The sequence below is a fragment of the Phoca vitulina genome, unplaced genomic scaffold (assembly GCF_004348235.1).
Source record: "Phoca vitulina isolate PV1807 unplaced genomic scaffold, GSC_HSeal_1.0 scaffold50, whole genome shotgun sequence".
NCBI lineage: Eukaryota > Metazoa > Chordata > Mammalia > Carnivora > Phocidae > Phoca > Phoca vitulina.
This window is the reverse complement of record NW_022589753.1, coordinates 130,908-197,568: the sequence shown is the minus strand read 5'-3', so window position 1 is coordinate 197,568 and position 66,661 is coordinate 130,908. Positions and strand designations below refer to the sequence as shown.

The window sequence follows — 66,661 nt, the reverse complement described above, 5'->3', positions numbered from 1 at the left end:
GAGCTGCCCCCTGTGGCCCTCCTGGTTTGAGGAAAGGCAAGCAACCCCACAGGGGTCCCTCAACCTGAGGGCTGTTGGGTGTCCATCCCCTCTCTCCATGGGGTTCTGTCATGTAGGGTCTTGTCCATCGGCAGGGGGAGTAAAGCCCTGGGTGTCCCAGAGTGGTTTCCAGACTCCCCAGGCCCCACAGCTTCATTCACGACTGGAGCCTGTGCTGGTGTCCTGGGGGCACTCAGGCACCAGGAAGTGGATTCTCTGGGTCCAGGGGGAAGATTTGCTTTTCCTGGGAGGCAGCAAGAATGGGGGGCCCTGGGGTGGGCAGGTGCACTGTCCTCTCCCAGTGGTGCCAGCTTTTGTTTGACCAGTGTTAGTGGGTAGACTGGGCACCCTGCAGGGGGTGGGGGGAGAGATGTGTGAGGAAGACTCTAGGTTGAAGAATGGGTCCAAGGAGCCAGCCCCTGGTAGAGACCACCTTTACCCTTCTAGGTGTGGACCGGGGTTACCAGGGCCTGGTTTAGCCTGGGCAGTAGCTGGTCTGGGATGATGGTCACTTGGGAAGGAGACCTAGAAGGTCGTCCATTGCAGCCTCTCCCCTCATTAGGATGGATTTTCGGTTCCTTTAGAGGCCCTGCCTGGCCCTCTGCAGCTCCTGACAGCCCAGAGCTGACCAAGCGGCTCCAAATGCGGTTGTGGGCATCATCCGGCATTACCTCACCACTACAGTGCCCCCTCCCCCAGGAGCGCTGCCTCGCCTGGCACCAGCCAACAACCCTCCGTCTCGACAGAGCTGGGCTACTCAGGTGTCCAGCTGTCATGTCCTGTGGGCTGAGGCTGGGCAGGGCAGGAGGAGAGCCTCCTGGGGTGCCCCCTGCCTCTTTGGAGTCAGGCTGTCCTCCCGTGTGTGCGCTGCCTGGTAGGGGTCAGGATGGTGGCTCTGGCCCACTGTCCAGATGGGAAGACAGTGGGGGTGGGGACTGCAGTCGGGGTGGCCCTGACCTCAGAGGCACAGGGCTGGGGGACTCCCCAGGGCTCTGCAAGGGCTGGTGTGGGTGTGGTCAGCTGTGCTGGGGGGAGGGGCATCAGATGTGTGTGTCTGTGTGTTTGTGTGTGGTCTGTGGGGTCTGTGTGACGGGGAAGGTCTGTGTCTGCCTGAGTGAGGGGTGAGGTAGGCTCTGGCGTTGGAGTCTGCCCATGGCCTTTGGAGCCAGGCAGAGGCTGGACTCTGCCATGAGATGGGGTCCCACAGGGTGTAGAATGGGGGTCCTGCCCAGCGAAGTCCTCACCCTCAACACCCACCAAGGGAGGGGTCCGCAAGAGCACAGCTCCAGCCAAAGTGGGGGTGATTTGTGAGTCTGGGGCATTCCTATGTCTCTAGAACCCACCTCTGGCTGGCCTGGCCCAGATTGGCTACTGCCCACCCTTATGGGGGGCCCTGTGTGCAGCCCCCAACTCCCCAGACAGAAAGGTGGAGTAGAGGAGCAAGCTTTCTGTGCAAGTGTGGGGCTGGCCTGAGTGTTGAGTGGACACTGCCCTCCCTGGCCTCCACCCACTCCCTCGCTCAGCTAGGACCAGACCCCCAGGCTCTGGGTGAAGCCTGCAAAGGATGCTGGGCAGTCCCCCTCGGTGGCTCTGGGTGGGGGGTTGGCTGGGCTCTGGGAGTGGCAGACCTCCCAGGCGCTGCCCGGGGCACAGACCTCACAGGCTCCCACCCACCCGGCCCTGGCTGCTGCAGGAGCAGGAGGCTGGGACCAATTACTGAGTCCCTTGGGGCCGGACCCTCCTTCTCCTGGAGGGTGGGGGTGGGGTCCCCGTCAGCCACAGGTCCAGGTGGAGGGGAGTCTTCTGTCTCCTGAGACCTTGGCTTTGGAGTCAGGCTGCTCAGTTCAGATCCCACCTCGGGGTCCTTGAGACCAGGGCTCCGGGCCTGGCCCTTGTCCCAGGGCTCCTCCGTCAGACCCCGCTGCACGGCTAGGGCAGGGGGTGGGGAAGGCAAGGTACAGGGTCAGCCTCGACCTCTGTCCAGGGGTCAGGGCTTCTGAGGAAGATGCCCAATAGCCTAGAAGTATACGCGTGCGTGTCCCTCCCCAGGTGATGGGCCTGGCCCAGGTGGACGCTGGGACTTAGGCCCCTGCCTGTGCCTTCTTGCCCTCAGCCCCAGGATGCCAGGCCTGGTGTGCACAGAGCAGCGGACTTCCGAAAGGGAAGAGTGGGTGGGGTGGGCACGAGGGGGCCGGCATGGGCGCTTGAGCTCACCGCTGCAGCCGTCACAAGGGGCGGGTTTGGCGTCAGCGGACCTGAGTCGCAGGCCGAGCCAGGGGTTTTGGGGACTAGGCTGTCAGTAGGCTTGTGGTGGGTGTCAGACTGGCTGAGGGTCTTGAGCAGAGGGGGTGGGTGTGGTGCTGTCACTGTGGGCATTTTGGGTGTGTGACGAGGACGGGGCCAGCAGGACTGAACAGGTGGGGGGGCACAGGGCCTTGTGGCTGGGGGGAGGGTGATAGAGGAGCCTTCTGATCACTCTGTGATGTTCCAGGTGTCGAGGGCTGTTGCAGAGGCTGGGATGTTGCTCTGGCTGAGTTGGGGTGCTGGGCTCTGTGAGCCCTGGGGCGGACTGGTGTGGCCGTGTGTGTCTTGGGGGTTTCTGCGAGCTGTGTGGGCCCCACTCAGGCTCAGCAGGGGCTCCATGGGAACCAGGCTCTAGGTTTCCGTGGCAACAGCAGGGAGGAGCCAGGAAACGCCGGCTCAGGAAGGAAGGCCACAGCTGTGAGGAGGGAGCCGAGGGCCAGCCTGGCTGAGCCGGCGCCAGACACTCTGTCTGTCCAGTCGTCCGGCGGGCCGGCCCGGAGCTCCTGCCCCCAGCTTTGCCACCCCCCCCCCCGCATGCCACCCAGTCTGGGCTCGGGGCAGCTGCTGCCATGGCTGTCTTTATTCAAACCAGGGTGCCCTGGGCCTGGGTCTGCAGGTGTCCCAGTCCTACGGGAGTTGTGCCCTGCTCCCCTCAGGGGCTCTTGGAGGAGCAGAGGTGGGGCTGTCTGGGTGTCCTGGGCAGTGCCCACCCTGACCTCCCTGCCTGGGCTGGCCTGGCCTCTCTCTCTCCTGCCAGTCCTCAGCTGCCCTGGGAATGGAGCAGAGAAGGAGCAGAGCCCCAGTGGGCCCTGCAGCTGTATGTTTCTTTTCTGCTGCTGCCCTAGCTTTGTGACAAGTGGCTTTGATGGCCCAACCAGCTGGGACTGCCAAATGGGCTGGGGGGCAGGCCTGTGTTCCTGGGGACCACGCATCCCTTCTCACTCAGGGGCAGGAATCATTCATTCACGCCTTCATTCGTTTGTTATTGAGTGCCTGCTGTGAACTCAGCTCTGTTCTAGGAGACAGTGAACAAAACAGACCCAAGTCCTTGCCTGGGGAGGGGGCTCCTGTTCTGGGGGAGAGGGACAGACAATCAACAGATCCACAAACAAGGCAGAATGTGGGGCGCCAGGCTGTGGTGCGTGCTCTGGAGAACGGTGCTGCTGGCTGTGGAGTCCAGGGTGCTCAGAGCCTGTCACTTCATGAGGTGACTTTTGAGCCAACCCCAGCAGGGAACATGGGAAAGAGATGAGGGGATATCTGGAGAAGAGTGTTGTTCACAGTGGGAGCAGCACAGGCAAAGGCCCTGGGGCAGGGATTTGAGCTGATATGTGGGAAGAGCAGGGAGTGGACAGGGAGCTGTGTGAGGCCTGGGAGGGTCTCGTTTTTTTCTCTGAAGGAGGGTTGGTGACTTAGGAGGGTTTTGAGCAGAGGAGGGTGTGATGTGACTTAGCTTTCCACAGCCTCAGCTTAGCTGCTGTGTGGAGATGGGCCTGGGCAGCTCAGGAAGGATGGACTCACCACCAGGAAAGAAGGGGAGGGGGTCCGCTCCTGGAGTGGGCCTGGCTTCTCAGCTGAAAGCTGCCTCCCTGAGGAGTTTCCAGGAGGGCAGCGGGGTTGGTGTGCCTGGACCCCTGGGAGATGCTACCTCAGGGACCCCTGGGTTTGGTGCCCTGGGAGTCAGACCTCCTCCTTTCACCCATAGCCCTTGACCCACCCACCCCCACCCACCCCCGCCCAGGGCCCCTGGGGATGGGGAGGGTGGAGTGGCCGCCAGGCTGGCTGGCAGGGCAGGGAGGGCTGCCTTTCTGGGAATTGTGTGAGGGAAGCACATTGTTCGAGCCTGGAGCAGGCCGCCAGGGCTGCTGCTGGCCTCTGGGGGATGCCTCCTGCCTCCCCCAAGTGCTGCCTCTGGGGGAGGGAGCTGGGCTGGGGCCAAGGCTATGGGCTGGGCTGGGGACTTTCCTAAAGATGTTACCCTGGGTGGGCAGCTCTTCCCATTCTGCAGACTGAGAGGCTGAGGCCCAGAGAAAGGGCTGCCGCAGGGCAGAGCCAGGGTATCTGCGAGCACATGGGACAGGGGACTCTTGCTGGATCTCAGTCCTGGGTCGCTGCCCTGCCTGACTTCAGATGCCAGGATCTGAGGGACTCCTCGATGGGGTTGGCTGGGGTCACAGCTCTACACAACCCCTGTGCTGGCCACCATGGTGGGCTGGAGGGTCTGGCAGAAGAGGTGCAGAAACAGCTGGGTGCCCAGGCCAGGGGAGAGCTGCCTGAAGGTAGCAGGGGATGGGTGGGGGCTTCTGGGGCCATGGGAAGTGCGGTGGGGCTCCATGTGAGTGCAGCAGCACAGGCCTTCCCACCGAGGCCCCTGCCTCAGCCAGAAAGGAAGCACGGATGCGACCTGCTTGGGTCATGGCCGGCTTTGGGCGGGCAGGGGGCGGGGGACACAAATAGAAAAATAAATGGCCTGAGCTTCCGATGTTTCCGGACTGAGGATGGGGGAGGGGCAGGCTTCTGGGCCAAAGGTGTGGTCCAGCCTCTGTGTCCTGGACCTTGGGGGTGTCGCTGGGGTGTCCCCAGGTCCCTCTCAGGGCTGTGTTCCCCCTCAGAACTCCCAGGACAGGGCCGGGCTTCCCACAGAGGAGGCTCCTGAGGGCAGGCCTGCGTATTTCTCTTCTGTGGGGGCTGCCCCATGGGACCATCATGGGCACTGAGGGAGGGCCCCTGGCAGTGGGCCTGTGGAGTGTCCAGGAGGGCATTCTGGAGAAGCACAGGTGGGGTGGGTCTGGGAAGGTAAGCACTCTGTCTCCCATCCCTCGGGGGCTCCTTCTTTGCTCCTTGCTGATCCCTCTTCACCTCTGACCTCCAATCAGGAGCCCCTGGACCTCCACCCACACATCTACATTTTCATGGCTCAGTCTCCCAACCCAGCAAGGCCCTGCCTTGACTCCCACCACCTTGTCAGGTCCACCTGGCTCTCAGCTCTCTGTCCCCCACCCCCCCTCCTCTTCCTGGGTCCATCTCAGCAGGAGAGGCTGGGGGTCCTCAGGGGAGGGCCCCATCTGGTTCTAGGAGGGTCTGTGTGTCAGTCCTTCAGCCCAAAGCAGCAGGGGAGGTCAGTCCTGAGCTGGCCCTCCCTGGGCTTGGGGGGGGGGGCTGTCTTTGGGGCTCCCTTGCTGGGCGGTGGCTGGTAAGTGTGGGTCCCTTCCTGCCCACCCCCTGCGTGCTATTGTTTTTTCCTTCCTTCGTGAGACACATATTTACTGAGCAACTCTTAGGTGTCCTGGGCTAGGGATGTGGCAGAGGGTGGATGGAAGGCCTTGTTTTGCCAGCTGAGCAGTCCTTGGGAGACAGACACCTCATGGACAGTCCCAGGTGGTTCTGAGTGTCTGTGCATGAGGACCCTCAGGTATGGCATTGTGCGCACATGTGAGCAACTTTTTGTCCCCTGTGACTCAGGTTGCGTGTGGGTATCAAAGAGAAATGAAATTCCTCATTTGCAGAGGGGTCAGGGTAAGGTCTGGAGGGCCCCAGCCCTGGGGAGTGCCCTAGTGGGGTACAGCCAGGTTTACATAAATCCCCTCCAGGAGAACCCCATGGTCCTGATGCTACCCTCTGGGGGAAGTTTTCTGAGGGTACCAGACGGTCTGGGGGCCCAGGCAGCTTCTTGGAGGAGGACATTCCCAAGGTTGGGTAGGGTCCATGAGGGGTCTGGGGTGGGCTGTGAACATTCTGAGCAAGGTTCCAAGGGTCATGAACTCACGAGGGCCCCCAGACCAGGGACTTTGAAGGTGGAATACTGACTTTCGGGATTGGTGGGTGCTGCCCCAGCTTGAGCCCTGGTGAGGGTGGGAGCCCCCGCAGCCCCCACAGATGAGGGCCTCTCTGTCCTACTCTGGCCGCTTCACAGCTGTGGCCAGAATGGACGGCACCTCTCCAGGGGGAGGGCGGGGGACACCTGGCTGGCCAGCTGGTCTGTGGCTCCCTCCTGCCACCTAGAGGCCACTGCTCATCATGGACCACACGGGCCACGCAGCAGGATCACCCTATCTGGATCCTGGGCTTCCCATTCATGCTGCATGGGGCCATACCCCTTCCATGCAGGACTGGACCTGCCAGGGTTCAGGGCTCCTGTCACAGGGGAACAGCTGTGGCCTCCAGGTCTCCAGCTCGGAAGTACCCTGCCTCCTCTGCCACCTACCCCGACCTGTTCCGTCTACTCCCTCTTCCCCATCACCTGCCCTGCCCTGGGCTGGGCTCCTGGGATGGCCTCTGCAGCCCCAAGCCCAGCCCTCTGCTGGGCATTCCTCTTTCAGGGGCCCCCCACCTCCTGGCTGTCATCTTTCAGGGGCCCCAGTGTCTTGGTTTCCATTCATCTGCAACCTCAGTGGGTTCAATCAAGATCCACCGAGACATGCCAGGCTCCTTACAAGCTGTCCCTGTGGCTTATCACTGGAGCCTCTGGAGGTGGAGACCATCTAGTTTCTCATGGAGGAGAAAGGGTCCAAGGCAGGCAGGCCAGGATTTCCATTATGGCGGTGTAGGGGAAGGGCCCTAGTTCTTAGCCAACAGCTCCTCCTCTCCTCCGTGTCCTTACCTTGGTGCCACATAATGGGGCAGTGCAGAAAGTAAAGCTCATAGGGTTACAAAGGAAACCAGTTACAGTGAAACACAGTTATCAAAATATTTCCTAAAATGTGTGATATAGAAAAACAAAAAAGTGTGATATAGAAACCTAAGCACTTTTTTAAAATAAAGATTTTATTTATTTGAGAGAGAGAGAGGGAGAGAGATAGAGAGAGAGCACATGCAGGAGGTGGGGAGAGGGAGAAGCAGGCTGAGCAGGGAGCCCGACACGGAACTCGATCCCAGGACCCCGGGATCCTGACCTGAGTGGAAGGCAGACGCTTCACCGACTGAGCCCCCCAGGCGCCCCAGTCTAAGCACTTCTTTCTTGCTGCAGACTCCAGCAGCAGTGAGCGCCTGGGGCATCGGCAGGACAGCCGTGGCGGGAAGTGGCTCTAGTCTGTGCTATGGTCGGTCCTGGCACTGCTGTGAGATGCCGGTCATTGCTTCAAAACCAAAGGAACAACTGTATGCTTCCACCAGAGGGTAACGGGAAGGGCACGAACATTCCTCCCCACTTGGTTTCTTTTCTGACAGGCTGCGGGTCCCTGACCCCCAGCTTGAGACCCTGTCCTGTTCTCCCTCCCACCCCACCCAGTGCCCCTCCTCGGCAGCCAGGCTTGTCCTGTCTCCCCCATCCCCCAGTCTCTATCCTGTCACTGCCTCTGTCCCTCTCAGCAGCTTGGATAAGATCATAGGGGCTGGGTACAAACTCCAGACCACCATCCACCTCCCAGTCCTGGGACACCCTCTGCACACTTGGAGCACAGCCCCCCAGCGTCCTCAACCCCTGCCCTCCTCTGGGTGCCCATTGCTCGGTATCCATCCTGGCTGGCCAGGGTTCTGTGCCTCTGTACCCTATGGACCGAGGACAAAGACCTCAAAGCCCACCCACGGAGTATAAGAGGCAAGGGTCTTTTTTTTTTTTTTTTTTTTTTAAAGATTTTATTTGACAGAGAGAGAGAGAGAGAGAGCACAAGCAGGGGGTGGTTACAGAGGGAGAGGGAGAAGCAGGCTTCCTGCGGATCAGGGAGCCCGATGCAGGGCTTGATCCCAAGACCCTGGGATCATGACCCGAGCCGAAGGCAGACACTTCACCGACTGAGCCACCCAGGCGCCCCTAAGAGTCTTCATTCTTAACCAGCTCCCTTAGTTATACTTTAGTCACATCTTTGTGGCTTAAACCATTCAACCAGCCCCACACTGAGAGGCATTCCTTACACTAAGTCCCTTGCACAGATGGTGGGACAGTCCCTCATTAGCAAGTCTTCCCAAGTAGGGTCAAGGGTGAATCCCCACTGGTTTTCCAGGGTGTCTGCCTGCCTGCTCTCCTCCCCAGCACCTGGTGCCCATCTGTCCCGTGGAGAAATCAGATGGAGACTGACCTTGAGGCTGGGCCTTGACAGTGACCTGCCCCAGGGGGCTGTGCTGATGGCCCAGACCCTACCCCAACTGATGCCTTGGCCAAGGTCAGGTGTCTGGCACAAACCTTGACAACCAGGTGATGCTTCTGAGAGGCCTGTCCTGATCTCCTCTCTGATTTTTTTTTTTTTTTAAGATTTTATTTATTTATTTGACAGAGAGAGACAGGGAGAGAGGGAACACAAGCAGGGGGAGTGGGAGAGGGAGAAGCAGGCTTCCCGCTGAGCAGGGAGCCCAATGTGGGGCTCGCTCCCAGGACCCTGGGATCACGACCTGAGCTGAAGGCAGACGCTTAATGACTGAGCCACCCAGGCGCCCCTCTCCTCTCTGATTCTACTCTTAGGGACCTACAGCTGTTTTGAGTTCTCTTGGACATACATCTGCCTGCCCCAGAGGGTAGAGGCTGAGGGCTATGCTCCACACTGGCCATGTCTGCCCTCCCTCCCCTGTGGCCCAGGCTTTGTCAGAAGCCATGGCTGAGCTCAGCTTCCCTGGATGCCCAGCACAACAGTGAGTTCGCTTCAAGAAATCCTCGAAGCAGCTTCCCCCATCTGTCTGAGAGGCCTGGCTGGGCAGCCTCCATGGACAAGTCCCTGTGGGTGATGGGGGCCAGCGTGAATCTTTGAGGATGTGTTCTCTGGGGTTCTCGCTGGTGCCTGTCATACAGGAGCCCAGGCAGCTCCTGGTTCTCACCAGTCACTGCTTGCCCAGAGCAGGGCTGAAGGGTGTGTCTCCAGCTTCCCAGTGTCCCTGGTGTGGCCGGACCCTCAGAGGCTGTACACATGTTCAGACCAGGGGGTTCTGGCCATCTAAGGACTTGCTTGGTTGGGATGGGTCAGAGCTATGGCCCCAGCTCACAGTGAGGGGCAGAACCAGAGCCGGTCTGGAAATGAGGTGATGTGTTCACCACCACAGGGCCTCTGTCCTGGAAAACCTTTGCTCCCTCTAAGGAACTCCATGCTTTTTCCTTATGATTACTAAGGAATCTCATAAATAACCATGTTTTCCTTTTCACTTTGGCTGCTGGGAAGCTCAGTCATATCTAATTAATTCCACTGAGAGTCCAAGGCCTGGTCAGCCGAGGTCATCTGGTCATCCCATCTGCCACCCGGTCTCACAGTTACTTGGCCTGAATTTCAGTGACTGTGGGGTGGGGCCCACAGCACTACAGACATCAATTCCCTGGCTTGTACCCTCCCCCTGAATTGTGCCCTGTCCAGCAAACCACCCAGCATCGCATCGCTGAGGACGTGGCAGACATCTGGAGGGGATGCTCGCTCTGCCCCTCCGCTCCTCCCCAGCCCTCTACCGGCCAGGGCCATCCCTCCAACTGAGTGCAGTCTGGCCATTCCCAGGGACCTCCAGCAGCAAAGGTGACAACTGAATTGCTCATGCTTGTGCCCTGACCTGTTCTCAGTGCATGAGGTTTATCAACTGACGACACCCCGAAAGGAGCCCTGTGAGGCAGACAATATTAACATCTCCATTTCATAGATGGGGACACTGAGGCGCAGAGTGGTCAGTGATTTATCTGAAGCGCAGAGCTGGGGATTCACAGCCGGCAGCTGACTCCGGAGGCAGGGGCCTTGCCCACGCAGCGTCTCCAAGTCCCCGGGCATCTTCCGACCCTCGCATCCGACTACAGCTCCCTCCCACCTCCAGGCGCCACGCACCAGGGCTCAGAGGCCACGATTCAGGCCAGAGTGCGCAGGGGGTCCGCGCAGGCTTGGGGGGGGTGGGGTCGGGAGTCCTCCCGCGGGTCCGGCTGTCCCGGGACAGCGGAGGGTGGAAGAAGAAGGCTCCAAGCGGGTGGAGACAGGGGACGGACTCGAACGTGCCTCTATGGGTCCTACATAGTCGGACCACCTGCCGCTCCGGGGCGGAGGGTCGGGTAGGGACAAACCTGGGGTCGCGTCTGGCCCGGCACGTTCGTTCTGGTGCCGAGCTACCGCAGCGCCCTCCGCCGGCTAACCGGCTCGCGCGGGGGCTTGTGGGACTGCGAGTCTTTCGGCCCAGTCGGCCTCCGGCGACGGCCGGCGTCACGACTACACTCCCCAGGAAGCCATGCAATTCTGCGTGTCTTCTGGGAGTTGTGGTCCAGGGCGGGGGCGGTGCGCGCGAGGTGGGCGGCCGTGGGAACTACATGTCCCACGATGCAGCGCAGCGACCGCGGGGGCCGGGGGTTTGAACGGAGGGTCTCCCGCCCGCGGTAGGGCTGCGTCGGCTGTGACGGGTGCGGGCGACGGCGACGACCGGGGCAGGGGTCCAGGCCCGGAGGCTGAGGCTGGCGCGGCGGGCGCTGGGGGCCCTGCCCCCGAGGCGATGATGGGCAAGGAAGAGGAGATTGCGCGGATCGCCCGGAGGCTGGACAAGATGGTGACCAAGAAGAGTGCGGTGAGGGGCGCGGGCCGCCAGGACCCCGGGACCCCCGCCCCGCCGACCCCCGCCGAGCCTGCCGAACCCCCTTCAGGGTCGGGGAGACCACCCGAAGGGCAGGACGAGACCCCGCCCCAGCAGAGACTCCCGGGACGTGGGGAGACCCCCGTCGGTGGCCGAGACCCCTGCCCTGGGCCAGCCCTGCCCTTCACTCCCGCACCCGCGGCAGAGGCCGCAATCGGGCTTGGACCCGGTCCGGGGAGCCGCCCTCTCTGGACTCAGACCCCAGCTACCAGGCCGAGACCCCGCAGACCTGAGATCCGTCTCCTTCCTTGCCCCCTAACTCCAGACTGCCCCCCGCCCCCAGCCCTACCGGAGCCCGGCCAGCGGAAGCTTTCCTCGGTCCCGCCCTCCAGGCCTTGCCGGAGCCCCGGCCTGTTCAGACATTTCGTGCTGGCTGCCCCGCCCCCGGTGTCTTCCTCCTTCTCAGCCTGGGCATCCTCACAGTTCACCCCCACCCCCAGGACTCTCCGCAGAGCCCCAACCCCGACTCAGAGCCCTCTGTCCCCCCCTAGGCCTCCCTCATCCTTTCTCAGCCTGCAGGAGTTTGGAGTGTGAGACTGGACTCCCTTTCCCTCCCGGAGCTACAGCGCTTCCCTTACCTCTGGTCCGCCTGGGGCTGTGGCCCTCATCATCCCCCCTTCACAAGCAGGCCAGAGGCCTTTCCTGGTTTAGAGGCCCCCCCTTTTCCCCTGTATCTGCCCCTGCCCTACAAGAACCAGGTTTCCCTAATAAATTCTTTCCCTTCCATAGCCAGGACTCAGCCAGCAGCAACTGGGAAGTGGGTAGATACGTAGAGACGCTAGGGATAGAGCCCTGGGAGGTCGGGTGCGCCGGGCCTGGGAGCGCTGGTGCTAGAGCCCCTGGCCTGTGTTGTCCTGCGGCCAGTGAGTCTTTGGAGGAGGCTGTGCTGCAGTCTGAGAGGAACCAGGTAGATGGGGCTCCAGCGTCAGCCCCTTTTCAGCTTTGAGATTCGGACAACCTGCATAGCCTCACATGGAAGCATCCTCGGTGGGTGGTACCTGCCTTTAGGATGTTGGGAGGGGTCCTGGCTGGCCCCCTGAGAGGCTCAATAAACACAACCTGCTCTCCCCCACAGACTGTGAGCAACTAGTTAGGGTGGTGGAGGAGGCTCAGTCATGGGCTTGAGATGCCTGGGCAGCCACTCCAGGACTGTCGGCTTGCTCAGGTGCTTTGGGTGGTTTTTTGGGTTAAGCAGGCTTGTCCTGGGTCCCTGTTGACCAGGTTCTGGACAGAGTTCTACGCTGGGGCCTAAAAGGGGGCTGTCTCCCACTCATTCATTCATCCAGCAAGCAGCAGCCCCCTACACACACACACACACACACACACACACACACACACACACACACACTGTGTTCACACACACACACACACCGTGTTCATACCCCCGGGGGGCTGTGGGCAGCACAGAGCAAGGGTGTGGGAACAACCTAGAGCTGTTTCCAGAGATGACCAGAGAAAGAAGCTGCTTCCTCTCTTGAAGGAGACAAAGAACACCACCCAGGTGGGGTCAGAGATGGGTCCTAGAACCCATGGAGGGCTGGGTGGGGCCAGGGAGAGCTGGGGGAGGGTGTGTCCAGGTGGAAGCGCAGCGGAGCATGAGGAGGGGGCGTTGACCACCCTCTGGACCGGAACGCGCCGAGGGGTTTGAGGGTACTGTGGCATGGGCAGTGAGGGCTGGCAGTGGTTCCAGTGCCTGGGACGCCTCTTTGGGGATTTGGGACCCATGGTTGGGAAGTCAGGAATTGGGTTTCTGCCTCTGGTCTGGAGCCACAGAAAACTGATCAGTGAGCAGCACTGTGTCTTTGGCTCTGACAACCATCTTTTTTCCCTGCGGAGGTCATTTCAGGGCAGGACTGTGCACAGCCTGAGGGGCAGAGCCTGCTGGGGGTGATGTGGAGGGGGCTGCAGAGCATAGATGTCACTCAGATTGGGGGGTGGGCTGGGGCAGGGCCAGGCCTTCCCACGGCCTGGGCTTCAAGACAGGAAGGTCTCACAACCTTGAGTGTCTGGGTCAGGTTACTTCTGCCCCCTTCATGTCAAAGGGAAGACCCACACGTTAAAACACCAGTGTGTTAAAAAGGGAAGCCTCTGTGGAAGAAAGCAAAGCAGGGGAGGAGGATGGAGGTGTTGCATGGGCTGTGGTCACAGTTTTAAGTAGGAGGGGCCTTGCCAAGAAGGTGTCCTTTGAATAAACTTTGGAAAGAGGGAGGGTACAAATCTGTAGGTATTTGGGAGGCATTTCTGGCAGTGGGGGCAGCAGGTGCAAAAGTCGTGGGGCAAGCAACTTGGCACACTTGAGGAATCTTAAGCTGAACCTGGAGTGGAGAGAGCAGCCCATTTGTGCATGGCCTTGGTGTGGGGGAGGGCTTTGAAGAAACAGATGTGCAGTGGGAGGGGGCAAGGTGGGGAAGGTGGCTGGCCTGAGGAATAAGGCAAGGCCTAGAGGGATTGATGAAGGGTGGGGCCATGGGACTTGAATCTGGGTGTGGGTATGGGTGTGATGGAAGTAGAGTGTTTGGCCTCTGCAGGGGACGCTGACCTTGCCCGGGTTGACCCCTCTCAGCTGGTGGGTGAGCCACTTCAGGGAGAAGCTGCCCAACCCACCGCAAGGGACAGGAGACTGGACAGGGGAGTGAGCACCCCTGGGGCCACACCTTCACCTGGGTGCGGCCCTCCTGCTGGGGAGGGGCTGCGGTCCTTGGAGCTGTTTCCTGCAACCATGGTTTGGTCAGTGACCCAAAACACTGCGGTTGAATTTGCCAAGCCCACTTTCCTTCTCTTTCTGGCCCTCCCTGGGCATGTGGCCCCAGGTGGATCTCCAAATTGTTACTCCTTGTGCCCCCTTCTTGCATTGTCCACCGAGACCTCGAAGTCATTTATGAAGGTCCCCCTTCTCCTTCCAGGAGGGAGCCATGGACCTGCTGCGGGAGCTGAAGGCCATGCCTGTCACGCTGCACCTGCTGCAGGTAGGGCCCTGTGTGCCTCCTGCCTGGGACAGCTCCTGGGCACCTGGCAGGGCTTCCTGGCCCCTTCCCCGGGGCCTTGGTTAGCACAGATGTCTGTCCCGGAGGAGTCCGTCCCTGCTTCTGTCTGTTGCTCAGGAATACAAAGGGGCATCTACAGAAAACCCACCCTGTTTCTCGCTGAGGATGCTGGGTTCCACATGGGACAGTAGCCCTCGGAAGGGGTATCCACCTCACAAGCTGGTCCCCAGCCCCTGCCCCATGGGAGCCTCGGAGGGCCTGTGAGGAGGGTCTGATTGCCGTCCCCCCAGCCCAGGCTGCTTGCCTTACAGTCTACACGGGTCGGCATGTCTGTCAACGCCCTGCGGAAGCAGAGCTCCGATGAGGAGGTCATCGCGCTGGCCAAGTCTCTCATCAAGTCCTGGAAGAAGCTCCTGGGTGCGGGTCAGGTGGCGCGGGCTGGGAGCTGGGGCCCCTTGCTGGTCAGCTCTGTGTAGGGTGCCGGCAGTGATGTCCCTGAGCCTGGGCCAGCTGGGAGTGGGGTCGTTCCAGAACTGGTCCAGGAAGGCTTGGGTCTGGGATGACAGGGGATCCATCGAGAGCAAGGAGAAAAGACTGCGGAAGGTAGAAGCAGGACTGCACTGAGGGTGGCCAGGGACCTGGAGGGACCTGGCACAGAGAGAGGGGTCAGCGCAGCTAGAGGGCAGGGAGCCAGAGGAGATGTGGGCAAAGAGGAGGAGGGGAGAAAGCTGAGAAAGGGAGAGAAGAGGAGAAGGGGGCACAGGCACTCAGACGGGACAGGGGGGCAGCTGGGGTTGCAGGGATGCCCACCTTGGGACCCTGAGGCCCCCCTCCCTTCCCAGCCTTTCCTGGGCTCTGTCCAAACCCTTGCAAAATAGAGCTTTTGTCCTGGGTCCCTCTAGTCCTGCGTGGCCATCAGCCTACGTGTTGGACAAGTATGTTTATTCTGGTGGCGTGGGGGATGCTTCTCATCCTGTGGGATGGTCCCCAGCACAGGCTTGGGTTTCAGGAGCCTTGTGGGGGACATGCTCAGTGGTCGGCGGTTCGCTGTGACCCCCAAGGCCCAGCTGAGGGATGACCACCCCTGGTCTTCGTCCAAGTTCAAACACTTCATTTGTGGGGGCTGTCACTCAGGGGGCTCCATACTGAAGGGTCACTTTGGGCAGGTGGCTGTCCTTTCTGCCACGATGGCAGACCCCAGAGAGGCCTCACAGGTGGCCTGTTTGAGGGGGGTAGGAAAGGAGGTGGAGGCTGTCTTAGGACCTTCTGAGGAGGGAGGACAGAGGGCCCCAGGTATGGGAGGCTCAGCAGCTAGGGTCCCGGCTGGGGTTAGGGTGGGCGGGTTAGGGCTGGTGGTGTGACGAAGGCTGTGCCTTGGTGGTGATCTGCTCCCCTCCCTGGCCTGGCCCTGCCCTCTGGTTCTGCCTCCCCCTGGCCAACCTCTCCCTTTCCTGGCACCTGCAGATGCTTCAGATGCCAAAGCCAGGGAGCAGAGGAGGGGCGGGCCTCTGCCCACATCGTCCTCGAAGGAGGCCCCCGAGGCCAAGGATCCCAGGTGGTGCGTCTGGAACATTGGTGCTTGCCCTCCTTCCCCCACCCCCCCAATCTGTCCCTCCTGCTCAGCAGATGAAAGTGCAGGTTTCCCTGTGCCCTGGGGCTGCTGAGGCCATTCAAATGAACACATCAGCCCTTCCAGTTCCTTGGAAGGGACTTTCCCAGGGGAGCCCTGCCTGGCCTGGTGGGCCTCTTGCTGCTCGCTTCTCTTCCAGAGCTCCTCTGGACTCTTGTGTTTTTCCAGCTCCAACCATCTGCAGGGTGGGGCTGTGTCCACCCGGCTGCATGGAGAGCCATGTGGGAGCCCTCTGCTGCCGTCCCCCAGCTCCACATCCGTGTCCTGGGGTCTGGTTTGCACTGGCTGAGCAGCCCCCTTAGCCCGGGGTCCCACTGCTGCTGAACCCTTTTCCTCTTGGGTGCCCCAGGCTGCGGCATGACGCGAGTTCTGGGGGCACTGAGGCCTCACTGCTGTGGCCCCAGGGAGGGCAGTCATGGAGACTGGGGGTCCTCATGGGGACAGGCTGTGGCCCATAGGCTGCTTTGCCTTTGACCTCACTGGACAGAGGTGGCGGGAGGCCAGCAAAGGCTGATCTCTCAATTCAGTGTGGTTGTGCAGGGCTATGGGTTCATCTACCCATCGGCACCTGTTGCTCCCTCCAGGAAGCCCCTGCTCCCCCTAACTTATGTGGGGGTCACGAGATGCAGGGGTGTGAGGGGAGGGCTGGGTAGATGCAGCTTTGTTGTCAGGCAGCTTGTGGGGAGTGCCCAATCTTTGAAGGGGCATCCGTGCTGGATGAGGCCACCTGTGGTCTTGGGCGACCCCCAACACCATCTGCCTCTCCCTGAAATGGCAGCTGGTATTGAGCAGTGTGGCCTGGTGTTCTGGCCTCCCGGAGGGCAGGGACCCTTCCAGGGGATGCTGCCCCCGTAGGGCCCTCGTCTGGGCAGTACGCCCCAGCCGGTGGGCTTTACTGCCTCTGGCCAACTGGGCAGACCCCTAGGGCATGCTGGGCTGGACTGCAGGGGGCAGGGCCATGGGCTGCTGTCAAGGTAGAAGAAACAGGATTCGGGGGATTGTGGCTGTACTGTTGGCTTTTCTGGGGACCCGTGTGTCTTTCTCCAGCCGCAAGAGGCCAGAGCTGCCCAGGATGCCATCGGCCCCAAGGATCACCACGTTTCCCCCGGTGCCGGTCACCTGCGATGCTGTGCGTAGCAAGTGCCGTGAGATGCTGACCGCCGCCCTGCAGACAGACCGTGAGTGCCCCGACGTGCACCCTGAGTCCTGGGATGGCCTGAGTTCAGAGGGTCCTCAGGGACAGCCTTCTCCCCTAGTCCATTGCAGCAGACCCCAGGTGGGCAGGGGGTCTTGGGGTCACCAGAGCACCTGGGTCCTGGGCTTCAGTGCTGGGCAGGCTGGAAGTGCGGGGCAGCTAGTGGGGTGGCTAGCCAGGGCTGCCTCTTGCAGATGATCACATGGCCGTTGGTGCAGACTGCGAGAGCCTGTCGGCCCAGATTGAGGAATATATCCTTTATGTGGGGCTTTGGGATCTGGGGTTTCTGGTGGAGTCATGAGGACAGCCAGGCCCGGCTTTCCCTGGTGGCCACGGCCCCAGTGCCCTCGCCAGGCGGTTGGTTGGTGGACCAGGAGGGCCCTCCCTGGACCTGCTGAGGGACTGATTCTGCCTGCTGGTGGGGCCTGGGTCACCGGGGCTTTGAACCTGCAGCTGGGCCTCAGCCACGGGTGGGTCTGGTGGGGGCCCCCCTCAGCTGCCCCTCCACTCGCTGCCAGGCGTGGGTGGGCAGACGGAGTTGCTGGGCTCCCCTTCCCCTTGCGGTCCCTCCCCCCATATGGCCCTCGCTGGCCTCCCTCGGCTGGCCCCATGGGGTGGGTGGAAGGCAGCAGCACTGGCCTCTGGATAGGTCCTTAAACACTTGCACGCATCTTCCGGGACGTGGGGAACACGGACATGAAGTATAAAAACCGTGTGAGGAGCCGCATTTCCAACCTCAAGGACGCTAAGAACCCTGACCTGCGACGGAATGTACTTTGTGGCGCCATAACACCCCAGCAGATCGCTGTGATGACATCGGAGGTGAGTCCTGTTGGAGGGGCATGGGGACCGCCCCTGTGCACAGTGGTAAGCACGTGGCTCCTTGCCCAGGAGATGGCCAGTGATGAGCTGAAGGAGATCCGGAAGGCAATGACCAAGGAGGCCATCCGAGAGCACCAGATGGCCCGCACGGGGGGCACACAGACGGACCTGTTCACCTGCGGGAAATGCAGGAGGAAGAACTGCACCTACACGCAGGTGCGCCCCGGCCACCTGACCTCATGCTCCCCGGAGCCCGCGCCTGCCCCCGGGGGTCCCTGGACACACACACTGTGGAGGGCACCTTTGGAGCCTTCTCCGTTGCCCAGCACCCCTGGGCCCCAGTGAGCAGCATCTCAGGGGGTGGTTTGCTCTGGGCACTAAAATGGGGGGCCTGGCCTCCCCCAGCATGGAGGGGCCCCCAGGAATGTTGCTGTTGGCCGGTGGGTGGGTGTGCTGTGCAGCCTGGCGGTGGCCACAGGACGACGCTCAGACCCATGGAGGTGGCGCTGATGTGGACCTCAAGATATGCCAGGGGTCCCTGGTAAGGTCCCTGGTAAGGGGACAAGGGTTGGAGTCGCTGGGCAGGCTCAGTGGGGGTCCCCCAGAGGGGCCGAGGGGCTACAATGCCAGCGCTACCGGAGGGGACGGGTAGCCTCCCCACGCTGTGACTCCAGGGAAGACCTGCATCTCGGGGCCTCCTGCTCCAAGTGACTGAGTCCTGGGGCTGGGGGTGGCCCCCTCTCACCATCGCCCTCCCCACAGGTGCAGACCCGCAGCTCTGATGAACCCATGACCACCTTTGTCGTCTGCAATGAGTGTGGAAATCGCTGGAAGGTAGGTGGGCAGGCCTTCTCTGGAGGTGGGTGTCTCCAGCCTGTGTGGGACCCATGTGACATGAAATGGGGGACAGCCATACCCAGCCAGCCTCCTGGGGCTTCAGAGCAGGTGGGTGGAGACCCCAGCCCTGTCTCTCGCCCTGCGGGGGTCCCGGGGTCCATGTGGCTGATGCCTCTCATCCGTCTGCTGCAGTTCTGCTGAGCCCTCCTTGAGATGTGTGTGAAGCCTTGGGCTGTGGCCAGCACATTGCCACAGCCTTCCTTGTGTCCTGTCGACAGACACCGCTTCTTGAGACCTACCCTGTGCCCACCTGAACTTCCCCAGAGGGCTGTGCACCCTGCTCTCCCATCTTGCCTGCAGTACACCTTTCTTCCTTTCCCCCCAAATTATTAAATGTTTCTTTTTGCCATCGTGCAGTTTCTGGCCCTTGGTTCTGGTGGACCCACAGTCTTGGGCTGTGAGCTGGGTCTCCTGCCCCCCATGTCTGGCCCTCCCCCCTCCCCCCACCACGGGGGATGACGACCCTCCTCCTTGGGATCAGGTGATACTTAGGTTTGGCCCTGTTGGAACAGAGATGGAGGGAAGAGCCCGTGGGCCCTCAGAACACTGGGGGCAGACTCTGCCTGTGTGTGCCCATGGATGAGGGGCAGGTGCTGGGGGTACACAGCATGGGCGTGGGCATGCACAGACATGGGATCAGGTGGGAGGGGGCCTTAGGCACACAGAGGACCCAGGGTCTCCCGAACCTCCCCAGGCACTGTAGCTCAGGGCCCAGGGCTTACGGGCAGGAGGCTACGTCTGGGTCCCCTAGCCATTCACGATGACTTGTCCTCACCCTGACCCTCTGCTCCTGACGACAGAGTGGATGGGGTGGGCCCTGGACCCACTACAGCTTTGAATCGCTTCGCCTCCTAGAGATTCAGGTAATGGGGTGGCAAGCGCGTGCCTTGTGGAGGCCACCCCCATCAGCGTCCCGCCCTGGCCTTGGCACCCCCACTGGGGCAGGGTTGAGCACCGCTGCCTACTGGGGCCAGGTCTCCTCTGCTCCCTGCACTAGGTCTGGGACAATTCTTCATTCCTGAATCTCCCCCCAGATGTGGAAAGAGAGGAGAGACGTTTGCATTAAAAATATCTTCAATAATAAGATCCTATTTTGGATGAAAAAGGAATGGAGATAAATATGAAAACATTTCTTTCTTTTTTTGATAAAATACAGTAAGGACATGTTTCCAGGTTTAAAATTAATGAAAATATAAAAAAGAAACTGGCTCCTGTTGCCTCAAGCCTAGTTCTGAGGTTCTGGGTCCGATCTGGGTGCAGACAGCTTGAATCGGAGGGTTTTCTCACGTCACAACTAGACAATACAGAGGCCCTGCTTCCCATCAGAGGCATTTCTCAAGGTCCCCGGCTGCCTGGGGAGGAGGCCCAAGTGAAGCTGCTGGGTCCATGAGAACTCCTGGGAGGGTCCCTCTCCCCAAGCAGGAGCCCCAGCAGAAGCACTTGGCCAGCCAGCGGGGAGCCGGTTGGGGAGGGGCCGCCTGGTCCCAGAGGCCCTCACACCTGCCTCTTAGCGGGACCTCAGGGTACTAGGTCCCTTGGGTAGAGAGGGGGCTCCAGTCTGGGACTGCCCTCAGGGGTGCTGGGCCCCCGCGGTGTGCCGGACACCTGCCGACACACGCTTGTGCAGGTAACCCAGTCTTTGCCCACCGGAGGGGTCCCATGTCTGTGCCGCTGTGATGGGCAGCCTAGGCCTCGTTGGAGGACTGAGAGCTCCCCCGGAGCAGCAGGGCACGGTAGGTGGGGGAGCTGAGGAAGCGGGGGTAGGAGTCCCGGTGCATGAGTGTGTAGATCTGCAGCTGTGCGTCGTCGAATGTGTGTGCGGACGGCTCCTGCATCTTCTTGTTGATGCCTTCCCGCACTCGGGAGTCCAGGCTCACCTGTGGGACAGGACGCCAGGGTCAGGGGCCCAGGAGGTGTCCCCCCCCCCACCAAACCCTTGCCCTGGGTCCCCATGGCGGTGCACCTCCTTGGGGGACAGGATGGACACGTAGTCCTCATAGATGAGCCTGGCCTTCTCGTCCACCACGTGCTGGTTGGCCTCAGCCTTGAGCTCCTCACAGGCCAGCCAGAAGAGCATGTTCTCCTCGCTGTACTCCGTGCGCAGGAACTCCCGGAACACGCTTCGTCCCGCCGGGCTGTGCATCAGCTTGTCGAAGGACTGCGCCCAGCTCCGCACCTCCTCAGGGCTTGGCGTGGCGCTGTGGGCATTCCCCGCCAGGCCAGGTCAGGCCTGCTCCCCCACCACCCAGACACACGCACGCACGGCTGGCCACACCTACCATGCCTCACAACTGGGGAGGGGCTGCAGCTTGTTCTCCCGGGACACCCGCCACGCTCGCCGCCGCTCTTCATTCCTACCCGCAGAGAGAAAGGTGGCACTGGCCTCCACGGTACCCCTGGCCTTGGCGCACGTGCGCGCGCGCGCACACACACACACACACACGGGGCACGGGGACTCTCAGCTTCTGTGTGAACCCACTGCAGGTGGGCAGCTCTGGAGTCTGCACTGTTCACACCTTCCAGGGAAGGAGGGTCTGCACCTGCTGCAGCCCACCACCCCTCCTGTCTCTCCCCTGGGACCGACGCTGTCTCGGTGGTGTTCGGGAGACCTCTCCTGTCTCCTAGCCTTCGGGACTTCACTGATTCCTTGTGCGCCTCCCTGACCTGACCTCAGCCCCCACCCTTTTCTCCCAGAGGCCCCAGCTGATGGAGTAGGAAAGCTCCAGCCTGTGTGTGTCTGATTCTCCCCAAGGGACCGTTTTCCCTCCCTTGGCTCCTCAGCCGGTGTCAGGGCTGGCTTCCACATCCATGCCTCCAGCCAGATCTCCCTCCAGGGCCACTGGAATGTCTAACAGACATCTCAAACCCAAACAGACAGAGAACTCTGTTCCTCTCCTACCCTATCTGCTGGACCCCAAACTCTCCCTCGGCCCCCACAGCCAAAGTCTTAGTGCGTCCTAATTCTTCACGGCTCCCCTCTCCCGTCGCACGCCTGAACTGCTCACTAGTCAGCAGGTCCCCCTTTGATTCCCCACAGCGCTGTCCACTCAACAGCCATGGGCTGGAAGCCTGAATAGGGCCAGGCCTCTGTCAGGCATGAAAACTCCCAACAGCTTCTCCACAGGCCTATAGAACCCTGTTACCACCTGGAGGCCCCACACCCGCCCTCTGGCAGGCCGCTCTGGAAGCTCATCCCCATGGTCCCCAGGCCGGGTCCCTGCTCAGTGTCCTTCCACCTAACAGCGTGTAGGATGTGCTTCTGTCTCTCCCTCTGTAGGACCCCAGGGCCAGCTCAGGCTGGGTCATAGCGGCATCAGCACGTGCTGAGTAAACGGACAGAGGAGTGCACACGTGGTGGACTGGCCAGGTGGGCACGGACCCATGGACATACCCTCAGGCACACCACACATGAAAGCCACACATACAGAGAGGTCTGGGCATTGGCCACTGGCCAGCGGGGCCCAGCAGCCCCTGGACGAGAGCTGTGGGAGGCAGGGCCTCATGAGCCACCTGAGCGTCTGGGGGCAGGATCTGGGGCCCCATGTCCGCACAGCGCCCCCGTCCCTGCCCCCCCACCCCAGTCCCCACATACCAGGAGCAGCCGCAACAGCAGCACCAGCACAAGCAGCAGGGGTTGCGGCTGGGGGCAGCCGGGGGGGCCGCGTCATGACTGGACATCGAGGGGGGCTGGTCTGCCTCCTCCGGCCCTACGTGCTGGTGATATGGGGGCCTCCTCAGCTCCAGGCCAGAACCTGGGGCCCCACACCTCTTCCCTGACTCCCCTTGGGGGTCACCCCCCCGGCCTCCCAGGCGGTCAAGGGTCCCCCAGCTCTTCGCCCCCCCGCCCCCGTTCCCACAATGGGGGCAGAGGCAGGGGTGGAGGTGCTGCACCTGCTTCTCAGTCTCATGCGGGGTGGGCATGGGTGGGTGCAGGAGGTCGCCCGGGCTCCGTGGTGCTGGCTCCGGGACCCTCACCACAGCCTGGGAGTCTGAGAAGAGAGGTGGAGGTTCTCACTGAGAACCTGGGACTATAGTCTCTCCTTGTCCCCTGGAAGGGGTCCTTCCAAGAGCCCTGGGGGGCCTGCTCCCCTGCCCCCCACCTTCAGGCCACTCTGTTCGGGCTCCTACCTCTGCCCCAGCCTACACCAGGGCTGTGAGCAGGGACAGGGACAGTGAGGAGGGGGCCCCAGACAAGATCTCCACAGGAGGTTCCGGGACACCCTCATTTGCTCGGTCCCTGGGAAGCCGGAAGTCTGGGTTCCTCTTTCTTGGTTTCCGGCTCCTGGCCCCTCCCAAGAGGACTGGGGGCCCCAAGAGTCTGGGGCTACAGGTTAATGCATAAGGGTGGTAGTAAGACATTCAGACCCCCTCCCCAGCTCCCTCCATTCTGGGTTTTCTGCAGGGGGTGGGGGAGGTGGGGAGGGTTGCTCCCCACCAGGAGTCCAGATCAGCGTGGGCCCCAGGGGATTCCAGCCTGTTTGCAGCTGACTAGGTCTGCAGCATGGAGGAGACGAGTGGGGCAGGACTTCCTCAGGGTGTGGGAAATGCAGCAGGGCACAGGTGAGGAGGGCCGTGAGCCTCCTGGGAACCCATGGCTCCTAGGTCCTAGACGCTGCCCCTAGCACCCCAACCCCCAGCTGGTACCTTATCTCACCCAGGGTCTCCCAGCCTCCCTTCCTCCCACCGCCACCAGGCTGTGGAAACCAATACAGCCTGGGGTGCCAGTGGGGGAGGGGAGCGGGGGGGTAGCAATGGGTTGGGGTGTCCTGCATCCTGGGTCAGAGACGCGGGATCCCTGGAGGGGGTGAGGGCCAGCATTCTCTTCAATGTCTGTACCCATGTTTCATGGTAGAGGCACCCAGGGGGCACGGGTCCTGGAGCCCCAAGCCAGGGTGAGGAGCCTGATCCCCCCCACCCCCACCCCCACCCCTGCGAGGCCAACCACAGGTCCCACCAGGGTGGGCAATCAGTGCTCTGGGGGCAGTTTTGAATGCTTTCCCACCACGGCCCCTGCCTGTGCCCACCTTGGCCTAGATGAGGACCCACAGGGCCTGGGGTGCTCCCCTGCATGGCTGAGCCGCCCAGTCCTGTCCCCAAGCCCCATCTTGGCGGCCTGGAGCCTCATGACTTGCTTTCACTTTATTTTCTCATGTAATTATCATCCTCCCCGCTGCCCCCATCCCTCAGCTTGTGGACTTTCAATCCCCCTTTGGTCCATGTTGGCCTCTTGGGATCTCCCAGGGAAGGAGGGAAGGGTGGGTGCCCTAGGGCCAGCACCACAGCAGAACCGGGCTAGGCAGCTCCTGGGGCAGGGATGCCAGGGCCGCGTATGAGTTATGCACACTTAGAGCACCCTTGCCTCCAGGACCCGGGCATGCAGAGGCCCTGCCCTGACCCGAATCTACGGTGGAAAGTATAGGATCCTCTGGGGCTGAGGCCCCTTACCAGCTACCTGGCTTCCCCTGAGACCATGGGGGAGGGGACCCTCCAACTGGGTCCCACAGGCTCCAGGCAAGCAGATGGGGAAGCAGCAGCCCCACAGCTTGCCTTTCCCTCAGGGGTCAAGCTTCTAGGGAAAGGAAGGGGTGTGGCAACCTCTGAGGTCTGGTAGCCAGGCAGAAAACTGCTCTTCCTCCTCTGCACCCCCACCTACTGTGAGTGGGGGCAGGGCCCTGTCCCCTCTCCCCTCCCTAGCATCCAAAGACTCAGCTCTGAATTAGAGGAGGGGCCCTGTCTGGGGGTGCAGATCCAGGGGGCTCTGGGGCTGGAGGCTGTGTTTGGGGTCAGTGTCTTCTGTCCCAGCTGCAGGCCTGGACCTGGCTCCCTGCACCTTCCTCAGGCTGACTGGGGTCACCTGTTCACTCACTCTCTGCTGAGGTGATACAGGGTCTGAATTGGGGTTCCTGCCCCTCATCCTGGCATTTGGGAGCGGACTCGTTCCCCTTTCCCAGCTCCTTAGGCTCTGGCCCCCAAGTCTGGGGTGGGAGAGGTTGGACAGGCAGCAAGCCTGGCCTCTGGGGACAGAGGTTCCCTTGGGAGCAGCTGCTACTCTGCTCCACAGAAGGAAAAAGAACGTCCCTGAGCCCGCCCAGTCCAAAAAAAGAATAAGAAAATGTGACAATCCCAGAAAAAAATGCCATAACCTTTGGGCGGAGGGCTGACAGAGGGGCTCCTTTCCCTGCTTCTGATGGCACTCAGTACGTTTCCTGTCGCTGCCCCCCCATCTGATAGGTGGGGGCGCCCCAGCCTGACTCCTCCAAGGCAGGCCCGGTCTTTCTAACCCTGGTGACCCTTGCCCCCACCCCACCTCTGCAGTGGTGGGGGCAACCTGTTTCTCTCTTCCTCTCTGCTGGCAAGGTCTGGCCTGGTAGAGCTTGTCTCCTTCTTCAGGGGTCCCTTCCCCCAGCCTCTGACTGACGCCCCCACCCCTATCTGAAGGAACTCGCCATGGCGCCCCACTCACCATCGACCCAAAGGCGAGGTGGGGGCGGGAGGGGCCAGGTTCCCTCTGGGCCCCACCCTGGCTGCCGAAGGGGCGTGCACTGCAGCAGCCGGGACTCGAGTCAGACGGCAGGAGGTACTCCTGCGGCGTTCTGGAGGGAGGCCGGCGCCGGGAGCCCCGGATCAGCTGGGGCCGGGGGCGCAGCGCCTCCCCTGCGCCTTGCAGGGTGAGTGGCTGCCAGATCCAAGGGGGTGGGGGTGGGGGCGGACAGGGTGTCCCGCCTCGGCCCCTCCCCACCAGGCTGGAGGGGCGGGAGACGCGGAAACCTGGGTTCTTCCGGCCCCCCCCTTTGAGCAATCACTTCCCCAGGCTTTGAGCTGCAGAAAAAGGGGAACCGGTTGCAGCGCCCCCTCCCCCACGCGCGGGGGACTGGCTCCAGTCCCGCCGCGGCCCAGGGTCCACGTGGACCCCGCGGCTGGAGTCCTTGGGGTGCGGATCCGGGCGCCAGCTCCCGAGGCTCCCGCCCCGTACGGCCTCCGGGCCCCGGGCCGGGAGGGGCAGAGCCGCCGTCCTCGGCGCCGCGCGCGCGCGCACTCACCGGCCGCGCTCCCGAGCCGCTCGCGCCGCCGCTGCTGGCCCGCGCGCCCCGAGGTCCGGCCGGATCGTCGGGGAGGGGGCGCAGGGTGCAGTGCGCAGGCGCCTCGGCTGCACTTCCCCAAAGCGCGGGGACGGGACTTCCTCGCGCGGGGAGGTGCCCGGCCCGCCCTGCCAGGCGCGCCCCGCCCCGCGCTCGGCTGGCCTCGTGCCCCACCCGCCCCCTCCCCACCACCCGGCAGATCCGGCGGGGCGCCCAAGTCCCCACTGTCGCCTAGGGGTAGCCTGTGGAGATGAGGTGCTAATAATGGGGCCTCTGGACCCAGGGCGGCCTGAGCTGGTACTGGAATAGATGGGGGCGTGGCCGTGTCCCCCACTCTGTTCAGGGGGGCAGTCCAGCTTTGCCATTCTTGTGGGTGTTCATGAGACTCTGGTCCAGTGTCTGGTCACAAGTGCCCTCAAGACCCGGGGTCCTAGACGCTCCTTGCCCTCCAGGCCCTGCCCTAGCTTCTCTGCGACTGTGGGCTCTCCCCTGTAAAGCAGGGTTAAGAGTGAGCTGGCACCGTGCTCTAGGGGGCTTCCCAAGGAAAGGGGGTCCGATGCCGCGGTGCTGGTGGGTGCTGGGGGTATGGGTTCTTGCATCTGGAATCCCCAAATGTTCCTGTCTGTGGGGACTGGGTGAGTCTTCCAACGCCTCCAGTTGCCCCAAGATATCCTAAAGTTTAAAGCCACACCCTCCCTTTTGCCCCGGATGCCCTGTGCCTTCTCTTTGGCGGACTCTCCTGATACTTTATGATCCGTTACAGCTGTCAGTTAGATTTCTTATCCCAGCATGCTTTGGGCCAGTGTCAGTGTGGCCCCGACCCTGCTCTGGAAATGGTCTGCAGTGTCTGTGCCCCCTGGCCTTGGACCATGTGCATCTCCTGTCGCCCGTGCAGGCACTCAGCCCGCCTGGTTCCTGATGCCCGAGGCCGGCACACAAAATGCCTTCCAGTTGCACAAGTCGATATGCACACGTTTCTCAGAACTCTTCAAGATGGAAAGGGAAGTGGTGATTTTACATGTGCCTCTCATTCATTCAGCGATGATCTGGGTGTACCCTGTGTGCCAGACACTGGTGGGCCCCAGCAGCAAGCGAGACAGGCGGAGCAGCCCTGGGGCAGACAAGAAACAGACTGGCAGACTGGGTTAGAGGTCAGGAGGGCTAAGGAGGACTGCAGAGCAGAGGAGGGAGGTGTCACTCAGCAAAGGACAGGGTCGGCAGAACGGCAGGACAGGGGCCTTGGGAGAGTGGAGGCCAAGCTGGAGGAGAGTGTGAGACAAGGTCAGAGAGGTGAGAGGGGCCATGCGGGCTGGGGTGCCTCCTGGGGTTGTGTGCCCGGGGGCCTTGGCTGGTATGGCCACAGAGCTGTCTGGCTGCCAAGTTGACGGGCTGGCCAGGCCAGGGCAGAGGCCGGAAGCCTGTCCAGATAGGAGGTGGCTGCTTCTTACTTAGCCTAGGTCACCGTCCTGAGAGGTAGGTCCTACAGAGTCAGGCCAGCATCTGCGCAACGTCACGCAGCCAGGCTGATCCCACGGTGTTTGGTGTGGTGTCTCTACCCCTTCCTGAGAAATGTGTGGCACAGTTGACCATGGGTGGAGGTCAGCACACTTCTCTCCGTACTCACGCCATTCCCTACTCCCTCCATCCTCCCAGCCCTCCATGCACTGTACCTTCGGTGGCCACTCACTTGTGTCCTTTGGCCACTTGGACCTGCACTCCGTTCCCCTTGCCCCAGCTGTTCTGGCTGTCCTGCACCTTCTCTGGTGAGTCTGTCTTTACACAGAGCATACCCATATTCCATGGGAGGAATCCAGATGGGCTGGGCAGTAACTTGTTCAAAGCCATGCAGCAGGTAATGGTGGATATGGGATTTAAACCCAGGACGCTCTGTCCAGAGCATGAGCATGATTGCAGCCCCAGGAATCTACCCGACCCCGCACAGTCTCCAGTGCACTGGGCCCTGGCCTGCATGCTTCACTCTCCCATAGCAGAAGCCTCCCCTGGGCCCCACAGAAATGTCCTCAGCCACTTTCCCTGGCCTCCTCTACAGACCTCGGGCTCCCCTCCCCGGTATGGGGATCAAAGGGCCCACCAAGTCCTAGCTCAGTGCCTGGTGCAGAGCTGCCTGTGAGACCACTCTGTTGCTGGTCTTCTCCGCGGGGCTTTGTGTGGTCCCCCGTTGCAGAGTAATCCACACCCTTATGGAGCCCTCCCTGTGCTCACTCACTCACAGCCCAGGTGAGACCCTCAAGATCTCTATTTTAAAGATAAAGAAATGGAGACTCAGAGAAGTGATGGAATGAGATATGCATTTACCAAACAGACGAAATGGTTCTAGGTGGTCAGTACATCCCCATGAGACAGAGTGCTGGGGTCCTGGGGAGTCAGGGCTGGCTGTCATTCTGTTCATGATATACGTGGACAGAGAGAACATCTGTTCAGGGTGTATGTGGACAGAGAGAAAGCCTCCCTTTCCCCGGCGATTTGTCCTCAGCCCAAGCCAGCTTCTCTCCCCCTGTTCCTCCTCCCCCCGCTCTGCCCAAACCCCCCCCCCCCCCCCCCCCCGCCATGACTGCCATGCATAGCTCTCTCCTTCCTCCCAGAGCTGCCGCAGACTCCAAGCTCCACACGCAGTTCTGGGCTTGGACCAAGGCCAGGGGCGGCAACAGCACAGAAAGGGTGAAGGGTCAGGTGCAGGGAGAAGGGCTTACTGAGGGCCACTCAGCAGGCCTCCCTGGCACGGGTTGGGGGCCTTGTCTGAATCCTTTTGGCCCCCACCTCTGCAGCTGGTTAGGGACTAGGAGGGAAGAAAAGGGAGACGTGGCAAGTTCTAGGCTCTGCAAAGAGCGCGTGTCAGGAAGAAGAGTACTAAGTTCTCTAAGGAAAGATCTGTCCAGAAAGTTGGGAGACTCTTCAGAGTTCAGAGCCTTTGCACGAGGTGGATTTGTCAGAACAGGACACGGGTGGTTTCCTTCCTGTATATGTATGTCTGTGTGTGAGGGGGATAGAGCAGAGCTGAGGAGGTCATTCAAGATGAAAAGGTGATTTTCTGTCTGGAGAAGTAGGGGCCTTCCTGAGGTGGTCTCCTTTTCCCCAGTCTCCCCCAGTCTTGGTCCCCTGGAGGACCTCCCCGGCACAGCTGGCTCCAAAGGCCACCTTTGGCTTGTGCAGTCGCTTGTCCTGCCCAGAATGTCACCCTCCTCTCTGACCCCTGATGGAATGACCTACAATCTGGGGTCCCACTTGGGCCCCACTTTCTCCCTGAGCTTGCCCTTCACTTCTGGGGTTGTGACAGTTGCCCTGGCCCAATTCTTACTCCTGTCTCCTCAGACTGGAGGCTCTCAGAGACTTGCAGGGCACCAGGTTGCCTGATGGGGGCAGAGCGGTATTTGAGGGATTACCAGCATCCTCTGTTAATCTGACACCTGCCCGCTTGCATCCTCCTTCTACTTTGTTGGAGGGCAACCCCCCCGTGTATCCAGATGTCTGTGATCGGATGCAGGGGAGGCAGCATCCATACTCTCCCCTTCCCTCCGGGGGAACCCGGAGAGAGGCAGCGTAACGACCAGGGGGCGCTTGGACAATGAGAACTTTATATGGGAGGGTGGGGCGCGTTCGCACCCTGTGGGGTCCCAGTCAACGTGGGAAGATGCTGCCATCAACTTTCTCCTCTAGGATGGTCTCCACGCGCCTCCTCTGCGGGTGAGAGGGGTTGGGGCCAAGTGTACGGGGAGGAGGGCGGGGGGCGGGGACCCCCCCTCCGCCCCTTCCCCGGCCTGTGGGCACCTCTTGACGGTCCAGGGGGTCTGGGATCCGCGTTGGCTTCAGCTGCGGCGGCAGGAACAGCTCCAGCCGGATGGCGGCGCGCGCGGACTTCTGCTGCAGGATGAGGAGCGAGATCTCCTCCGCCTGCAGGTCGCGGGGTGGGGGTGAGGGGGTGTTTCTGAGTCTACGCCTTAAGTTCTGCCTTGCTCCGCCCGCCCCCTCCTGCAGGGCGCCTGGGCCGGTCCCTCCCGCCGTTTGACCCATCCCCACCCACCCCTTTCCTCAGCGGACCAGGGCCGGTCTCCCCCCCCCGCCTGCCCCCCAGCCTTCCCGCCTGCGCGCCCCTTCCTTCCGGCCCCTAGCCTCACCCGCATGCGGATGTAGCGCAGCCGCAGGGCACGGGTTCGTCCTCGGGCCTCCGCTGCCTTGAGGACGCCGAGGAGCATGTCCTGGCGCCCCGCGGGCAGCTCGAGTGACTGCGTCCACGCGCGCGGGTCGGGCATGTGGTACCCCAGCTCCACTGACTCACGGGGGAAGATGGAGGCGGCCACGCCCACGTCCTCCAGCAGGTCGCCGAAGAGCAGGTGGCGGTGACGCTGCGGGGGGCGCATGGCCGCCAGGCCTTCCAGCGATAGGGCCCAACCCGGCCTGGGGGGCTCCGCCGCGGGCGGCCCCCTGGCGCGCTCCTCACGGGACCCCTTTCCCGTTCGCTCCCGCGGGCCCCTGCGCCCAGCCTCCTTCACCGCTGGCGACTGCATCCCGGGCCCTGCCGAGGCAAGAGTGAGTTCCGTTGGGCTCCTACCAGCTCCTCTGGCCCGGCCCGGCCCGGCCCCTCCAGATTCCCCGCAGCGGGCTTTAGGTCCTGCCCCTCCAGCCTCTGCGCCATTTTTTTCTTCTTTTTTCTTTAAGATTGATTTATTTATTTGAGAGAGAGAGAGATAGAGAGAGAGCGCCTGCGCGAGCGAGAGCGAAGGGAGCGAGGGGCAGAGGGAGAGAGAGTCTTAAGCAGATTTCCGCGCTGACCGGGAGCCCCAAGCCCATCAATCTCACGACCTCAGCAGAAACCAAACCGACTGCACCACCCAGGCACCCCCAGCCTCTGCACCTTTGGGCAAGCCCAGCACCCATCCTATTTATCCTTGCAGTCAGCCATAAATTTCTGATTCACTTAGTTTCAGAAAATTCCCTTCCTGCCCACGGGCTGTTTCTCTATCCACTGAGAACATGCTGAGACCCCTGAGTTGACCTCTGGCCCTACCCAGGGGTGGAGACCGTGTTAAGACTGATCTGGGTGAGGCTTGGTAGACCCTTCCCCACAATTCTGGAACCCTTGATGTGCCCCAGTCCCCCATGTCTGTGGCTGCCAGTCTGTCAGCAAACCCCCACCCCACTGGAACCTAAGGGCTGCTCTAGTTTGGCCAGCCCTGGCCTAGACCCCTCTGCCTTAGTGTTAGGGGCTGGAGATGGAGGGGATGGGCAGAGGAGATGTGTGTGCGCTAGTTTGTATGTTCTTGTGTGGGTCAGTCTGTGTGTCTGTGGGAGATCCCACATATGTGTCAGGGATGCTGAAAGCAGAATGGACAGCTGGCTTGCTGCCCAAGGTGGGGTGGGGTAGGGGTGGTGGGGGCAGCCCGTCCTCCTAGCCTGTGCCCTGCTGGGTCTAGATGGAGGGAGAGCAGAGCCCAGGGTGGTGATAGACCAGTTAGGGCCCACAAGTGGGGAGAGGGAAATGCCCCTAAGGTCCTGGCTCAGCCCCGCAGGGCTCCTTCCCAGCCCACAGCACCTCAGGCCCCAGAGCCTGGGCCACATCCTGGCCCACTGTGGGCGGGAGGCAGAGCCACAAGGAGGCATCTGCTGGCGGCCAGCTCCCTCCCACACCCCATTCTTAGCTACAGCGGTCAAGGGCCTGGCCCTTGTCCCCCTTCCCTACACCCCATACTTTCCACTTTCTAGGGTCTGAGCCTCTAACCGAGGCCTGACTCCCTGGGGCTTGTTGACGCGGTTGCCTGGCAACAGGAGTCCCGCCCCTCCCCCCCCCCCCGCGGGAGCTGGAGCGGGGCTGTCCCTGGGAAGGGAGGGGCGTGGGCAAAGCCGGGGTCCAGGTGCTCGGACGGTTCCTCCATTCGAGGGGGGGAAATGGCTGCAGTTGTCCCGGCCCCTTCCAGGCTGGAGGAGGTGACCGCCAGCTTTTCCAGTCTGGGTGCCCTTTCTTTTCTTCCTGGGGAGCCCCAAACGCACTCTTGTGGGGGCTGTGGGCCCAGCTTCCTGGCTGGAGAGGTCTTCGGTGGCTAGTTTTGGGGCAGAGGGCATAGCTTATGAGACCTTCCTGTCTGATACGTTTTCCCCGATGCATGACCCAAAAGGGCTCCCACAACCGCTGTTGTTCACAGGGAAGGGAAACTGGGGCAGAGCTCAGGACCCCTTACCTCTTCCAGGGCAAGTTTGGGGTCTGGGGGGGGGTCCCTCAAGTTCCCAGAGCCAGGTTTTGCTGAACTCCAAATTTCTGGGTCCTGGGACCTAGATTTCTGTGATCTATTTTTTTTTTTTTTTAAGATTTTATTTATTTATTTGACAGAGAGATAGAGAGAGTGCACAGATAGTCAGAGTGGCAGGCAGAGGGAGAGGGAGAAGCAGGCTCTCCGCTGAGCAGTGAGCCCGAGGCGGGGCTCAATCCCAGGGCCCTGGGATCATGACCTGAACTGAAGGCAGACGCCCAACCGACTGAGCCACTCAGGCGCCCCTCTGTGATCTATTTTTGTATTTGTTAATTTCATACTATTTTATAACCCGTTCACTTCTCAATGTATTAATTCTATAACTCACTCATGTGCTCATCAGTTTATTTCAGAATTCATGAATTCATATGGTCCGTGCTACAGTTCACACTAGGCCAAAGTTAGTGCACTAAGTCCATAATTTGTTAGTGCATGGGTGACTTCCATGGTGCTTACATAACTGTCCCCTTCATTCACGGATGTGTGCCAAGGGCAATGGTGCTTTTTTGTGGGTTTAGGACCTGCACCCCTGAGATGGGAACTGTCCTGGCTTTGGGGGTGGGGTCTCAGCGGACCAGGAGGTTGTTGATTGTTCACCTTGTTTTGGGAAGCTTGCTCTGGTTTCCTGGTGAAAAGGTAAACTATGACTTTGAGCCCCTATATCCCAGAGTGTGCACTACCCTCAAGCTCCACTGAATGACTGTCCATCCTTCCAGCCCCCAAGCCTTTGCACAAGCTGTTCCTGTATGCTGCCTGTTCCTGCCCAGTATGTGCCTTTGGGGTGTGGCCTGGGCCTTGGGATTCAGCACCAACCTTGGGGCTTGTTGAAGACAAAGGTCTCTGGGATCCAGAAGCAGTGAGGGCTTAGGGAGTCTGACCTAACAGGGAACCTCCTCCAGGCAGGCCTCCTGGATACATATAGCTCAGGCAGGGGCTGCTTCTGGCTCAACTCTGTGCTCCCACACTGCTGAGCTGTGGGTAGAGATAGGGATCTGGGCTCTCCTCTCAGCTTCCCAGGTCTGGGCCAGGAGGGCTCACAGAAGGGAATTGCTTGCTGGCTCCTGGCAGTGGAGTGGGTTTTATAGGGCGAGTGGGGGCATGCTTTCCTGCAAGAAGGGACTTGTAACTTTCCCTCTGTTTTTGTAGGATTGAAAAACTTTGATATCCCTCCTCCCCAATCCTCCGAGGGCTTGGTGCCCACACAGCTCACATTCCTGAAAGTAGCTTCTTCCAGCTTCTCCCCACACCTTGTGGTTCCCGGGGCGGGGGGGGGGGGGGGGGGGACGGGGGAGGTGCCCCTGTGTGTCTGGGGCCCAACACCTGGGAGAGACCATCAGGCAGGTGTCTTCCATCTATTTCTGTGTCCAGGATTCATGTGTTTTTCAAGGGCTGATGGAAATGCTGAGATCTAAAAGTATGTTGGTTGGCTCCAAAGCCTGAAAATAAAACCCCAAAATAAAATTCAAAGCTTTATTAAATGACTATAGAATTTAACATTATATTGAAAATCCACACACAACTCAATTCTCCTGTTGCCTTATATAACTATGATAAGGTTAAAATCACACAAACTAATTTATTATGATGAAACTCAGAATTTTTAAAATCCTTTCACTTTTTAGCAGCACAAATGGGCTGGGGGCTGACCCGCCGTGGAGTGGCTGGTCTGTGTGAGGCTTCCGTTGACTGCACTGGGACCCCTGAGCCCAGCCCAGGGATGGCGAAGCAAGCCGAGGCAGAGGGGAGCAGACAGAGTGCCTGCCTGGGGCCATGAGTGCTGACGTTTTCGGGCTCCGACTCACTGGGCAAGAGTAAAGTACATTCTCCCCACTTTGTGGGTGTAAATCTCTCTGGGACCCAGGTCTTGCTACGAATGCCATGACTCGCGAGTGTAGCCCAGGCAGCTCTAGCCACAGTTTGTGGACACACATTCTGTGCTCATTCATGTGAGCTGCGTGCCTTGGGCTGTCCCTGATTTCCCTGTGATGTGGGAAACAAAGGCCAAAGAAAAATTAAATTTCCTTACTACTCACAACCCATTGACAAGTCCTTGAAACAAGCAGAGTGACCTTCCTCTGGGAGCTCAGCTGCCTTGATGTGGACACTTTGCTAAGGGCAAAAGGCAATCTTAGCTCGACCCTCAGGATCCTGTGAGTCTATTTTTTTTTTTTTTGAGAGAGAGAGAGCAAGAGAGCTTGTGCACGCAGCGTGGGTGGGGGTGGCAGGGAGGGGCAGAGGGAGAAGGAGACAGGAGGATCCCAAGCAGGCTCCACACTCAGCCCACAGCTCAACCTGGGGCTTAATCTCACGACCCTGAGATCATGACCTGAATTGAAATCAAGAGTTGGTCGCTTAACTGACTGAGCTACCCAGGCGCCCCTAAGTCTACTTTAACCATATAGAAATTCCTTTGGAAACTTCCTTTATCTCTACCCCCCAAGATGTATGTTGGCAGTCATCCCCCAAGCATATGACCCACCAATATACATCTGAAGTGTCTCATGACGGAGGGTTTACTAGACAGTAATAAATGACCTTTTCCTAACAATAGCTAGCCCCTCAGGGTCCTGGAAACTTTGCTTCCAAAACACCTTGGAGGCTTGTGCTCTCCCTAACCCCCTCCCAACTTAAAAGTGTATAATCAACCACTCCTCACAAGCCTGGTGCAGCTCTTTGTGCCCATGGGTCCCGTCCCCGGGCTTTAATAAAAACACCTTTTTGCATTGAAGACGTCTCAAGAATTCTTTCTTGGCCATTGGCTCGGAACCCCAACATTTCCACATCACCTGTGTGTTTTGTTTTGCCTGCATGTGACGTGTGTTTGAGGGTATCCTGCGTGGACACAAATGCTCTCTCACATAACAAGTCCCCTGCTGTCCCCTGTGCGACACCTCCGTTCTGTGTCTTACCCTGGCTGCTCAGGGGTTCCGAGAGGCCTGGGCTGTGTCCTCTGTGCTGCCAGCCCCCTTTGTGGGAGCGCTTTAGGGTCCAGGGAGTACAGTCAGCCTCCCAGCCTGGCCATCCACCAACCAGGTGACCTAGCCTGTACTTTGGCTAAGACTGTCCCTGTGAGGGGCACTCGCATGGGACGCTTTTCCAGACCAATGGCCACCCCCCTTTTCCTAGTCTGTGCCTGAGTAGGGAGGCCACTGAAGGCCACCATGAAACGCAGCTCTGTGTGCTCCTGAGTGGGCAGGTGGGCAGAGGCAGCTGGGGCAGGGGGACTGGGGTTGGCTGCTTAAACCTTGGTGAGCCCAGCGAGGAGAGGCTGCAGGAGGCCAAGGCTCCTTGGGTTCCTGTCCCTGCTGGGCTCCCGAGGTCAGCAAGATCCTGCTTCCAGCTTCATCTGGGGAGTGTGGTGCACGTATATGTCTCCTGGGAGTCTGAAGGCCTTGATCTGTGTGTCTGCCTGTTCTCTCTTGTCTACTCATGTGCTTCGAGTGCATGTTGGTGTGCGTTCACGTGTGTGTGGCCCATGTGTTTGTGCCTGCGAGTCTGTGTGCATTTCTGAGCATGAACCCATTTGTATCTTCACTCGTGTGTCTATCTGGGCATCTTTGTGTGTATTTGCAGGCATGTGAGACTGTGTGTCCCTGCGTGTCCCAAGTGAGTGTCTCTGTGGTCGTGCCCTGGGCCTCCGTACTGTCCCTGAATCAGCTGCAGTGAAGATGCAGAGGTAAGTCCTGGGGGACAGCTTGGGATGCTGAGTCCTAGGGCATCTGCCTGCCCTGTCCTTTCCTGATTTGCCAGGTATCCTAGCAACGCTGCTGCCAGTCGCCTAGCAACCAGGTCCCCATCCTTGGAGATGGATGCTCCAAGCAGGGTCTGGGATATGTGAGTAGAGCCTGTGCAGGAAGAAGGACCCCATGACTTAGAAGCTGTGACTCAGCTCAGGGGTCACCCACATGGCATGTGACCCCAGTGCTGGGAAGGAGGTAGCTCCATGGGAACTGTTCAGCTGCATGGGTGCTGGGGGCCCAGGCTGTGAGGGAATGATGCTCAGATGTTGCTCTGGGATCCAGCTGTGGCAGAGACACCCTTGGTGTGTCTCAAAGTGGCAGATGGATTTGGGTTTGAACCCTGTCTCTGCCACTTTGACAGGTGGCTTCACAACGTTGAGGCTTAATGCTCCTGTCTGCACAAAGGTGATGCTGATTGGCAGTGACCGGGTGTGGTGGGGACGGATGAGCTCATGTTCATGATGGACATGTGGAGCGTGCAGTAGGCACCCAGGGAGCACAGCAGAGTCTAGGCATCCTGCTTGCCCACAAGGCTCTAATCCACTTAGGCCTGGCCAGGCAGGGGCACTGCTGTGTACCTACCCACCTATTGGTGGGCTGTGGCTCAGTTCCCCTGGGAGAGCAGCGGAGGGTGCCGTTCTGGGCACAGAAGGCCAACCGAGGCTGATCTGAGTCCACCGGAGGCAGTGTCTCTGTGTGTTAGATGAGGCCCCAAATCCTTGTCCCAGTCTATGCGTCTTGTGTGCGTCCCTGAGTCTCTGTTCCGTGTCTCTGTGTGTGTCCTTGTGTGTCTGTCTGTCCCTTGACTCAGTTCCTGTGTGGATCCGCGTCCCTGTGTCTGTGTGTGGGAGCCTGTCTCTGTCGTTCACCTCTAAGTGTGTGCCTGGTCCCTTGGTCTGTCCCGAGGACGTCCAGCGTGGGGCCTGGTGAGCCCCCTTCCCTGCGGCCCCCTCCTCCAGCCTGCGCGGCCCCTCCTCCTCAGGAGCGGCAGTCTCCGCCCCACCCCCGGCTCGGCGCTGGGCTGCGGCTGCTCTGGCGTCTTCCGAGAAGGAGCGCTGCTCCTGCCGCAGCCCCGCGCAGACCCGCCCTGGGGCGGCCAGCGGATCCCAGTCCCAATCTGCCCGTGCTGACGGCTAGACTGTCCGCAGTCTCAGCTCCCACGCAGGTTGCTAAGGTAAGGCCTAAGCTGCCGGGGGTCAGGGGTCGGGTCTGGACAGACTGCAGCCCTCGGGCAGGACCGGGGAGGGGCAGGAGGAAGTCGGCCCGTGTCCCGTGTCCCCCGTGTTTCTGGGTGTGTCTCCTGTGTGCGCCTGAGGTCAGGTTTGCACCTGTCTGTGGGTGGTGTGCGCACATGGATGGCTGTGTGTCTGTGAGTCCCTGTGGGTGGACACGTGTCTCGGCGTGTAACTGCAGAACTACGTCCGCACGTCCCCTGTGGGAGTCTGCCAGCCACTCGAGACCGTGTCCTTGTCTGCACGCATGCCTCTAGATGTGTCCCTGTCTGTGCATACATGTCTGCTTGTCTCCATTGTTTCTGAGTGTGTGCGTGTGCCCCTGCAGCTAAGGCTGTCTGGGGGGGGGCGGTCCATGTGCCTGGTGGGCTGCACGCACTGTGCTTGGAGGTCATGTGTCCCTGTTCTCTCCCAGGTACCAGGTGACTTTGCACACAGGGAGGTGGCATGGAGTCCCTCTTCCCTGCCCCGTTCTGGGAGGTCCTCTACAGCGGCCACCTGCAGGGCAACCTATCCCTCCTGAACCCCAACCACAGCCTGCTGCCCCCCAACCTTCTGCTCAATGCCAGCCACGGTGCCTTTCTGCCCCTTGGGCTCAAGGTCACCATTGTGGGGCTTTACCTGGCCGTCTGCATTGGGGGACTGCTGGGGAACTGCCTCGTCATGTATGTCATCCTCAGGTAGGCTGGGGACCCGTCCACGCCGCTGCAGTGGGGAAGTGGGCAGGGGGCTGTTCGGGTGGGCCTGGCAGGTAGAGACTTTGCACTTTTCCCATTCAATTTCTGGTCGTCCCGTCAGGCACCGTCAGGGTCAGGGTCAGTCCTTAGGCCCTGGATGCTCACGTCTTCACGGTTGGGGCACCTGACGGGGTGGGGGCAGAGGAAAGGATCAGCCCTGCTCACCCCAGTCCTGGCAGGGGGGAGGAGGGAGGGTGCAGCTGTGTCCCAGAGGGAATGTCACCCTGACTCCTGACAGATAACCCTCCCTGATCTGAGCTGTGGGCCCAGCTCCTCACCGAGCCACCATGTGAGGATCTCCTGGACCTCACAGTGACCCTGAGAGGCGGCTCTTGTCAGCCTGTTCCAGGGCCCGTGCTGGGGCCAGTGCCCGAAGCCCCTTCCCTTCAGCTCCATCGTCACTGCTGGAGTCTGGGCCGATTCAGCATCTGCTGGTGCTCAGACTGGGAAAGCCTGTGGGGTCAGGAGGGGTGGCCAGGCTGCTGGATAGGGGAACATCATAGGGGAACAGCGTGGGGACAGTGTGAGGACGTGCATGTGTATGTGTGTGTTCATGTGCACACATGCACAAGTATGTACACACATGCGCGCACACATGTAGGTGGGCACACAACGGTTAGTGCACACGCACACGTGTATGTGTGAGAGTGAGCACATATGAGTTAGTGTGCTGCACGTGTACATGTGTGCGCACACATGTACCTAAAGCCGGACATGCATGTATGAGCACGCACATGTACACACGAGCGTGAGTGTGCACACATGTGAGTGTGTGCACGTATGTGTGGCTGCCCATATGTGTAAAAACCGGTGTGTGTATGTGTGAGTGTGCACATGGACATGTGCAAGGTGTGTGTGTTGGTGTGTATGGTGCACATCCTTACGCAGGGGGCCAGGAAGAGCCGTGCTGAACCCCAGGGGACTGGACTCACATGCCCCTCTCTGGCTGGAGGGTGTGCTGTGGGTGACAAGTGCCCCAACCTGTGGTGGTCTTGTTCACCCTTCCTGTCGTCACTGCTTCTCTGTATCTCTCCTCTGCACTGGGGCATCCAAACTCAGAGCCACGTCCTGTTAGAGCAGACAGGGAAGGTCCCCAGAGAGACTGATGTGCCGGGACTGGCCCGGGTGTCAGCACAGTGTATTCTGAGCCTGTAGACTGGGGTCGGCTGCCTCAGGAGTCAGAGACACTGGTTCCAAGCCCTGCTCTTTTTAAGAAACTTTATTTTTTTAGAGTGGTTTTAGGTTCAAAGCAACATTGAGAGGAAAGGACAGAGATTTCCCATAGACCCTCTGCCACCCCCCCCACATGCATAGTGTCCCTTGTTACCAACATCCCCACCTGAATAGTGCATTTTATAATTAATTACAACTCAGTTTTACAACTGAACCTACATTAACCACATCCTGATCACCCAAAGTCCGCAGTTTACACTATGGTTACTCTTGGTGTACATTCTATGGGTTTTGACAAATATGTAATGACATGTGTCCACCATTTAGTATCACACAGAATAGTCTCACTGCCCTGAGAACGCTCTGTGCTCTGCCTGCTCACCCCTCCTCACCCCCCAACCCCTGGCAACCACTGATCTTTTACTGTCTCCATAGTTCTGCTTTTTCCACAACGTCACGTAGTTGGACCCATACCACGTGTAGCTTTCTCAGATTGGCTTCTCTCACTTAGTGATATACATTTAAGCTTCCTCCATGTCCTTTTTTTTTTAAATTCACATTAGCCTTAATTTTAGTAAGATTTGGCATCTTTTTGCATGCTTGATGGCTGTTTCTTTAAAAAAAATTTTTTAATTGAAGTATAGTTGACACACAATGTTACATTAATTTCAGGTGTACTCCTGTAGGTTTTTTCATGGCTTGACAGCTCATTTCTTTTTTTTTTTTTTTTAAAGATTTTATTTATTTCAGAGAGAGAGAAAGCGCATGCATGAGTGGGGAGAGGGGCAGAGGGAGAGGGAGAAGCGGACTCGCTGAGCAGGGAGCCCGACGCGGGGCTCGATCCCAGCACCTTGAGATGACCTGAGCCGCAGGCAGACGCTTAAGAGACCGAGCCACCCAGGCACCCCGACAGCTCATTTCTTTTATCACTGAATATTGCTCCATTTTCTGGATCTACTGCGGTTTATTTATCTCCCATCACTTACTGAAGGACATCTTGGTTGCTTCCAAGTTTTGGCTATTATGAATAGAGCTGCTACAAACATCTGTGTGCAGTGTTTTTTTGTGTGTGTTTAGATGGAAGTTTTTGACTCCTTTGGGTAAATATCAAGGAGTGTGATTGCAGGATTGTATGGAAAAGTATGTTTAGCTTGGTAAGAAACCACCAAACTGTCTTCCAAAGTGACTGCGCCATTTTGCATTCCCACCAGCAACCAATGAGAGTTCCTGTTGCTCCGCACCCTCACCAGCCTTTGGTGTCAGTGTTCTGGATTTTGCCCATTCTAAGAGGTGTGTAGTAGTTTCTCACTGTTGTTTTAATTGGTGAGGTGACTGTTAAAGTCTTTGGCCCTTTTTTTTTTTTTTGAGAGAGAGAGAGAGAGAGAGAGATGGGGGAGGGGCAGAGAGAGAGAATCTCAAGCAGACTCCCTGCTGAGCTCAGAGACCAAGGTGGGGCTTGATCTCAGGACCCTGAGATCAGGACCTGAGCCAAAACCAGGAGTCAGATGTTTAACCGACTGAGCCACCCAGGCGCCCCAGGTTGTCTGTTTTCTTATCGTTGAGTTTTAAGAGTTCTTTGTATATTCTTGACAGCAGTCCTGTATCACATGTGTCTTTGGCAAATCTTTCCTCCTGTCTGTGGCTCGTCTTCTAGTTCTCGTCATCCTGTCTACTTTTTTACCAGCTCTTTTCAAGACCACTTAGATCCTCTGAGCCTAAGTGTCCTCTTGCATAGAGTGGGGGATCAAAATAGCATTTTTGAAATCTTTTTTTTTTAAGATTTTATTTATTTATTTGACAGAGAGAGACACAGCGAGAGAGGGAACACAAGCAGGGAGAGTGGGAGAGGGAGAAGCAGGTGCCCCGCAGAGCAGGACCCTGGGATCATGACCTGAGCCGAAGGCAGATGCTCAACGACTGAGCCACCCAGGCGCCCCCTTTTTTGAAATCTTAAATGAGATAAAATCCACGTGAAGAGCTTGGCACAGGTGTCTGCCATTGTCATTGTTGCTGTTATTTGGTCATAATTAAGGCCTGTTTGTGCTTATTGCTAATCCCTCTGTAAGATGCAGAACTGAGCTCAGATTCCTTTATGGCAGCTTAACTGACACGGAACATTGTCATCTCTGGTGTTTCTGCTGCCAACACTATCACCACCACCATCATTACTCCCATCTCTACTACCTCCATCATCACCACGACCATTGCTGCTGTTTCCACCATCACGCCCGTAATTACCCCCTCTACCACCGCCACCACAATTACCACCACCACCACCACCACCATAATTACCACCTCTATCATCACCACCACAGTTACCACCTCCACACCACCATAGTTACCACCACCACCACCATCACCACCACAATTACCACCTCTGCCACCACCATAATTACCTCCTCTACCACCACCACCATAATTACCACCTCTATCATCACCACCACAGTTACCACCTCCACACCACCACAGTTACCACCACCACCACCACCACCATCACCACCACAATTACCACCTCTGCCACCACCATAATTACCCCCTCTACCACCACCACCATAATTACCACCTCTATCATCACCACCACAGTTACCACCACCACCACCACCACCATCACCACCACAATTACCACCTCTACCACCACCATAATTACCCCCTCTACCACCGCCACCATAATTACCACCTCTATCATCACCACCACAGTTACCACCACCACCACCACCATAGTTACCACCACCACCTCTACCATCACCACCATAATCACCACCACCACCATCACCACTATCATAACTATTAATTCATTTCAACAAATATTTATTAAGCAGCCATAATGTCCCAAGACCTGTTCTTTGGATACAGCCAGACCTCATTAGCAACCCTCCCATTCCTGTCACCATTTCCTGTTTCTGTCACCAGACTACAACATGGACTTAGAAGGACTTGATGTGCTCTTACAGACTTTGGAGCCCTTAGATCAGACGAGATCGGGCGCGTTCAGGGTGGTATGGCCGTAGACCTTTGGAGCCCTTAGAAACCTCTGGCATCTGGAGGGCCAACCTTGTAGTCCATGTAGGGTCTTCAGGAAGACTTGGAAGGGAGGGAGGGAGGACAGGTCCTTTTTCTTAACCAACTGAGCCACCCAGGCGCCCCAGGACAGGTCCTTTTTCTTATGAATCCTACCCCTTTGCTCCCATGCGGAGTCAGATGTGTGCTCTGCTACCCTACACACCCAACTTTTTCAAAGCAGACCAGTCTTTGGGTTTGGAACACTTTTGTGTGTGCCAGAAGGACTGTCTGCCCCCAGGCTCCATGCTGGGCCCAAGAATCTGCATTTAACAAGGGTCTCAGAGTGGGTGCTCCTCGTGGTGGCAATAAGAAGGGCCCTGGGCCTTTGTTGCCAGGTCCAGCCAGGGGGACTAGATGAAGCCTTCCTTCTCTCTGTGCTCTCTGCAGACACACCAAGATGAAGACAGCTACCAACATTTACATCTTTAACCTGGCCCTGGCAGACACTTTGGTGCTGCTGACACTGCCCTTCCAGGGCACAGACGTCCTCTTGGGCTTCTGGCCTTTTGGAAATGCCCTGTGCAAGACGGTCATTGCCATCGACTATTACAACATGTTTACCAGCACCTTCACACTGACTGCCATGAGTGTGGACCGCTATGTAGCCATCTGCCACCCCATCCGTGCTCTCGATGTCCGGACGTCCAGCAAGGCCCAGGCTGTCAATGTGGCCATCTGGGCTCTGGCGTCTGTCGTCGGCGTTCCTGTTGCCATCATGGGCTCGGCACAGGTCGAGGATGAAGGTCAGTGGGGTGGCCCCTCTTCCCCAGTGCTGTTGTCTCCTGGATCCCAGAGGGTCCCTCCTGGTTTATCCACCTTGACCCCGCTTTTCTCCCTGCAGAGATTGAATGTCTGGTGGAGATCCCTACCCCACAGGACTACTGGGGCCCCGTGTTTGCCATCTGCATCTTCCTCTTCTCCTTCATCATTCCCGTACTCATCATCTCCATCTGCTATAGCCTCATGATCCGGCGGCTGCGTGGTGTCCGCCTGCTGTCTGGCTCCCGAGAGAAGGACCGGAACCTGCGGCGCATCACGCGGCTAGTGCTGGTGGTAGTGGCAGTGTTTGTGGGCTGCTGGACGCCCGTCCAGGTCTTCGTGCTGGTCCAGGGGCTGGGTGTGCAGCCGGGCAGCGAGACTGCTGTGGCCCTCCTGCGTTTCTGCACGGCCCTTGGCTATGTCAACAGCTGCCTCAACCCCATCCTCTATGCCTTCTTGGACGAGAACTTCAAGGCCTGCTTCCGAAAGTTCTGCTGCACTCCTGCCCTGCGCCGGGAGATGCAGGTGTCCGACCGCGTGCGCAGCATTGCCAGGGATGTGGCCCTCGCCTGCAAGACCTCCGAGACGGTACCACGGCCCGCATGACTAGGCGTGGACCTGCCCATGGTGCCTGTCAGCCCACAGAGCCCGTCAACACCCAACACGGAGCTCACCCAGGTCACTGCTCTCTAGGCTGACACCCAACCTGTGTCCTGAGCATTGCCAGACTCGAGGACTTCACTGTGGCCGCAGAAGACCTGGTGACATCATGGGACAGGTCAGACTAAAGCTGCCCTCCTGGTGCGGAGCAGAGAGGGGACACCCACCAGTGAGTGTGCCCGGCCAGAGCCCATGCCAACACCCTTACACACATGGACTCTTCTGGCCCCTCCCCTGCGGCACCCTGCGTGCTCTTGGTATGCACACACCTGGAGTGTGACAGCAGCGTGCCACCCCACGCCCTTGTGCCACGTGCTCCCTGCATGGAGCCCTGCAGCCCCTCCTTGGGGCAGCCGGATGAGCTTGGAGCTGCCTAGAGAGCTGGCATGCTCTGTGGGCAGTAGGGCTTGGAGCTGCTGATACGGACTTGCCTGGGACTCAACTGCTGTCACCTCCTCGTCCCCCACTCCTGCTTTTGAAAGGTTTCTCAGAGAGGTTTTTCGCTCCAGAAGCACAAAGAACTGTCAGCCACAGACGTGGCTGTCCAGGTGTGCAGAGGTGGCTCAGGAGGACGGTGGGCTGCTTGATCACCTCAGGCCACTCTGTCATTCTTGAAAGAGCCCTGTGTGCCTGGTGTTGGCTGCGCAGTGCTGGGGCGGGGGCGCGCTCTGCCATGCTCTGTCTGGGGGTCCGTGGGTCCTCCTTGGCTCTCTTGAAATCAGAGGTCAGCAGCTCTGCAGCTGACAGGACCCTGCGCCCTGCTTGGATCCTGGTGGACTTGGAAGAGGAGTGGCAGTTGGGGTGGGTTGTGCTCTGCCTCTCCAGTGACTGATACTGGCTTTGTTTACAAGCCTCCAGGTGTCTGTGGGGAGGCTTGAGCTTCCTGCTGTCAGGACTAGTCTTAAATGGTGCCAGATCAGGGTGGCCTCACATGCAGGGCTGGTATAAGGGGTGAGGCTTGACAGGCCTCCTTGAGCCAAGTGTGAGAACTGCCTGGTGTGGGAACACTGTTCGGGGGGAGAGGGTCTCCCGGCGGTGGTCACCCTCCCTGGTCTGCAGATGGAAGCTGCAGTTTGGTAACTTTGCAAACACTCTTCCCTGCAGATAAACTATTGAAATACAACACTGAAAAGACTATTTTGCCTCCACCTGTGAGCTGAGCTGCAGACCTCAGCCAGGTGACCTTAGGCACCTGCAAACAATAGGAAGCACTGACTTTGGGCTGGCTTCTCCTGCTTCAGGGAGCCCTGGCTCTGTGGGGTCATTCCTGGGGAGGATGGAGCTGTGGGAGGCTCTGGAGACTGTAGCTGCCACAGCTGGGGCATTTTCATGACAAGGCTGAAAGATTTGTGATTTGTGCTGGTGTAACATGTATCTTCATGTATTTATGCATGCGACAAGTGTGAATTCCCCTACATGTAATCAACCCTGATCTTGCCTCCGGGGGTCATTGGGGGCCATAATAAATCCCTGCCCACTGAGTAGGTGTTTCTGACTCTTGTGGGGTGGGGCTGTTGGGGTAATGAGTCCTCCCACCTGCTCTGTGCTCCTCACCTGGCCAGGCTCTGTCTTTAGCGGACGGTACCCCTTGGAGGTTGCAACTTCAAGAAGGTGTGATTAGTTCATGATGCCCTGGAGGTCTGTAACCTTTTCTTCAGCACAAATAGTTTCTCCTTGAAAAACCAACTACTGCAACTCTATCCTGCCCCCTGCTGCTAGAGGTTCCCTGTGGATCCAGTGTGTGTGGGGGTGCTCTTCCCACCCGGGTCACACCCTTTTTTCACCCCATTTAGTCTCAGCAGACCCCCTTCCTGCCCCAGCCCTTTTCTCCTTTCTTGAGCAGACCCAAGGGGAGTTTTGATGGAAGATGAACAGAACAGCCTCCCTTGATGGCCCTGAGATGTGGACATGCCTCCTGGCTCCTGTGTGGACCCAGTTCTGCCCAGGTTGACCCTACAGACGGATGACCCTCTCAGAAAGAGGGGCTTCGGAGGAGGCAGCAAGGGCAAGCTTGGGTTGCACTGGCAGGTGGGCCAATGTGCAGTTTTACTGATGGTCACTTTGCTGTTAAAATAAGTATTTAGGGGCGCCTGGGTGGCTCAGTCCTTAGGCGTCTGCCTTCGGTTAACGTCATGATCCCAGAGTCCTGGGATCAAGCCCCGCATCGGGCTCCCTGCTTAGCGGGAAGCCTGCTTCTCCCTCTCCCACTCCCCCTGCTTGTGTTCCCTCTCTTGCTGTGTCTCTCTCTGTCAAATAAATAAAATCTTAAAAAAACAACCAACCAAGTATTTCGCATCAAGGGGAGGTTTGGGAGTGGTGGGCCTACAGCGGCAGGTACATGAAGAGTGCTCAGGGGATTGTGTAGGTTTGGCCGCGGCGGAGGGGGCTCAAGCGTGGGGCCTGGAGGATGCTGACCGTCCTGCCGCGTGGGCGGCGCATCCAGGGCCGACCCCACAGTGAGCACCAGTGCCGAGATGGGTCGTGAGGGGTCAAATGAGCCGCTCCCGGCAGGGGCGAGGAGCCTGCGAGTAGTTCGCAGGCCGCCGGAAGCGGGGTCACAACCCTAGCTCTGCAGGACCGTGCCTGGCTCTTGTCGGCCGCCCACCTCCACCCCCACCACTTCTCGGACCAGTTTCCTCCCGCCTCCTCATCCACCCCGCCTCGGCCCCGCCCCACCTTCGCCCTCCCTTCTGCTCCCACCAACTCCTGGGTTTGGTCAAGTGTCCCGGCTTCTCTCAGGTCCTGCAAAAGGGACGGCTAAACCTTCCTTGCGGGTTTGTGGGGGAAGGCCCAGGCTGTGGAGAAAGCCCGGGGCGGGAGGTGGGGTCAGCGGCCGGGTTGCACTGCTAGGGATGCGGAGGGCTCTCCGGCCGCTTTGGACTTTGCCCAGCAGGGGCGCTGTGACCGCGGCAGCTCCGCGGTCCGCACCGGCTGGGGGATTTGGACCCCGGGGGGGAGGGCCGGGCTCTCCCTGGGTCGAGGAGTCCAGAGGTTGGGGACACTCTCTCCTCTCGCCCCCGCCCATCTCAGGAAGTCACAGTGGTGGGTGTGGAGACAACCAGCGTTGGGGTGGGGGCGGGTGTTGGCCTTTTCCCGGGGCCCCGCAGCTCGCTTGGGCAGGATCTTGGTGAGGATTCGCCTCTCTCCTCTTCTTGGCTGGCCCGTGGCTCCCCATCCTTGGGGTCTCACGCTTGCACGAGGACCCTCCCTCCCATCGGAGGTGGGGATGGGGCGGGGATATGTGCGCCGCTGGGCTGATCCAGATCTGACTTGGTCCCCACCATGGTGTTCCCGGTGTTGCTGGGGCCAGGGGGCAAACGGGGACAAGGTCTCTTATTCTCGCGCCCCTCTGCTCCCATCCTCTCCCCTCCTGTTCCCTGTTCTGCTTCTCAGGCAGCTGCTCTTTGTTGCTTCTGCGCCCTGTTCACACACTCGTTTTCACCTCACATTGCTTGCACCTCAGGTGGGTGTTGAGAGTCTCAGCTCCTCTCCTCAGGAAGCTTGCAGGGGCAGGGCCGGTGCCGAGGCGGTAATTAGGGCTGCTACTGGTAGAGGAATGACCACACTGCAGTGAGGAGACAGGACCCAGAATCTTCCATGGAGAAACGTGGGTGTTAGTGATGGTTTCAAAAAGGTCCACAGCCCCTGCGTGTGGGCTGGGCTTAGTGACTTGCTTCTAATGAATAGAATGTGGCAAATGGCTTCCAAGACGGTCTTACATGGTGTGGAGGCTCCTCTTCCTTCTCCCTCTCCACCTGCTTGCCCTGTGGGACCAGCTGCCCTGTGGTGAGGACGCCCCAGCAGCCCTGGGGAGAGTCCACGTGGTGGGGACCTGAGGCCTCCTGCCACGGGCCACGTGCAGGGGCCTCCTTGGAAGCAGCACCTTCCGCTCCGGTCCAGCCTTCAGGTGACCGGAGCCTCCGCCGACCGCTGACTGTAACCTCAGCAGAGTCCCCAAGCCAGAACCACTCCAAACCTGCTCCCAAATTCTTGACCCACAGGAGCTATGAAATAATAAATGTTTTAAGCCATTAGGTTTTGGGGAAATTTGTTATACAGCAATGGATTACAGTGTTGTCAGAGAAGAGAACAGGGCAGAGGCGGTATTTGAATTGTTTCAGGCTGAGAGAGAAGAGCGGAGAGGGTTGTGGGTCTGAGCTCCAAGGACCCATGTGACTGGGGAAGCTGGAGTATATGAAAGGTGGCAGCCATGCACCGTGGGGTGACCTCACGGGGTGGTGAATTGTGGGTGTTGCATGTCAGGTGGACACACTGCGCCATGAGGACTACGACCAGTCTGGGCCCCTGTGAGGGTATTGGGAAGTGCCAGTGACTCCGAATAGCACAGCGAGAGCACCGGGCATAGAACCAGTTGGGAGCCACAGGGCTACGGGTGGGAGCCTGGCTGAGGCCCACCAGGGCAGTCGTCAGGGACCTGACCCCCCTCTTCCCCCCTCCTGGCAGAAAATGGTCTCTGAGCAGCCAGCACCTCAGTGTCCTCACCCTGCCCCCCGAGGTTCAGCATGGAGCTCCTGCTGGATGAATCTAGGCCCCAGCCCATACCCCAGGGAGAAAGGGGTCCAGATACCAGCCCATCCAAGTAACAGATGCTCTCTCTAGAGGGTGGGCGTGCAGAGGTCCTGGCAGAAGCACCCTGGGTCCTATGGCAGGATATGAGGGGGCCACAGGCGGCATGGAGGGCACAAAAGGGGTGTGGGCCAAAGCATGGGGGGTCAAGAGAGGGCACACAGAGGGCACAGGCCTCCTGGTGAAATGCCACCCAAGTTTCAAGCGATGAGAGTGCATTCCGTGGCCTTATTTGAGGACTGAGTCTGTGGCTTTTGCAGTAACACTTGGCTTTCCTGCCCCAGGTGCTCACACTTTTATCATCTGTTAGTACTGTCTTGGGAGGAGCCAGCCTGACGTTCCCGGTTGTGGAATGCAGTGGTGGCCCTGGGATGAGATCACAGTTCGGCTTTCTTTCCCTCCAGATTACGGTTGTCAGGGAGGACGGGGAAGGAGCATCCAGGGAGGTTGTCCGTCTGTCTGTCTTTCAGCAGGTGAGTAGAGTCAGGATGTCTGTTGTGCCAAGAACTTTGGCCTGGGTCAGATCAGCAGGGTGGGGCCAGGGCCGTATCCCTGCGGCTCCTCACCCAGGGGCTGTCCAGGAGGCAGCCATGGGAAGCGACAGGCTCATGGTCATCCCTGCAGGTGCGGTGGCCAGCCTTCGTGGGTCTTTCTCTCTCTGTGTGGAGAAGATAGTGATGGCATGTGAACAAGTGGGCCGTCCCTCCGAAGCGACAGCGCTTTTCCTAACAGACACACTGGGGCTCTGGTGGGAGGGGTGCTCAGGCCCCTGGGCGCCGGAGTGTGCTCCAGAAGCTGTTTCAGAAGCTCTCACAGGAAGGCATAGAGGAAGGGGTTGAGACAGGAGCTGGTGTAGCTGAGGCTGGTGATGACGTAGAAGATGCTGATGACCAGTGGTGTCTGGGGCAGGTCTGTGGTCAGGGCCGCGATGGAGGCCAGGTGGAAGGGTGTCCAGCAGAGCAGGCCCACAGCCAGCATGGCCAGGACCAGGTGGTCACCATCCGCTTGGCCTCGCCCAGAGCTCTGGAGTGGAGTTGCAGGGCCCACAGCCGACGTAGCAGGTGCACATAGAGCACACAGAGGGTGCACATGGGCACCACCAAGCCCAGGACCAGCAGGTAGATGCGGCTGGCCTTGAACCAGGCCCTCTCAGGCTGTGGGAAGCTCAGCCCGCAACTCGTGACCTGCAGCTCATTGCTGTAGACACCGGCAAAGGCGAAGAAGGGCAGCACCATGATGGTGACACCGATCCAGACACACAGGCTGGTGATCTTTGCCCCCCGGAGGGTGCGCCGGGGCACATGGCGGGACTGTGTGGTGGCCAGCACCACCAGGGAGCGGTCCACACTCATGGTGGCCAAGAAGTAGATGCTGGAGAAGATGTTGTAGTGGCCGATGGCCAGCGCCAGTTTGCAGAGCAGCTCCCCGAAGGGCCAGCGCTGCAGCAGGTGCTCCGTGACGCTGACAGGCAGCACCAACGTGAAGAGACCGTTGGCAACGGCCAGGTTCAGGATGAACACGTTGGTCACCGTTGTCATTGTGGGCACCCTCAGGATCACATAGATGACAGCTGTGTTGTTGCCCGTCAGCCCCACGGCACAGATCGCGGAGTACACTGCTGGCGGGAACTCATAGAGGGCTGGCAGGGGCTCATGGAGGGTGACGTTGTGCCTGGTGCCATTGTCCCAAGTGCGGTTGGCGCCCACTGCAGCCTGGAAGGGGGAGCCTCTGCTTTCAAGGGGATCCAGCCCAGCAGCCTGCATCCTGAGGTGGGACCCAGGGCCGGTGGAGGTGCCTTGGAGGGGGGGGTCTGGGTAGGGGCCTCCTTGGGCTGGATTTTGAGAAAGAGACAAAGAGAAATTTGGGATCTGACTCTTAGCTTAGAACGGCAGTGGCCTCAAGTTCTCTGGCAGAGGCTGTGGCCATTTTGCCGGGGTCGAGGACACGCGGGGTCTCTCTCCATCCCCCCTGTCCTGCCCCACCTGTGCGCAGTTTACCTGGGATCGAGGCAGTGCCTTTGCAAACACACCTCCCAGGCTCACCCCTGTCCCCTTCAAATCCAGGGGTCCTGAAGCCAGAGCCCTCCCAGTCATACCCTCTTCAGGGCCACCCGCTCTTCGCCCCATTGACCTGTCTGACAACACGTGGCCCCAAGTTGGTGGCCTTGGTGGGCGTGTGAAGGAGGCCAGTGCAGGCTGTGGCAGGGGTGGAGGAGGGAGGGGAGGCCCACTGACAGGCTCTCACCAGGGTCCCACTCAGCTCTTGCCTGTCTTGGGGGGGCTTTTAGGACCTGCCTGGTCAGCAGCCTCAGCGCGAGCTGGCTTCCTGGCAAGGTCTGCAGCCCGGTGACAGCGCTAAGGAGCAGTGAAGGAGGGAGGCAGACCCTACTGGTTGAGACGGAGCTCCGGGAACAGTGTGGGCAGAAGCTGCGGCAGCACCTGTCGTCATCCCCAGGGTCGCTGCAGTGCTCACTCGCCTGGGTGGATTCTCCAGTGGGTGGCCCTCGTGTGTGTGTGTGTGTGTGTGTGTGCACACGCATGTGCTGTGTGGGAGGGCATGCAGTGCAGGGGCCTCTGGCGGGCCCAGGTCTGTTGGGGGGGCATGTCTGTGTGGTCTGTACTTTTGTCTGTGGGTCTCTGTGGACCTGGGCACCCTTATCTGTGTGTGAGGGGGCCTTGGCGGGTCTTGTGCCAGACCCTGTGTGTGTGCATATGTGCATGTGGTTTCTGTCGTAGACTCTGTGCCTGTGTCTGGGTCTCTGCATCGGTCCCAGCTGCATGTAGTGATCCGGGGGATCTGGATGTCTTTGTGTGGAAGCAGAATTTGTTGCCCACAGAAAACCCAACTTCTCTCTCTCTCTCTTTTTTTTTTTTTTGCTGAGAGAAGAACACGTACGTGTGCAAAAACTACACACGTGGTGGAAGTCTGTGGAGAGAAGGTGATTGGCTCTTGTCCAGCTCCTGGTCCCTCCGTGAGCTGCCCACTGCCGCTAACCACTCTCAAAGACTTGTTCGATCCTAATACCCAGACTGCTGCCCAGCACCATCTCGGCTGGCTCCTCAGCATGACTTCTGCGTTGAGGCTCCGTATGTTTCCAGTCTGGGGAGACACGGCTGCACACTGCCGGCAGGGTGTCCCCCACCCTCCCCACCTGCCTGCTTCCCTCACCAGACTTGCTGCTCCTGTGTCCCTATGGCCTGAGTCAGGACAGGAGCCTGGGCACTTGGCCAAACACCCTGAAGCCACCAGGTCTGGGGCCCATGTCTGGGGGCACCAGCCTCCCCTCCCGTGGGCCCAGAGGTGGGCACAGCAGGGTGTGGGGGGCCTGCCAGCCTCAGCCAGGGGCTCCAGCTGTCCCTCCAGGGCTGGGCCTCCACCTGGCAGGGGACCCTCAAGGTAAGACCCACTTCACACCCTGGCAGCTCCAAGGATCCTGGCCTCCAAATGGGCCTTCACTCAGCTTCACGCAGGAACATGCCAGCATTTGTCTCTGCTGTGTGTAGGGCACCGTGGCTAGAACTTACTCTGGAACAATTCACTGTCCCACATGAACACCCTCAGATTTCATAGATTTTTTTTAAAAAGCCGTATTTATTTATTTGAGAACGAGAGCGAGAGCGAACGAGCGGGGTGTGGGTGGAGGCAGAGGGAGAGTCTTTTATGGAGACTCCGCGCTGAGTGTGGGGCCTTCGCAGGGCTCGATCTCACGACCCCGATTTCATGACCCTGAGATCGTGACCTGAGCTGAAACCAAGAGTTGGACACTCAACCGACTGTGCCACCCGGGGCCCCAGATTTCACAGAGTTGAATGAGGAGATTCTCTTTGAGACGTCAGGGAGCCTGTCCCCCTTGCTTCTGTGAAGCAGCCTGGGCCTGGGTCCCCTGGGTAGGAGGGGGCGGCCCTTTGGTCCAGGCAGGACGGGCTCTGGAGCATGGGTGTGCTCCAGGCTGAGAACCAGCAAGGCCGGGGGCTGGAAGTCAGGAAGTGTGAGGAGAAGCCATGTGGGGGCTCCTTCCTACAATCTGGGGCTGGACTTGGTGATCTGGGGGTACTTGTGTGTGTGTGGGGTGTGGTCCTGAACACCAGAGACAGGATGGAGAGGAGTTTGGGAGACCCACTCCCCTAGCCGTGCGGCCTGTGTGTGGGCTGTGCAGAGAGGCTGACCACTCTGGGCCTGGATGTGGGCCTTCCCCGGGAGGGCTGCTGGGGGTCCCCATCCTCTGCTCACCTTGGGAGGGGCCCAGGGCTCTGTCTGCCCTCTGGCCAGCATGTAACTGATTGGTGTCCTGTCTTGCCCTGAGCACAAGTCCTGGGGTGGGGGTTCTTCACAGCGAGGCTGCCCTTGAGGGGACCCTTGTAGCAAGACACCAAATACCACCCCAAACTTTCTCTGGAGCTGGTAATTCCAGGCAGGTCTTTTCTCAAGCCCTTGGGAAGGGAACAGCCCAGTATCAGAAGAAACCCCAAGAATCCTCCTGGGGTTTCCCCCTATGCTTCTGGCTCCCTCTGAAGCAAACCTGAGTCTGGGTTTCACCCCACCAGTGTCTGGCTGGGTCTGGGACTCTGAGCCCCTCCCAGGCCTGCTCTCTGCTCTCCTGAGTCTGTTCTGGGGGCCGGCCCAGCTGCCCACTCAGCCTATCACATCTGAAGTGGGATGGGGGTGGCAGATGGGAGGGTGGGGTCCCAGGGGCAGCAGGGGCTAGGGCAAAATGGGGGCACCGGCTGTGGGTGCTCAGGACCCCAGGGAGCCAGCTCCAGCCTTGTAGGTGCAGTGACACCCAGATGCCTCTTCCCAGCCTCAGAAGCACCTCATCCACGGCCCCACTGCAACAGCATGGCCCCAGGGCCGCACGCCCCAGCCCTTACTCCCTCAGCCCTTCGTTCTGCCCTGTGGGTTGGGCATCACGTGAGTGTCGTTTTGTGGAAATGGTTTCCATGTTCAGAACCGAGTCGGGCGAGGCCTGTGGAGAGGAGCCGTGGAAGGGGGTGCGTGTGATGTTAGTGTTGGTGAGCACGGATTGTGCATGGCTGCGAGCAGCTGTTCACGTGTCGGGAGGAAGCAGATCCAAAGAGCCCAGGGGAGCTCTTCCCCCACCAGTGCCGTGGGGGGTCAGTGTCAGGACCCTGAGACAGTGTAGAAACGAGCAAGCTCAGTCGTGACACTTTTAATTTATTTTTTAAAGATTTTATTTACTTATCTGAGAGACAGAGCTGGAGTGGAGGGGTGGGGGATGGGGGGAGAGGCAGAGGCGAGGGGGAGGGGCAAGCAGACTCCCCGCTGAGTGTGGGGCTCCGCCAGGCGCCCTCTTCGTGATAGCTTTATTCTCACTGTCATTTCCGTTGGGTGTGGCAGTCACCTTCCACCCGTCCCTGACTAAACCGGGCTACTTGGGTCTTCACACACTTACGCACACTGACACAGGCCTCTGCAGACACGTGGGGACATACAGACACGCACTTACTTACGCACACGCACTTACGCACACACACACACGCACACTGACACAGGCCTCTGCAGACACGTGGAGACACATGGAGACGTATAGACATGCACTTCCGCACACACACACTCACACCCACAGGGCTTACCTGTGCGCCATCTCAGCTCCTTGCAGGTGGGTCTGGTGGGTGGGGGCGGGGGCTTTGCCCTGCAGGCTAGAGTCCAGGCCTGTCTGCTCTCCTGCTGTCCCCCTCACTGGCTCACCAGGAACAGGGACAGCCTGTGGCTTGCAGCCCTGCAGGTTAAGTGCTCCTCAGAGTGCCTGGGCCTCAGCCGTCTCTCAGCAGGTAACTGAGAAGCTTAGTTCACTGGAAAAAGACAAATGATTCTGGGCCCATTTCCCTACGATGGGAACCAGGTTCTCCCACTTCTCCAGGGAAGCAGAGAGAGCTCTGTATTTATTACACAGAGGGGGCTCCTCCCCTTCAGGACTCCCTCCCTGCCACTGGGCGCCCAGCTGCCTCCCCCTCCCCCAACAGTGGGCACTGAGCTGTGCCGAGGGGGACGTCATGGCTTGGGGGTGCCTGTGCCAGGCTGTGAGGGAGGCCTCCGGCTCAGGGAAGGTGGGAAAGTCCTCGGGGCAGCCAGACTGAGGTCCTACAAGGGCTTTTGCTCAGTCAACTCTCAAATACCCCAACTCTAGGCTCAGAGTCAGTGTCTGCTCCACAAAAGAATACAGCAGTGAACAAAGAAGAGAAACCTCCTGCTCTCATAGGGCCGACCCTGTAGTGGGGAAGCATCAGTACCGTGTAAGCTGTGGTCAAGGACAAGGCACGCTATGGGGAAGCACAGCCGAGGGGCCTTGCAAGTGTGTGTGTGGAGGACAGAGGGTCACGGGGGAGGGAGAGGCCTTCGGGGAGGAAGGAGCCAGGGGCTTTGTCTGCCCTCCTGGGGGTACTGGCTCTTGTCTGTGTGGAAGTTTTGAGGAGGGGAGGATGGTCCTGCCAGGTCCTCAGGTGGAGAGGGTCTGTGAGGTGAGGGGGTGGAGAAGGCCAAGGAGGCTGGGGGAGGGTCCTTTGCAGGAGCCCTGTCTTCGGGGTCTGTAGGGGCAGTCACGTCAGAGGACAGGATAACATCCAGAGTCCATCTAGCTGTGGGCAGCACCAACCCCACCTGAGGTCTTTGGGAAGCAGGGTTTGGGGCAGCCTAGGCCGCGGCTTGAGGCTGTTTGCTCACAGCCTGCCCGGGCTCTGGCACTTGCCCTGCCCACATGCCCCCCCCCCCCCCCCCCCCCAGACACAAGCTGAGAAACACCCAAGCAGGAAGGAGGCCTGATGGCTTCCCAAGGCAGCCCAGGTCCTTCTCAGCCTGGGAGGGTCATTGAGGTCCACTACCAGAGAGCTTACTTCTTCCCGTCCCCCAGAAACTCAGATCAGGAGGGATGGGGGACTCAAGTAGAGATGGAGCTGCAGATGTGGGTGGCAGCTTCCCCTTCCTGAGACAGGCCCTGCTGGGTAGGACCCGGGGGCCTGTCCCAAGTTTGGGGGTGGTCTCCTGGGTGGTCTTGGTGCACTTGGTGAGAGGGGTGGAGGGGTGTCTCCTCCCGTCCTCCAGCAGAGTTCCTGTGGTCACTCAGAGCGTGGGCAGGGCAGAGAGGGAGGGCGCAGGCGCTGATGTGTCCCGAGTGGGAGGGGTCACAGGCATATCCGTGTATGTAAATATGCATGTTGGGGGTGGGAGAGTGTGGATGTATCTTGACACCCTCCACCTGGGCCTGGAGTGGCCCAGCACCCTGGGCCAGAGATGGACCCAGGAACGAGCCATCCGTCAGCAGGTTTATGCCAAAGCTCAGTGGGCGGGCCAGGTTGAGTCAGGCTCACATCAGCTCCCGCAGAGCCATGATTCAGACCCGAAGGCCAGGCCGAGGGAAGACTCTAGAGATGGACAGTCCTTGGGCCTCCATGTGGGGCTCATGCCACACAGCTCAGCTTGGTTCTGGTCCCAGGGAGTGTGGGCAGCCGGCCGTTTCCACAGGTGGGGCTGGGTATAGGATGCTCCACAGGCCAGACCTGTTGACCTTGGACCAGGCTCTCTGTCTGTGAATTGATGATGCAGGGGTGAGACGGTTGGAGGAGTAAGGCCAGGGTGAAGTGGCCCTCCCATCTCCTGGAGCCTCCCCAACTCCCGGGCAGGGAGGACGAGACCGAGCTGGCAGCTAGTAGGGCCAGAATGATGGGTCCTGCTGGGCAAGGTTGCTCATTCCCTTACCCCGACCCACATGCCTGGCACCAACCCCAAGCTCAGAGGATGGAGCCTGGCCTGAGCCTGCTGCAGAAGCTTTGCTGACCCTGCGGCCCTGTACCAAGCATACCACACACACCTTCTCACAGTACATAGATCTCAACACACCTGTCTCTCCGCCCCCCCCCCCCCAAACGTTCACACAAACTCCTGGTCAATTCCAGGCCCCGCCTGCTGTCTTTAGAGCCAGATGGTGGGGTGGGGCTGTCTGGGATGGTAACTGAGGCTGGGCAGTGGCGAGGGGCCCTCTCTGGCTGAAGGACCGTCAGTGATGGGGCAAGGTGGCCAGGGCAGTCATGGGGCCCCCAGGTCACATGCTTGGTGCCCACATTCTCGCTGCACAGGTGAACACACGTGTGCATCCTGCCCTGTGTCCACAGCACCTTGCTCACCCTTGCTCATGTGCAGTCACCTGGAGACACTTCTGTGCCCCACGTTGGGTCTGCACGTGGCAGCAGTACATGTCGGTGCTCCTGGGTCTCCTCTGTGCATCTGGGGGAACCTTCCCAGGGGCTCTGCCCCCACCCTCGCCTTCTCTTCAGCCTCTGTGGCCAGTGACCACGGTCCTGCTGTGGAGGAAACCAGCAGGCCAGGTGTCTGCACGGCTCTGATGCAGGGGGCTGGTTTGGATGCTGGAGGGGTTTGAGGAGGGGCCGTGCCTGGGTCTGGGGGAAGCAGTCCAGAGTCAGGGGGAGTGTGGGGAAGGAGGAGGGCTCAGCTGGGGGGTGTTGGAGCTGGCTCCGGCCTCTCCCTCCAAATCCTTGTCCTCTGTGTAGGCCCTGGTGCTTCGGTCCACAAGTTGTGTTGGCTGCTGAAGGAAGGGGGCCTCCGGGAGTGGAGAGAGGCACCTCAGCCTGGTGACTCCATCCATGGCCCTGCCCCACACTGGGCCTCCTGCTGATGGGGCTGCCCTGGACTCCACTCACACTTTGGCTCACTGGTACCTCTGCTGGTCCGAGTAACAGACATTGACATTGGCCTGTGCATGCACCAGGTCCTAGACTTAGTGCTGGGGGCCTGATCAGGCTGCGACCTAGGTGGGCTGGGCTAGTGCCTCTGTCTAGGGCTTATGGGAGGGGCCTTTTGCTACTGCCCTGGCAGTGGTCAGGAGAATGGGCTGAGGCGGGGAACCCCCAGACCCAGCTGAAGATGGAGCAGAGCCAGGCCAGCCTGGGGATGGGGGATGGAGGAGATGAGGGGCCCAGGGGCCCAGTGTCATAGCAAAAGCTCTGGGTCTATCTTCAGCGTGGCCTGCTGCCCTGATCAGGGTTCCCTTCTTGTACGCAGAGTCCCTCCAAGTGCTTCACTGGGGCTCCTTCTCTGTCTTGTCCCAGGACTTGTGTCTTCAGGGCTGTGTCTAGAGCCCAGGCCTGGGTGTCTTTCCTTACCTGGCCTCTTCTTGAAGCTCTAGGAGCTGCCAGGTCTTGGAGGACGCTGTGTGCCCCACACCTGCCCTGGGTGAGTCAGCAAGGGCCCAGCTCCTACCCACCTATAGGCTCTCTAGTGGCCATGACAGCCCTGTCCAGACATGTCATACCTGGTGTCCACTTCGGCTGTGCTCTCTCAAGAGCCCCATGCCCCCCTACCTGTGACCCTGTGGCCTTCAACATCCCATTTGTGGGATGGAGGGTGACCCGCTGTCCCGGTTTACTTGGGCCTCTCTGGGTTTTAGAACTGGACCTCTGAACTCCAGGAAACCCCTTGGCCCTGGACAGACCATTTATCCGCGGGGCCTGTCAGGGTACTTATGAGAGGGTACTTCCCCTGGAGGGAAGGCCACCTGGTGTAGCCCATGGGGACAAGGCCTGGGCTCCGCCAGAAGATGACTTTGTGTCCCCCACCTCCACACAGGGCCCAGGCACATTTCCTAATTCCCTTGACCCGCCTCCTTCTGCTTTATCTGAATGCCCACTGTGGGCCAGGTAACACCACTGCTGTTTTCTTGGCCCACAATGACCCAGGACGCAGTACCACCCCTGGCCCACTCTGGAGGTGAAAACAGGAGGCTCTGACGGGGCTTCTTCAGCATGAGCTTGCAATCCTAGTGTGACAGGACATGTTTAGCTTCCAAAGGAGCTGCTGCCGTCCGCATCACCCACAGCAGGGTACTTGGGGCCTGGCCCTGGTATCAACCACCGGCTGCTCCCTCAGGATCCTGGCCCTCTGTAGGCAGGTGCCGGAGCAGCTGGAAGCTCGGGCCCCTGCCTCCTTCCCAGGGGTAGAGAAGTGTGGCTGTGAGCAGAGCTCACGCTCTCACTGAGGAGACCCTCAGAGCTGGTGGCTCAGGCCAAGGAGGTGGGTCCTGCCTGAGGCCTCTGTCCACACCCCCAGGCAGTGGTCTGGAGTGCAGGTCTAGAGCCAGCTGTCCTTGCTGTGTGACCCAGGGTGAGGTGCTCAACCTCTCTGAACCTCCACTTCCTCATTTGTCAAATTGGGATCATAATTTTCCTGCCTTAGAGTGTGGAGGGGATTAGGCTGAGATAGTGCCGGCTGATGACTCTGCTCATTGCCTGTACAAGTTGGACCCAGTGCCTGTTGTTGCTGGAAGAAGTCTGCATTCCTACCTGCCCATGCTGCTCTGGAGCCGGTCTGGGGTTTCAGCCTTGGGCTTGGGCAGCTCAGATGAACACTGGCAGCCCATGGTGACCTCACATCGACTGTGAGTGGGACAGGAGGCTGCTAAGGGGCCATGAGCTGCAAGATTCAGGGGAACAGGGCTTCCTGGAGGTGGGTGTGGTGGGGGGATCATCAGCTTGTGTAAGGAACTGGGAAACCAGGAGGCTAGCTACTGGCCCAAAGCACCTTGAAGCCCCCCTCTCCCAAGAGGCCTTCTCAGATTAGTTCTGTCCAACCTCAAGAGGGGCAGCTATTTTCCCCAAGTCTGGGGTCAAGGGCAGGATCCCCTCTATCTCCCAGGCCAAGTGGGTTCTGTGCAATGCAGCCCAACCCTGACACCCAGTGGCCAGTTATGAGCACTGCTGCAGAGAAGACAGGACCGCTGGAACCCCGACAAGCCCGAAAGAGGCCCCAGGGGTGGGACCCCAGACTTGGTGACAGGACTGCATGTGGCTCATCCAACACATCTGTGAGCTTCCGTGTGGGGAGCATGTTCCTGAAGATTCAGAGACACGTGGGTCTCACCCCCAAGTAGTTCCATTCTGGGGTTGATCTTTTCATGCTAGTGGCTTATCTTTCCTGGGCCAACATTGATGGGGTCATGGCAGGTTTCCGAGAGAGGTTGTGTCTTAGCTGTTCTTCTAGGGGTGAGTAGCGGTACCTGGGGAGGGTGGAGGAACATGAGAGGGAGCAAACAAGACTGGAGATGGGGAGGGGTGAGGCTGAGGGCAGGCGGGGCTGCAGTGAGAACATTAATGGGTCTCTGTGGGCATTGGGGGCTGCAGATAGTTTTGTGTCCACATTTGTGTTTCAAAGCAATCATTCTGGCTGCTGGATGGAAGGTGGATGTGAGGGTTGAGGGTGGCAGTAGGTGGCCAGCCTCTGAGACTCCAGGCTGGTGGGGGAGCGGGACACTGGCAGACAGGGCCTGGGGGCAGGCTGCCTTGGAGTGGAACTGTGGGTTCCAGCGCCCTTGAAGACAGAAAGGTGGTGACATCTGATGTTGGGAGACCTGGGCTGGAGCCTCAGCTGCCAGCTGACCTAGGGATGGAACAGGTGCAGAGGGGTCCATGGGGAGGGGCTTACCCGGTCTCAACTGCCTAGAGAGGTCTCAATGAAGTCCCTGCCTGATGCTTCAGTCGGCTTTCTTTCCAGCTGGGCAGGGGCAGTGCAGAGCTCTGGCAGCAACACTGGTGGCCAAATCTTACATCTCCAGAGAGCAGAGAAGTGGGTCCAGGGGGTATTTTGAGGGTGGGGAGGTGTTCTAGGCAGTGGAAGCCTCCCTGGAACCCAGAGGGACAATAGATGAGGCAGGGGCCTGGGGGCCTGAGCAGGGACTTAGCAGCTTGAAAGGCTCCAGAGGTGTCCAGAGGGGCTTTGGGGACTTGATGTTTCTTTTCCCTTTTTAAAGACGATTTATTTATTTATTTGACAGAGGGGAGGGGAGAGTGCATGTGAGAGGGGGAAGGGGCAGAGGGAGAGAGAGGATCCTTAGGCAGACTCAGCACTGAGTGCCCGACCAGATGTGGACCTTGACACGGGGTTGATCTCATGACCCTGAGATCATGACCTGAGCCAAAACCAAGAGTCGGACGCTTAACCGACTGAGCCACCTGGGGTCCCTGGGGACTTGACATTTCTGTGTGATCTGTGTGAACGTGTCATCCCTACACTGGTGTGGAGCTTCTGTGATGGGCAAGAGAATATGCATGTGTATACGTGCTGTTGTGAGCACGTGTGTAAACTGTGTGTTGTGCATGCACGCGTGTGGTGTTTATGCACAGCGTGTTGTGTGTGCACGTGCATGCGCATGCACTGAGTGTTGTGTGTGCACGTGTGCGGTGTATAAACTGTGTTGTGTGTGCACGTGTGTGGTGTTTATGCACAGCGTGTTGTGTGTGCACGTGCATGCGCATGCACTGAGTGTTGTGTGTGCACGTGTGCAGTGTATAAACTGTGTTGTGTGTGCACGTGTGTGGTGTTTATACACAGCGTATTGTGTGTGCACGTGCATGCGCGTGCACTGAGTGTAGTGTGTGCACGCGTGTGCTGTACACACAGGGTGTGGCGTGTGCATGTGTGCGGTGCACAGTCTGTGTGTTGTGTGTGCACATATGTGAGGTGTCTGGGAGTTCTCCTTTCTGCCTCTGCTAATTTCTTCAGTCCTTCTCTACTTGGCAACCAGACTGATTTTTCTAAAATCCAGTAGGATTATGTCCTTTCTCTTTAAAATCCTTTAAAAACTACTCATTAAAATATTTATGAGTGAAATGATGTGATCATATTTGGGATTTGCTTCAAGATAATCTTGTGAGTGTGGACATAGAATAAACAGAATGGGAGAGGTCTGGAACTGATCTTTGTTAGAGCTCAGTGACAAGCATGGACAATCCTTGTGTTCTTCTCTTTACTTCGGTGTATGCATGAAATTTTGTCAGGATAAACTGTAAGTCAAAAGACTTTGAGGGGCGCCTGGGTGGCTCAGTCGTTAAGCGTCTGCCTTCGGCTCAGGTCATGGTCCCAGGGTCCTGGGATCGAGCCCCACATCGGGCTCCCTGCTCGGCGGGAGGCCTGCTTCTCCCTCTCCCACTCCCCCTGCTTATGTTCCCTCTCTCGCTGTGTCTTTCTCTGTCAAATAAATAAATAAAATCTTTAAAAAAAAAAAAAAAGACTTTGCAATGTCAAAAAAATTACTGGGTGTCCTGTTGGCTCTCCCAGATTTTCTGTCTTTCATTATCTTTGAACTATCTTATAGCTCTATAATTGCAGAAAATTGACAATAAAGCAAACGGTTCTTGTTCATTGAAATGCAAATTAATTTTGTCTGGTGGAAAGCAGCTGATGATTGCTCTTTGGTAGTGACCAGTGGTGCATCCTCTTACTACAATTCATTGATTGCCTATATATATGTTTGTGGTTTGGATTTTCCTTTGAAGTGGGTTGTAACATTTTATTGGTTTCTTCATCAATGAGTGAGGGTTGAGTTGTGTCCCTTAAAAAGATAATGTTGAAGTCCTAATGCCCAGCACCTGTGAATGTGACCTTATTTGAAAGTCAGGTCTTTGCAGATGTGATTAGTTAAGGTGAGGACATACGGGAGTCAAATCCTTATTGGAAGAGGGAAATTTGCACACAAACACAGAAGATACAACAAGAGTGCCAAGTGGCACACGATGGAGGCGGAGATTGGGGTGATGTGTGTCTATGAGCCGAGGAACCCTGGAGGCCACAGAAGCTGTAAGGAGTAAGAAAGTGTGCTCAGGTAGAGGCTTTGGAGAGAGCGTGGACTTGCTGACACTTTGGTTTTGGAGTTCTGCCTCCCAGAGCTGTGAGAGGGTAAAGTTCTGTTGACTGAAGTACCCTGTGCATGCCCACCCCTCCCAGTCTGCGGCAGTACTTCCATGCTGCTCGCTCTCTCCGGGAGCTCCAAATAGAGGGGTCAGGCTTCCAGGAAATGAGGTGGGTGGAGGGGAGGTCATGGAGACGAGTTTGTACTTTTTCCTAAAGGCAGTGGGAGGCGTTTGGGAAAAAAATTACAAAAGACAAAAACCAAATCATTCTAAAAATGTTAAAGAATAAACTTTTCCAGGTAAGATCATGATCCTCACGTCCAAGATTTTGTTTTCTTTTCTTTTTTAAGAAGATTTCATTTATTTATTAGAGAGAAAGAGAGACAGAGAGCACAAGCAGGGGGAGGGGCAGAGGGAGAAGCAGGCTCCCCGCTGAGCAAGGAGCCCAATGCCGGGCTCGATCCCAGGACCCTGGGACCATGACCTGAGCCAAAGGCAGACGCTTGACCACTGGGCCACCCAGGCGCCCCATTTGTCTCACTTTCGTGAGTTCTCACTCCTGGGGCGGAGAGCAGGGCGTGTAGCTCTGCAGGCCGCTTGATTCTGCAGAGGATGCTGGCAGAGGCCAGCCCACGGGAGGGCAGGAGTTGTGTGTTGAAGGTGGAGCATTAGCATGTCTGTCCTGGCTCGCTGACACTTCGTCAGTCAGTCCACAAATGCCAGTGAAAGTGGCTCTGGCCCTCGTGGCTCCAGATGTGTTTGTAGACACCAGGTGGCTGCACCCTGGGGCCGTGCCCTGGAGGGTGAGCTGCAGGTGCCCCGCAGTGTAGATGCATTGGGGGTGGATACACTCCACTCTGTGCACTGCAAGGTGGATGTCCTGGGTGTAGTGCAGGGAGGACCCTCTGCAGTGTGGACATGCTGGCTGCAGTATAGACGCCCTGCGGCGTAGACCCTGCGGTACGGAAGCAGGCCTCGGAGTGGACAGTGTGGGCCGTCTATGTACGCTGCTGTTCTGTGGCATCGGGCTGGGCCAGGAGGCAGGGTGAGGATGGCTGCTGGGGCTGTGGCTGGGCTGCCCATCCGATGAGGCTGAAACTCAACCCTGAGCCCGGGTCAGTGTGCCCTGGTGGGGGTCGTGTCCTCTCTGACATCCTGCGGGGACCCTTGTCACTCACTATCTGTCCTCATGGCCCCTCGGCCTGAGCTCTGTCTGTCCCAATGGAGCCCTGGGGGCCGCAGGGGGGTGTCAGGTCACGTTTCTCCCTGGGGTCATTGGGTCATTGGTCTTGGTCCACAGCCATGTTGGAAGGGGTCCCTGACGCTTGCTTCAATAGCTTCTGTGGAATCGTATTAACCTCAGGACTGCACCCCACTGCCTAGGCAGGTCAGGGTGGGCCTGGCACCCGGGTTTTCTTTACTTTTATTTTTTAAGAGATTTTATTTATTTATTTGAGAGAGAAAGAGAGAGCACGGGTGGGGTGGAGGGGCAGAGGGAGAAGGAGAAGCAGGCCCCTGGGATCATGACCTGAGCTGAAGGCAGATGCTTCACTGACTGAGCCACCCAGGTGCCCCTCTTTCTTTATTTTTAACTGAAGCCTGACAAACACACTGATGCATTCAGATCCAGTGTGTGCCCCCGTGGGCCTTCAGAGAGAGTCCTGGATCACACAGAATGTGGCCCCAGAGCAACCCACCCCAGGTTTAATAGGGCCCCCAGCCTGTGTCTCCTCCATCATCTGCCAGAGGGTGGCAGAGTCTCCTCATGTTTGCCCACCCGGACAGCTTCCAGGGATTCTTGGGGGAGGAACCCGTCTCTGGGGTGCTGGGAATGGCAGAAGCTCCCATTAGACTCTCAGAGGGGCTGGCATCAAAAGGAGGGGGCGACTGTTGCCCCAGTGCCTGATCTCCCAACACTCAGAGTCACTTGGGGGGGTCCCCAACCCCAGGCCCCAGGGTCAGAACCTCTGGGATTGGCTACAGGATTGGGAATCTAAAAAAGTATATATAAATATTTTAATACATTCTTTTCCCTTTTTGGAGGAGGGGAATAAGTTATACATGTAGATGGTTCAAACAAAAAAATGCACAAGGGAGGGACACAGTAAGGAAGAACCCTCTCTCCCCTGCTTCTCAGCCACAGAGAGCGATCTGTTCTGCCATCAATCTCTCACGGGCCCTTCAGGGCAGATCTGTGCTACACACACACACACACACACACGCGTGCGCACGTGCACGTGAGCACCCATGGAGCCTGTGCACGTGGCCTGGTGTCTGCAAGAAGCCCCACATGGTGCATGGAGCTGCCTCGGCGCTGTGGATGGATATTCAGGCCGTTTCTGATCTTTTCCTCATGGACAGTGGGGCCAGCGATGCCTTGGCTTAGGCTGGGTCCCTGGAAGTACTGGGCAAGAGTGTGCAACTGTAACTTTGGAAGTTCTGTTGTCAAGCTGCCCTCCTCAGAGCTGGCCCTAGACCCCGGCCCCGCAGCACTGTGAGGTGTCCCGCCCGCACTCTCCCCGCATGTCTGTGCTAAGAAGCCCTTGAATCTTGGCCAGTCTAAGGGGTTTGAAAGAGAAACCCCGTGGTTAGAGATCACATTTCTCCCCTAGCAGTCAAGTTGAACAACTTTTTATATGTTTAAAAATTATAATTTCTCCTTCTATAAATTATGTAATCCTTGACCCATTTTTTTATTGTGTTGTTGGACTTTGTCTTATTGATTTGCACAGCCTTTTTGCACAGTAAGGCTTTATCCCTAAGTACTTGCAAATATTTTTCTTCATTTGTCATTTGACTTTTGTCTTTGTTTATAGTAGTTTTGCCTTATAGAAATATTTTTACTACGTGAAGTAGTAAAATTTTTTATAATTTGGGCTTTGTGAGCTCAAAATATTCTTCTTATGTTTTCTTCTAGTACTTCTATGGTTATATTTAAATATCTGTATCTTTGGTCCATTTAGGATTTATTTTGGTATAAAATCCAAGTTGGAGATCTGTGTCAATTAGGGTCCAGGTAGGAGACACATGTCACATCCAGCTGGGAAACTGAGGAGAGCTGAATAAGGGGATTAAGGTGTGGGCAGAGGGACTACCTGGAGTAAAGTGGGGTCTACCCTTAATCCCAGAGGGCCCAGAGAAGGCCGCCCTACAGGAGCTGAGACCTGTGGGTGAGAGTAAACACCTCAGTCCCAGTCTCCTGCAGGGCTCCTCAGCCAGGAGGCAGGTAGCTAACAGGGGCACCATGGTTCTGGGCAGAGGGGAGAGATGAAGAGTGGGACAGGCTGGGTGTTGGGCATGTCCAGCCACAGATGGTGAATCAGTTATTCAATCAACACATTGACTTGGGAAGGGGGCTTTTGAGGAGCTCCCCAGGGGACTTGGACAGAGCCTCTAGGGTACAAGATGGGATTGGGGGTAGGAGGCTCTGGAGGCCAAGGGGAAGGATCTGTGTGGGATGAGCTGACCATGGGCTGGTGGCCCTCTGGACAAAGCCATGATCTGCTTCTCCAGCCCCGGCTGTCTCTGCTGAGCTCACGGGACCTCTCTGGGGTGGTGGGAGGATGATGCTGGACTGTGCATGGAGCAGGGTCTGTGGGGACGGACAGTGCGAGGGAGGCCATTGGTGTGAACAGGGACCCCCAGCCTCCTCCCAGACAAGGACCCACAGGCCAGCGAGTGCATCGTGTTGCACCCTCATTCATTCATCCACTCAGCAAGGGGTTAAGCCCTTGCCAAAAAGTTATGTTTCTTGACGTAAAATTCTACATTAAAACAATATTAAACTATAAATTGGTGTAGCAAAGTCCAAAACATTGATAATTTTCCTCAGGATGACTATTTGTACACTTTTGGGGGAAAAAAGCCAAGGGGCACCTGGGTGGCTCAGTCAGTTAAGCGTCTGACTCTTGGTTTCGGCTCAGGTCCTGATCTCCGGTTTATGAGATCGAGCCCTGCATCAGGCTAAGCGCTCAGCAGAGAGTCTGCTTGAGATCCTCTCCCTCTCCCTCTGCCCCTCCACCCCCTCTCTCAAATAAATAAACAAATATAACCTTTAAAAAAAAGCCAAATTCTTAAAACAGTTATTTTTGGTGCTTTGATAGTTCCTTAAACACTCGCGTTGACTGTTAGAAATTCAGTGCTCAGGTAGGTGGGGCCCCGTGGGTGGAGCCCTGACTGTGCAGACCTAGGAGAGGGGAGTGGGAGTTTGGGTCCAGCACAGGCTGCCCCAGGGAGGGGCTTGGCTGTCGTCCTGCAGGAGCCGCTGCTGACTGCACCCTGGTGTGGGAGGGGCCGGAGCCACAGGGCCACCGAGACCAGGACTGTGGTGTGCGAGGGGTGGCCCCCATGGTCCATGGCAGGTCAAAGGGGAAGGCGAGGAGACGAGGAGAGCTGGCAGGATATTCCTCTTGGGGCACCTGGCAAAAGGGGTCCAGGACCCACAGGATGTCCTGCCCCACAGGGCTGCCAGCACAAGGGCTGATTAGCTCTGCTAATGGCAGTTGAATTTGGGGAATCCCTAGGGGCCCAGGCAGGTGCAGTGTGGAGTGGGTTGAGGGGCTGACCTGCTGCTTGCCTGACCCTGTGGCCCACCACCCTGGTTTGCTTGAATGACGGGGTTTCTACGGCTCTCAGTTTTAAAATCAGGACAGTCTGGGAAAACCTTGGTGAGTCAGCCACCCTGCTTGTATGTCTTTGTTCTTGATGTGGCTGACCTAATAGGCAGCTGCCCCTGCATCTGAGGGGCTGGAGCCCTGCAGGAAAGAGGGAAAGAAGCCAGGTCAAAGTTTTAAGCTGCTTCCCCTGCCGCAGACCAAGGGAGCCGTGGATGTAGAGGGCAGCTCTGCCCACCACCCTTACCAGCTCACACAGGAAGCATCCAGCCTGGTCCTGCAGGGTGCTGCTGGGACTTGGGCCATCTGAGACCCCTCGTTTCCCTGTTCCTGGCAAAATCCTCTGTATACCCTGGGTCTTGCCCATCCCGCGGTTCCCTTGGTGGCCGGGGCCCGAGCACGTGTGGAAGACAGGGAGGGTTGCCAGGGCTCTGCTCACCTGGAGTGAGGTCATTTCTCCTTGTCTGTACAAGGCTGGACTGCTCTGCATTTTCATGGTAAATTTGTTTTCTGAGCCGTTGTTGAAATTCTGGAGGCAGAGAAAATGCATTTGCTCCATCACCTTTCCGGATGTGACAAGTCCTATAAAATCTATTAAAGCCTTTAATGAAATCCCTGCTCAGAGCTGCTCGGTGAATGAATGTGGAATCAGAATTTAAATTAAAATGTTGTTTTGTAGTCTGGAGGCTTTGCCTGGGAAGAAATTAAAGGGACAGTTCACCTTTCTACC

At 58.7% G+C, this 66,661-nt stretch overlaps 5 protein-coding genes across 14 annotated transcripts; 2 read left to right on the top strand and 3 right to left on the bottom strand.

Moving 5' to 3' along the window:
- The first annotated feature begins 10,540 nt into the window (after positions 1–10,540).
- Positions 10,541–18,726, top strand: TCEA2 (transcription elongation factor A2). Of its 2 annotated transcripts, none has more exons than XM_032387635.1 (10): positions 10,541–10,788; positions 13,758–13,820; positions 14,150–14,255; positions 15,303–15,393; positions 16,516–16,646; positions 16,858–16,914; positions 17,331–17,485; positions 17,555–17,701; positions 18,248–18,319; positions 18,515–18,726. In XM_032387635.1, the coding sequence occupies exons 1-10, from the start codon at positions 10,717–10,719 to the stop codon at positions 18,521–18,523; spliced, it is 903 nt and encodes a 300-aa protein (XP_032243526.1). In that variant the 5' UTR covers positions 10,541–10,716; the 3' UTR covers positions 18,524–18,726. The 2 variants fall into 2 exon arrangements, with proteins under 2 accessions (XP_032243526.1, XP_032243525.1); XM_032387634.1 differs by having other exon boundaries at positions 10,542–10,788; positions 15,303–15,396.
- A 114-nt stretch (positions 18,727–18,840) lies between these two features.
- Positions 18,841–25,460, bottom strand: RGS19 (regulator of G protein signaling 19). 4 transcript variants are annotated; one of them, XM_032387638.1, is made up of 6 exons: positions 25,423–25,460; positions 22,274–22,371; positions 21,975–22,096; positions 20,662–20,736; positions 20,346–20,580; positions 18,841–20,259 (listed from the first exon to the last, which is right to left on the bottom strand). In XM_032387638.1, the coding sequence occupies exons 2-6, from the start codon at positions 22,301–22,303 to the stop codon at positions 20,068–20,070; spliced, it is 654 nt and encodes a 217-aa protein (XP_032243529.1). In that variant the 5' UTR covers positions 22,304–22,371; positions 25,423–25,460; the 3' UTR covers positions 18,841–20,067. The 4 variants fall into 4 exon arrangements, with proteins under 4 accessions (XP_032243529.1, XP_032243527.1, XP_032243528.1 ...); XM_032387636.1 differs by lacking the exon at positions 25,423–25,460 and adding an exon at positions 24,846–25,357; XM_032387637.1 differs by lacking the exon at positions 25,423–25,460 and adding an exon at positions 22,511–23,235.
- A 1,032-nt stretch (positions 25,461–26,492) lies between these two features.
- On the bottom strand, positions 26,493–29,984 carry LKAAEAR1 (LKAAEAR motif containing 1). The gene is given in 4 exon segments (XM_032387563.1): positions 26,493–26,572; positions 29,083–29,220; positions 29,223–29,370; positions 29,595–29,984. Coding segments are annotated over 4 exon segments (756 nt in total).
- On the top strand, positions 29,915–45,209 carry OPRL1 (opioid related nociceptin receptor 1). Of its 6 annotated transcripts, none has more exons than XM_032387630.1 (4): positions 35,282–35,397; positions 37,109–37,373; positions 42,051–42,406; positions 42,505–45,209. In XM_032387630.1, the coding sequence occupies exons 2-4, from the start codon at positions 37,141–37,143 to the stop codon at positions 43,026–43,028; spliced, it is 1,113 nt and encodes a 370-aa protein (XP_032243521.1). In that variant the 5' UTR covers positions 35,282–35,397; positions 37,109–37,140; the 3' UTR covers positions 43,029–45,209. The 6 variants fall into 6 exon arrangements, with proteins under 6 accessions (XP_032243524.1, XP_032243521.1, XP_032243520.1 ...); XM_032387629.1 differs by lacking the exon at positions 35,282–35,397 and adding an exon at positions 36,031–36,155; XM_032387628.1 differs by lacking the exon at positions 35,282–35,397 and adding an exon at positions 36,288–36,635.
- Positions 45,210–48,479: 3,270 nt separating this feature from the next.
- Positions 48,480–49,432, bottom strand: NPBWR2 (neuropeptides B and W receptor 2). The gene is given in 2 exon segments (XM_032387562.1): positions 48,480–48,661; positions 48,664–49,432. Coding segments are annotated over 2 exon segments (951 nt in total).
- Positions 49,433–66,661: the final 17,229 nt, after the last annotated feature.

Bases quoted from the DNA above. Each gene is read 5' to 3' on its own strand.
- TCEA2 (XM_032387634.1), top strand. From the start codon at position 10,717: ATGATGGGCAAGGAAGAGGAGATTGCGCGGATCGCCCGGAGGCTGGAC. The intron at 13,821-14,149 runs GTAGGGCCCTGT...CTTGCCTTACAG, and splicing joins TCACGCTGCACCTGCTGCAG to TCTACACGGGTCGGCATGTC. The intron at 16,647-16,857 runs GTGAGTGCCCCG...TGCCTCTTGCAG, and splicing joins CGCCGCCCTGCAGACAGACC to ATGATCACATGGCCGTTGGT.
- RGS19 (XM_032387638.1), bottom strand. From the start codon at position 22,303: ATGCCCACCCCGCATGAGACTGAGAAGCAG. The intron at 20,737-21,974 runs GTATGTGGGGAC...CTCTGCGGGTAG, and splicing joins TGCTGTTGCGGCTGCTCCTG to GAATGAAGAGCGGCGGCGAG. The intron at 20,260-20,345 runs GTGCACCGCCAT...CCTGTCCCACAG, and splicing joins CCATCCTGTCCCCCAAGGAG to GTGAGCCTGGACTCCCGAGT.
- OPRL1 (XM_032387630.1), top strand. From the start codon at position 37,141: ATGGAGTCCCTCTTCCCTGCCCCGTTCTGGGAGGTCCTCTACAGCGGC. The intron at 37,374-42,050 runs GTAGGCTGGGGA...TGCTCTCTGCAG, and splicing joins GTCATGTATGTCATCCTCAG to ACACACCAAGATGAAGACAG. The intron at 42,407-42,504 runs GTCAGTGGGGTG...TTCTCCCTGCAG, and splicing joins GGCACAGGTCGAGGATGAAG to AGATTGAATGTCTGGTGGAG.